The sequence below is a fragment of the Pelobates fuscus genome, chromosome 10, assembly GCF_036172605.1.
Source record: "Pelobates fuscus isolate aPelFus1 chromosome 10, aPelFus1.pri, whole genome shotgun sequence".
NCBI classification, from domain to species: domain Eukaryota; kingdom Metazoa; phylum Chordata; class Amphibia; order Anura; family Pelobatidae; genus Pelobates; species Pelobates fuscus.
In genome coordinates, this window is record NC_086326.1 from 15831071 (window position 1) to 15903159 (window position 72089).

Genomic DNA, 72089 nt, shown 5'->3' on the forward strand with positions numbered 1-72089 from the left:
CGATACCTCCCAGAACGCACTACGCGCAGCACAGCGACAACTAGCGGCACCTCCCAGAACGCACTACGCGCAGCAGAGCGACACCTCCCAGAGCGCACTACACGCAGCACAGCGACACCTAGCGATACCTCCCAGAACGCACTACGCGCAGCACAGCGACACCTAGCGATACCTCCCAGAACGCACTACACGCAGCACAGCGACACCTAGCGATACCTCCCAGAACGCACTACGCGCAGCACAGCGACAACTAGCGATACCTCCCAGAACGCACTACGCGCAGCACAGCGACAACTAGCGGCACCTCCCAGAACGCACTACGCGCAGCACAGCGACAACTAGCGGCACCTCCCAGAACGCACTACGCGCAGCACAGCGACAACTAGCGGCACCTCCCAGAACGCACTACGCGCAGCACAGCGACAACTAGCGGCACCTCCCAGAACGCACTACGCGCAGCACAGCGACAACTAGCGGCACCTCCCAGAACGCACTACGCGCAGCACAGCGACAACTAGCGGCACCTCCCAGAACGCACTACGCGCAGCACAGCGACACCTAGCGATACCTCCCAGAGCGCACTACGCGCAGCACAGCGACACCTAGCGATACCTCCCAGAGCGCACTACGCGCAGCACAGCGACACCTAGCGATACCTCCCAGAGCGCACTACGCGCAGCACAGCGACACCTAGCGATACCTCCCAGAACGCACTACGCGCAGCACAGCGACAACTAGCGGCACCTCCCAGAACGCACTACGCGCAGCACAGCGCACTACATGCAGCACAGCGACACCTCCCAGAGCGCACTACACGCAGCACAGCGACACCTAGCGATACCTCCCAGAACGCACTACGCGCAACACAGCGACACCTAGCGATACCTCCCAGAACGCACTACGCGCAGCACAGCGACACCTAGCGATACCTCCCAGAACGCACTACGCGCAGCACAGCGACACCTAGCGATACCTCCCAGAACGCACTACGCGCAGCACAGCGACAACTAGCGGCACCTCCCAGAACGCACTACGCGCAGCACAGCGACAACTAGCGGCACCTCCCAGAACGCACTAAGCGCAGCACAGCGACAACTAGCGGCACCTCCCAGAACGCACTAAGCGCAGCACAGCGACAACTAGCGGCACCTCCCAGAACGCATTACGCGCAGCACAGCGACACCTCCCAGAGCGCACTACGCGCAGCACAGCGACACCTCCCAGAGCGCACTACGCGCAGCACAGCGACACCTCCCAGAGCGCACTACGCGCAGCACAGCGACACCTCCCAGAGCGCACTACGCGCAGCACAGCGACACCTCCCAGAGCGCACTACGCGCAGCACAGCGACACCTCCCAGAGCGCACTACGCGCAGCACAGCGACACCTCCCAGAGCGCACTACGCGCAGCACAGCGACACCTCCCAGAGCGCACTACGCGCAGCACAGCGACACCTCCCAGAGCGCACTACGCGCAGCGACACCTCCCAGAGCGCACTACGCGCAGCGACACCTCCCAGAGCGCACTACGCGCAGCGACACCTCCCAGAGCGCACTACGCGCAGCGACACCTCCCAGAGCGCACTACGCGCAGCGACACCTCCCAGAGCGCACTACGCGCAGCGACACCTCCCAGAGCGCACTACGCGCAGCGACACCTCCCAGAGCGCACTACGCGCAGCGACACCTCCCAGAGCGCACTACGCGCAGCGACACCTCCCAGAGCGCACTACGCGCAGCGACACCTCCCAGAGCGCACTACGCGCAGCGACACCTCCCAGAGCGCACTACGCGCAGCGACACCTCCCAGAGCGCACTACGCGCAGCACAGCGACACCTCCCAGAGCGCACTACGCGCAGCACAGCGACACCTCCCAGAGCGCACTACGCGCAGCACAGCGACACCTCCCAGAGCGCACTACGCGCAGCACAGCGACACCTCCCAGAGCGCACTACGCGCAGCACAGCGACACCTCCCAGAGCGCACTACGCGCAGCACAGCGACACCTCCCAGAGCGCACTACGCGCAGCACAGCGACACCTCCCAGAGCGCACTACGCGCAGCACAGCGACACCTAGCGATACCTCCCAGAGTGCACTACACACAGCACAGCGACACCTAGCGATACCTCCCAGAGTGCCCTACACGCAGCACAGCGACACCTAGCGATACCTCCCAGAGCGCACTACACGCAGCACAGCGACACCTAGCGATACCTCCCAGAACGTACTACACGCAGCACAGCGACACCTAGCGATACCTCCCAGAGCGCACTACACGCAGCACAGCGACACCTAGCGATACCTCCCAGAACGCACTAAACGCAGCACAGCGACACCTAGTGACACCTCCCAGAACGCACTACACGCAGCACAGCGACACCTAGCGATACCTCCCAGAACGCACTACGCGCAGCACAGCGACAACTAGCGATACCTCCCAGAACGCACTACGCGCAGCACAGCGACAACTAGCGATACCTCCCAGAACGCACTACACGCAGCACAGTGACACCTCCCAGAACGCACTACACGCAGCACAGCGACACCTAGCGGTACCTCCCAGAGCGCACTACACGCAGCACAGCGACACCTCCCAGAGCGCACTACACGCAGCACAGCAACACCTCCCAGAGCGCACTACACGCAGCACAGCTACACCTAGCGATACCTCCCAGAGCGCTCTACACGCAGCACAGCGACACCTAGTGATACCTCCCAGAGCGCACTACACGCAGCACAGTGACACCTAGCGATACCTCCCAGAACGCACTACACGCAGCACAGCGACACCTCCCAGAGCGCACTACACTCAGCACAGCGACACCTCCCAGAGCGCAGTACACGCAGCACAGCGACACCTAGCGGCACCTCCCAGAACGCACTACACGCAGCGACACCTCCCAGAGCGCACTACACGCAGCACAGCAACACCATCCCAGAACGTACTACACGCAACACAGCGACACCTCCCAGAGTGCACTACACGCAGCACAGCAACACCATCCCAGAACGTACTACACGCAACACAGCGATACCTCCCAGAGCGCTCTACACGCAGCACAGCGACACCTAGTGATACCTCCCAGAGCGCACTACACGCAGCACAGTGACACCTAGCGATACCTCCCAGAACGCACTACACGCAGCACAGCGACACCTCCCAGAGCGCACTACACTCAGCACAGCGACACCTCCCAGAGCGCAGTACACGCAGCACAGCGACACCTAGCGGCACCTCCCAGAACGCACTACACGCAGCGACACCTCCCAGAGCGCACTACACGCAGCACAGCAACACCATCCCAGAACGTACTACACGCAACACAGCGACACCTCCCAGAGTGCACTACACGCAGCACAGCAACACCATCCCAGAACGTACTACACGCAACACAGCGATACCTCCCAGAGCGCACTACACGCAGCACAGTGACACCTAGCGATACCTCCCAGAACGCACTACACGCAGCACAGCGACACCTCCCAGAGCGCACTACACTCAGCACAGCGACACCTCCCAGAGCGCAGTACACGCAGCACAGCGACACCTAGCGGCACCTCCCAGAACGCACTACACGCAGCGACACCTCCCAGAGCGCACTACACGCAGCACAGCAACACCATCCCAGAACGTACTACACGCAACACAGCGACACCTCCCAGAGTGCACTACACGCAGCACAGCAACACCATCCCAGAACGTACTACACGCAACACAGCGATACCTCCCAGAGCGCACTACACGCAGCACAGTGACACCTAGCGATACCTCCCAGAACGCACTACACGCAGCACAGCGACACCTAGTGATACCATCCCACGGCACGGAAGTCTGCTTTGTCAGTCAACTCTGTGTTACTGCAATAGAGGTAAAACACTATGTGTGGTATCTGATGAGGCCAGCGTGCAAGAGGTCACCCAACAAGCACACCATGCAATTTATAGGCCAGAAGTGGAGGGGCTCACCCTCAGTATGATTTCAACAGGACTGTAGGTCCAGCAGTGCAGTCAGGGGGAGGGGGCGATGGCGGCAACAGGAAGGCCATAAATCCGGGAGGGGAGATCGCGGTGAAGCTCAGGAAGGCGCTGCAACCGCGGGGCATGTGAGGGTTGGCACAAAACCAAAAGACCACACAGTAGTCCCAATAAATAAAACAAATAAGCAATAATAATGCTATTAATAACACAAATAACCCAGAGCAGACACACTCTCTGAGTTGGACAGTGCTCACCTGGAAGAAGCAGCAAAGAAAGAGGAAGTGGCAGGGTCTGACTGAGGGTTATTACACGGCTTCTGTATTGTTTTGATTGGTTGTTTGGAAAAGGTTTTCAATAAAGAAGGTAAAGCAAATATGAAGCCTCCGGTCTTGCCATGAAATGTATCAATCAGCTTGTAGATCACACATAGCGGTCAATCATCCAGACACATCTCAAGCTAGTTTATCAGCTTTAATTACCTATTTATTTGTATAAGGTCCCATGTTGTAGGATATAATGCATTTTAGCCATTTATAAAAAAATAAATAAAAATGAAATACCCTATCCAGTAACAGTCCAAGTATAACTACATAAAGCAGGAATTAAGAACAGACAAGAAAATTAATTTGTTGAATACAAAGCCCTCTCCAACTAAGCTATTTTCCTGCTTGACGAATTTGGCCTGGAAATGTGTCTTATAAACCAGTGCTATTTCTACAACAGGAATAATGGTTAGATGCATCGTAAAGGGACAATATAACCACCAAAACAACTTTAGCTTAATGAAGCAGTTTCAGTGTATAGATCATACATCTGAAGTTTCACTGACCAATTCTCTGCCATGAAGGAGTTAAATCACTTTTGTTTCGGTTTATGCAGCCCTAGCCACACCTCCTCTGGCCATCATTCATACAGTATGCATTAAATCAAAATGGGTTCCTTTTCAATCATATGTAACTTTAAACGTTTTTATCTCATGCTCTGTAAGTTGAACTTTAAATCACATAGAGGAGGCTCCTGCAGCGTCTAGCAAGCTATTAACAGAACAGGAGATAAGAAATTCTAAATTAAACAGAATTTGCAGTGAATCAAGTATAAACAGATGACTTAACAGGAAGTGTTTAGGAAGGATAAGTCACATGCAGGGAGGTGTTACTAGGATTGCATAAACAAAGTTAATTAACTCCTAAATGGCAGAGAATTGAGCAGTGAAACTGTAGGGGCAGGAAATGCTAGCAGAATGCTTGGTTGTATAGGGAGAGGTATTAGCAGTTAAAAAAAGAAGTGCTCGTGCCTTTGAACAGAACACTGGTGAGACCTCATCCTCAGAAGGATATTGATATTTAGGAGAGAGTTCAGAGAAGGGCTACTAAACTGGTTCATGGATTGCAGGATAGAACTTACCAGGAAAGGTTAAAGGATCTTAACATGTATAGCTTGGAGGAAAGACGAGACAGGGGGGATTTGATAGAAACATTTAAAGGGACACTATAGTCACATGAACAACTTTAGCTTAATGAAGCAGTTTTGGTGTATAGAACATGCCCCTGCAGCCGCACTGCTCAATCCTCTGCCATTTAGGAGTTAAATCCCTTTGTTTATGAACCCTAGTCACACCTCCCTGCATGTGACTTGCACAGCCTTCCATAAACACTTCCTGTAAAGAGAGCCCTATTTAGGCTTTCTTTATTGCAAGTTCTGTTTCATTAAGATTTTCTTATCCCCTGCTATGCCAATAGCTTGCTAGACTCTGCAAGAGCCTCATGTATTTAATTAAAGTTCAATTTAGAGATTGAGATACAATTATTTAAGGTAAATTACATCTGTTTGAAAGTGAAACCAGTTTTGTTTTCATGCAGGCTCTGTCAATCATAGCCAGAAACAGAAACAAAGTAATTTAACTCCTAAATGGCAGTGAATTGAGCAGTGAAATTGCAGGGGAACGATCTATACACTAAAACTGCTTTATTTAGCAAAATTAATTTAGGTGACTATAGTGTTCCTTTAAATACATAAAGGGAATCAACACCGTAAAGGAGGAGACTATATTTAAAAGAAGCAAAACTACCACAACAAGACGACAGTCTTAAATTAGAGGGGCAAAGGTTTAAAAATAATATCAGGAAGTATTACTTTACTGAGGGGGGTAGTGGATGCATGGAACAGCCTTCCAGCTGAAGTGGTAAAGGTTAACACAGTGAGGGAGTTTAAGCATGCATGGGATAGGCATCCAGCTATCCTAACTATGAGATATATATAATATAACGAAAACATTTATAAAATTGGGCAGACAAGATGGGCCAAATGGTTTCAATCTACACACCAAATCTGCATCATAAATTTAAATGTTGTTTTGGTGACTATAGTGTCCCTTTAAGTTACAATCATTTTTGAATAGTTATACACTGAAAGAGGGCCCTGGATTCTTACAGTCCTGCCTCCACTGAAAACATAATTACACACGTCAATGACTGATCAATACCTGCAAAAGCCCTGTGATAGGCAGAATGCAATCAGCTGACACTTTCTGACCATTGTTGCTCAGGCTCATTTTCCTCATTAGTCCAAGTAGCACAGAGATAATGGGTTTCTGGGGGCTGTTGCTTCTCATTAAAACAAAGTTTATTGCTGAATAGAAAGACATCAGGAGATTCCAGACACTATGACCACTTCAATGAGATGAAGCAGTTATGGTGCCTGCAGTGTACTTTAAAGCATGTTGCGGATATTAAAGCCTGGCAGGAGGAACCCACAACAAATGTAAAAGAACCAAGGCCTTCCTATCAGTTATGCTAGACTAGTTTATCACATTTTTCTAAGTATGTTCAAGTGTGAATTCAAAGACAGATTGGATGCATCAATCCCGTTCTCTCCAAGTGCAACAGAATGAAACATGTGAATGCTTCCATACAAGTGACACGTGTAGAGAACTCTCCTACTCTGGTGAAGCTGGGGGAAGAGCAAGCTATACACAAACCAAAAACTGGGGGAATTCACTAAACCCCAAAAAAGCATTGCTTTAATTATGTTACAACTTTTAAGACAGATATAGTGTTCTAAAAACAATTTCACTAAAGCTAAAAATGTACTTAACACGGATAATAAGGTTTTACAGAAGTGTCCCTTTAAACCTCCAAGCGTAAAGCCTCATCTTTTATCGGTTTCATGAGAAGTTGCTAACTGCTATAAGCAAATGGCAACGAAAAGTAAAACCTAACCTGTCCTGCGGATTTAGCCATGTCAGCTATACGCAGCCATGCAGTCTTTAATTGTATGGGTTATGCCAGCTTGGAATTCTTATGATAGTATAGACCAGGGCCGTACTAATACTACAGTATTAAAAAAAAAAAAAAAAAACTTGCCTTAAATCCGGCACTGGGCCAACTCCTCCAGCCCACTTTGACATGTTGAAAGGCTAAATAGAGAGTGGTGTGGAGTGTGGAAGGGAATTCAAAGGGAGAGGATGGCAAATTGGTAAATAATTTACTGTGGGGATATTTTCGGGGCTGCAGGGAGGGAGTGAGGGGAAAAAATGTTACACCACGCAAATTTGCTAGTTTCAGATTAATGGTACCTTGGACAGAAGAGAAGCAATGAAAACGGCGATTACAATAATGGAACCATCATGCAGTTTGGTACCTGATGCATCAATATGTTAGATCTATTTTGGTACAAAGCAGTAAAAAATAAAAGAAGCCTGGTACATGACATCCGCTTACCAAATGCCAATATCTTCAGTCAACCGAGATACTTATATTAAAAACATATCTCCAGATAAACAACATGATCAATATGTATCACTTAGCAATAATAATTAGGAAAATGGTTTATTGCAAGTTCTGGTATGTTTTGTGCTTTTCAATTTTTTTATTTTTTATTTTTTTATTTTTAAAGGGATTTGGGTGGGCAGAGTATAACCAAGAACAACATTTATCTTGGCCACCACAAGTCTCAAGTAGCCAGACAATTCTATAGCATGGAAAATGTAAGTGCATCTACAAGGAAAAGCATAGAAATGTTGCAAGTACTAAAAACACTAAAATGGTTTAAAAAAAAAAAAATGGGAAAAAAAAATGTGTTAATCCTTAAAAATGAACAGCGTACAATTAATAATAATTACGAAAAAGTTCTTGGCACATAAAAACCAAAAACATCACAGACCACAAATGAACACAATAAGGATTGAAATATATAGACATATAGACCTTCTGCTTGAAGCATTACCTCACAGGAGGCACAATGTAAACAGAAAATATAGGCAGGTTTAACCCTCAGAGCACCAAAGGGCTATATTATTTTATTTAAACTATTATTCTGTAAGAACCATGCTTGGTCAAAACGTTTATAAAGAAATAACAAAAGAAATAAAATACAAAAAAAATGGTAAACACAAGAACTGTACATACATTAAACATTTACAGGAAGGGTTTGCCTCCATTGTCACACCAGGGCTGGCCCTGAATGCTTACTAGGCTCCAATAAGCCTTTTAACTGCAGGCCACAGGTAATTCTCATGGCCCATATGTAGTGCTACACCTGTCACTTTTTCTGGGTTGGGAGAAAATATAAAAGGGAAGAGGAGGGGAAAAAAAATAATCGAAAATCACCTTATTGACATGTACAATAAGAAGTTGGTTCATGAATATTTTAAACAGACGACTTGAATATTTAACCTTTTAAAGGCTAACAATTGTAAGCAAAGCATTGCCCAATATGCCCATGCCGCTCAAACGTTTAAATGTATGACAAAGTGATGAAACATCAAATAGTCTCGTAAATCAAAAACTATACTTAAAACAACCAGGCACATTTCCTTCTCTGTGTTAACCTGGAGTAGACATTCCTCCAAGGCGGGAGCCCATGCAAGTTACCGGTAGCATCTCATAAAAGCCTTAACCATTTCTTTGTCTTAAAACCTTTGCTTTTTGTGTTTTATAAGCAGTATTATCTTGACGTCTTATGCATAGGAGTTTAACCAAAACTACCAGATGGTAAGATATGCAGTCATACATAATATTACAAAATATTATAACCAATTTAACTAGCATTCAAACTTTTAGAAAAAAAATCCAGATTTTGAAATATTCAGAGGGTCCTTCCGAGAATAACAATATCCTTTGGAAATCCTTCCATCTTGGCAATTTCAAAGCAGCCCAGTTTGCTGTAGAAATCCAAGATTCTCTTGTCGTCAGGCCGCACTTCACAAAATGCACCTCGAGATCCTAGCAAAAAGACACACAAATACAACAAAAGATATTTTTAAAATTTCTACTTTTTATTATTTTGACAAAATTAACTTTACATTTGTTTTGATGCATAAATTAGTTTTCTTTTCCCGGCTTCACAACAGCAGGGCAAAGGATTCCTTAACAGAATAAGGATCACATTGATTGGTCACTGCTATAACCCATACATAACCATCCCTATCTTTGCATGTGTAAAAAATAGACTACATTGTGTCTGTATTTCACTGGAAATCCTCTGGTTGATACACAACTAAACCTCCTAATAAAACCAGTTAAAGTCTGACAACCCCCTGCAGGAATTTTCAACACCTCATTCTCTGTATCCCTAATCAGTAGATCACATGTGCCTTAGGGACACTCCAGGTTTGAAAACAACCCAGCACTCTCTACTGGCTTTGGCGCCAAGAGTACCCAAGTGCAGTATTCTGGTAATCTGTCAATATGTTTACAATAATTTTCATTGGCCTTAGATGGCAGCTAACACTCAGCCAGTGAATACTGGCACAGCAAAGTTAAATGTCAAATTGTTCATTAATGGTTTGACAGACTGTGGTCATACAGTGCCTGGGAACTCTTGGCACTATAGCCGTTTAATTTGCAAATGTTAAATTTCATTATGTTGACCAGTATTACACAACAAAGTACAGAAATAGTGTGATAAAGATGTTAAAAAGGATTTAAAATTCTGGCCAAGGCACTCTTATAACAAAACAAAAAAAACAACTTATAGCGTGGTATTTAATTCAGCCAAAAATACAGAAACAGCCGAACAGACACAAAGGAAATTGGACAAAAGGAATTGTGCTATATAGACTTTGCCCACCAGGGGGCCAGTTATTTCTGGTAAGTTGCACACTGTAAATTCGGAAAACCCTTCTGTTTGCAGTCTCCAACAGCAGTTACAATAAGCTGGAAGGGCAACGGTTCACTTCAGCAATTCACCTTTCGTTCGCCGGAGTTCCCATTCGCCAGAGTTTCTTTGAAGTTTGTTAACCAAATGGATGATTTGTCGTAAGCCTTTTGTCCACCTTTGAGACTTTTTCCAAGCACGCGCATGCATTCTCTCTCTCTCTCTCTCTCGAATTTTAAAGCCTTTCTAAGGTAACAATCTTGATCACATTTTTTTTCTGAACTTTGTGAGTTCACATTTTGCACTTTATTATTTGCTCCAAGGACAGATTTTATTTTTCTATCACATGTTTTATTTGGAACTATAAGGGGTGGTGGTTCTGACAGCACTATTACAGTTAACTACAGATTTCCAATGCAGAGATCACAAAAAAAAAAAAAAAAAAAAAAAAAAAAAAAGCAAAACAAAAACAAACAAACGTACCATTAGCTTTCAGAGAGGATAGGAGGCACGCCATCATTCCTTTGGCCACACTTGGGTCTGTGACTTTTTTGTGAATGTCCACTTTTATTAGTGAAGGAAAGTTGGCAAGGAATGTATCTGGCAAAATGTCCTGCTCTTCGTGAAAACTCAGCATAATTTTCTAATGAAAGAATAATGTTGGAGTCAGCAACAGTCACACTGAGTGCGCATGCACACAATTCGTTTCAATATCCTGGCCAAACCATAGTGATTACAGTACACATGATCACACAGAATCAGGGCAGCAAAAACACAACACGAACATGCAAATCACAATAGCAGGCACTGCACAATATAAAGTATTTTGCATACTGGTACAGGTACATAAATATTAAAAAAGGCAATTTTTTCTTGCGGCTAGACAAACCCTCTCTAAATCAGAGTAACTATAAATAGCTTTAATTTGTTTTGTTTGCTTCACCAACAAAACAGCTGTACATGTCTTAAGGAAGCAAAGGAACTATTTTTAACAGGGGTGTGTTCACCAAATGAAGTTTGTCAAATTAAATCTAAATGGGAAAAAAAAAAAAACATAGGCAAAAATTAGCTGGTCTGGAAAAATGATCATACCCAACCATAGTCACAACATAGCATCATTCACAAAAATGTGAAGTTTAGTGAATAAAGCAAGCGATGTAGTTTAATTTACAGCTATAAAAAGTAGAAAGATTGTGGATTTAAGAACATGATGGGAGATGTAGTCCTCATCTGGAGTGCTGAATGCTGCCTGACACCCTCTGTAAAAAAAAACCACCGTGAATGTGGAAATGATACTTCTATATTTTTGAGTGTTTAACAATATGTATGCCCCTTTAAGTTAAACTTTTTTTAAATAAAATAAATGTAAAAAAAATAAAAATAATTGCGGTATGTACTTATTTTTCTGTATTCACCATTAACATTGAGCAGAGTGAGTACTACAAACAACCTTGGTCTCATTTAGTCTTTATTTCCCTACACAAAAAAACCAAAAAGAAATAAAATTAATTATATTTACCTCTGCCGCTGAGAGTTCCTTGTCACATTTTGGTTTTGTATATTTTTCCTGCATAAAAGGAATCCAGGAATGTTTGCATTTTGTAAGATACGGTGCAACATCGACTGTGCCTACAGCATATCCACATATACCATCTTCATCTTCTAAAACAAAACAGTAATCTAGACTGTGGGAGAGCAGGCCACCAACCAACCTAAAAACAAGCAAAAACATAAAAAATGGCACTTGTTTTATAAAGAAAAACAATTTTTGTTGCAATTTTAGATTGATCAACTACATAGACGCACAACTTCCCACTTAGACCCTAAATAATGGAAACTGTATTCTAGCTACAAATATAACAAAAAGAAAAACAACAAAAAAACAACAACTCACAAAAATCAAAAGAAGCACTTACTCTCTGGGGAAACACTTATCTGCGCACAATATGTGAGAATACAAATCACCCAAAGGGGCACTCCAATATCCCTTTCCTGCGACCATAAGACAGAGTAGTAATACTAAGTAAGACTAATACGGTAGTAATTCCACACTGCAGTTGGGTGACTGCACAAGTACTTGATGACAAATTCCTCTTCGGCACTGTGTATCCCCACATTACGTAGTTTCTGAAACCCTGTGTATGATTATAATCCATGTATCTCTCCAGACAATTTTTCTCATGAGCCAAAATAGAGGTTATGCAAAAAATGTGGATTTCTAAAAGGCTAACATTGATCCTCAATATCTATAGCAATGCTCATTGAAAGCAGCAGCTCGTCGTAAAAGTGCTAGCACTGTGGCCATCCAGAGTGGAATTACACCAGAGAATTGGGCGGTGGCAAGCTGTCAGAATAGGTAAGGAGCCCAGAAGCCTTAAGCCTCCTCCCCCTCTGATTCCTTTTCTATAACTGCTTTGTAAGAAATTCTATACCTAGTTCTCGACATTTGCTTCTGTGCCACAGATACAGGGGTTAACCCCTTAAGGACCAAACTTCTGGAATAAAAGGGAATCATGACATGTCACATATGTCATGTGTCCTTAAGGGGTTAAATACAATGCAATATGGAATCAACAAGCAGTTACATAACTACACAATGCATTCTGAACCAAAATGCTAGTAATTGTATTATCCTGCACAAGTCATTTTACACTGACAAGTAACTTTTAGACGTGGCTAGTAGCAAGAGACTAAAAATAAAAGATACACGCACGCACGCACGCACACACACACACACACAAAATAGACTAAAGTTCATTATAAAAAAAAATACGTAGAAGATGCAGGTCTTAACATACTGCATGTATGAACTAGTCCCCACAATAGTTTAACTGAAGCAGTACATAAAAACATGACAATTTCGGTGAGTCTCAACATATGGTAGTCAAGCTACAAAAACTGTCACATAAATCTGGTATCTGCAATGGTTGAAGAATAAAAAGATCCTGCAAACTACTAGACAAAGACAGTAATAAGTAATAAATATATCAATCAACTGCTGCTGTACATTTAGAGCTTTATTTTTATTTTTATAAATATACATATTGCATATGCTGGCATAGACATAAGGCTATACTAACTATAAGATAATGCCAGGGATTAATAAAAAGTCTTTAGAAAATTGGGCAGACTAGATGGGCCGAGTGGTTCTTATCTGCCGTCACATTCTATGTTTCTATATTATCGGTGTTTAAACATCGCCTTTCTGAAGAACTTACTTGTCTCCTATTAGGTCAGGCTGACTTTCAAATGGAAGATCATCCATAGCATCATCATACATTTCTCTACAGATCTTGTAAACAGAAGCCTTGAAAAGAGAAAGAATGATTTTCAAAAATGGACGTTCAAACACATTTTAGTCTTGGTAAAAGCAACAAACTGGAAATATGAAGCAGATGTATGGATCCAAGGTAAATAGAAATATAGCTAGATTTCCACCCACACGCTACTAGACAATATGAGATTTAACCAAAATAATAAAAAAAATTTAAACAAAATATGGAGACACAATAATGAAACATAACAGCAAAGCATCTCACTTAACCTTCAATCTTATGGTCTATTAGGACGTCCCCAGAACTCATTTGATGTATCAGGTACATCCAATCACAAAGTGGAATAGGTGGGATTTTTTTTATAGTCTGTGTCAGTGTGCTCCCCCTGCAGACTGTCAACAGAGGTTCATCTGGGGCTCAGTTTAAATTCTCATGATTAAAATCTGATGTAAGTCAGGCTACTTTGTTACTACATTAACTACAAGGATTTGAACCTAAACAAATTGAGAGCCAGAATAAGTTGCTATAGATTAGAAATGCAGTGCAGACACTACAGACCGGATCCTGTCATTCATTTAGTAGTTGATGAACCCAAAACTTCAATGTTATATTCAATAAAGTGAGTGGAATAGCCCAAACTATATATTTTCCTTGTTTGTCTATTCATACATATTGGAACTGTACTAGAGAGGCAAAAAGAGATAACTAAGAAGAATAAAACATTTAAATTACAGGCCTCTGTGTTACCACATTTGGTCAAGCAGTGTTTTACATGGCAAGATTATGAGAGACCATTTTGAGGACTGCCCTATAACCATAAAGCACTAGATTTGTGTATTCTGGAATAATTCTGTTGATGTCCCAATGTGTACACATTACACAAACAGCTAAATCAACACTGCATATAGTTGAAGCCTCAGTGTGAAATTCTGGGTACTCACCTCATCTTTTGGATAATAAGGCCGAATGGTGTAGACTTTGGATGTAGGTGTCAAGGGAGGTGGTTGAAAAAAGAGATCATTTGCTCCTTCAATAGGAAGCAAACGCTATGGAAAAGGAAATAAAGAAAGAAAAGGAATATAGTCAGAGCAATAAAATTTTACAAAACCCGTGATGAACGATGCAAATAGTTTGGGTCAAAATAAAAACAAATATAAATGAATGAGAAAATAAACACTAGTGATGGGACTTTAGTGTAAAACCTCACATTGCGTGCATAGCAACTTCACATTTTTCTGCTAGTGGAAAAATTTTACCATTACAGGCCATCTCCAGAATAAAAAAAACACTGCTATTGACACATGGAGGTTTGGTCTGAAGAGGGGTTTACTGTAGACAAGAGGAGACGTGCCAATCTTAACAATACAAAACAACATGCTGCGCGGATCAGAGCACCTGTGTGTACGTGTATGTGGGAAATGCAACCCGCAAAAAATCCATGAACAAATTTTGCTTCTGAAATTCTGCTCATTTACAGAGATTTCCCAGTGCCAGTCCATCCCATCTTTGCTACACATAATTACAATTACAAGAATAATGAAAAATAATGTTACAGAAGGGTTGTTTTGCTCATGGAGTTTCATTAAGCAGCCAAGCCAGCGCGTGCCGCGCCCTCGCCAGCACGAAGGGAAAAAAACGCTGCGCAACCTGGAAAGGAACAGTGTAAACGCAACGCAACTTGCAGCGCATCGCAGGCGCATGGTAACAGCATCTCCTCCTCCACCTGGAAAACAGGAGGTTAAGTGGGTTATAAAAGTAAGTTTGTTATACAAGTGTCGTTACAGTCAAAGCCTTCAGCAGACCAAGCCTTTCAGAATCTCAGATGCACAGATATGTCGGTTGAAAATAAAAATAAAGTCATTTAGTTTTTGAATTCATATTGATACCTGGAACTCTCCTGCTAGACCTCCTCTAAAGGCCCAGGGTTCTTGGTCTCCACTTAAGAACTGTGTTGAAGATTGACTACGACACCCTGTTGAGATCAGATCCAAGCGGAGAATGTTACAAGAAAGGGGTTTTTCGAGAGTCTGCATTTCCAACAAATCTCATTAACGTGGAAAAGGCTCTCTAGCTTTGCCATGGCACAGTTTCAAGGTTGCATTTATTGGACGCCTTCCAAAAACCTAAAGCAGACCCTGTCTGTAAAAAGCCATGCCAATAGATTTCCCTTTGTAAGCCACAAATTGTTACAGATATACTTTATGTGGCATAAATACAAATCCACAACTATTAACGTATAACTTTGAAGTCACATTTGTAAACGTGTAATTTTACCAGATAGTAGGAAGTTGCCCGAAAATGATGCAACCACTTAGGAATGGCTATTAGTTGCACTCCGCAACGTATTCCCCAAGTTACCGAAATCCAAAAACCATTTACGTTACAAGTACAATGTATGTATAGGGAGCTACTAATGTTACAAATGACCATTGCACATAACCAAACCATATAAAAATGAAGTAACTCAATAGTAGAGGTCACTATACAATAGGGAGTTCACCAAGCAGAACATAAGATGCTGCCAACATGCCTTTAGAAGGTCATTCTCATGGGGGGAGTTATGTGTAGTTAATATAGACAATATCAGTGATAATTACGAGCTAACTGCTTGGTTCACGTATGAACTAGAATGCTGGGATAATTTTAGAGACTCTTAGAATAGAAGCTTTAGGCAAATTTCTTCATAAGGTCTTCCTAGCTGGAAGCAGTGACACGTTCATCACTGTCCAGACATGAGGTGTACGTCACTTTAAGAAGGCAAGAACAAACCCAAACGACCAAAACCCTTTTCTTCCAAACACAAAAATCTGTGCGATTCTTCTGAGCTCACTTTTAAAAAGTGATCATATTCAAACTACAAATATTGTTATTTCTTATGAGCAAAAGCCCTCTTTTCATTTAATGGAATACTCTGGGAACAATAACTTAAACACAGTATCCAGCGCCCAATCATCTGCCCCCTGTCCTTCCGCTGCTCAGAATCTTGAAACGGAAAGCGGTAGGACATGGGAAGAGCCATCAGGCTATGGAATTGGACATTCACGAACAGTTTAACCACTAAAGTTAAGCCACTGCCCAGAGTGCTTCTTTAACTGGTTTGTGATTCCATTACATTGTACAGCTCTATACAGAACTTGGTGAGAACAACTGTAAAGCCATCAGTAAATACATTAAAAGTGGAATTTATTTCCCAGAATCTGGTAAAATAGTCACTAGACCACAGAACATCTGACCTGTAAATGAAGCATGATTAAGTTATTCTTGTATTTATTTCCTTTTTCTCTTTGTATAGGATATTAACATGGGGGGAGGGAGATATAATAATTTTAAAACAAAACCAACCACTGCAACAACTACAGTTTAGAATACTGGTTGGGCTGCTATAAATATACAGATGTTATTCCTTTTGTTTGGAGCTGCACTACTACATGATCAAATTTGATTCTTTTCAAACTGGATGGCAATGGTAGGCTGGGGTATCTCCATAAACACTAGAAAACTGCAATCAGTACAACTGTGTCTCGATGGATAGATTCTACAGTCTTAGTGCAGCAAAAAGTGGAAACTTGAACCACGGATCAATTTAACGTCACAGTCATCAACTGAAAGCACCTTAGAAGACATGTCCAAAGCTAAAGCTACTGAAATCCGGGGTGAAATACAGGGCTTGCATAATAATCTAGGAATTTAGGAAATATCAAATAGTTTAAAGATGTTTTAAGGACAAACAATGTGAATTTACTTTTCAGGCTTGATACAAGGCAGTTTGTGGGGGTGAAACTTTATTAAATCCCCAATAAACCTGTGTCTGAGGATTCACATGTGCCAGATCCATCTATTGTTATATGGACATTAGAGCTAGCCTCTCCAGGTTCCTAGAACTATGGCAATCCCATATTGTGATCTGGTAATTGCATGATGCAAGTCAACAATGGCACCTTTAAAAATAAAAATATTTTTTTATTTTTTAGCACAACCCATACAAAGAGAAAAGTTAGGATTAAATACAAGTAAATTGCTGAAAAATAAAGTCAGGTTTTCAACAACTACATCAAAAGATGTAGAAATGTGGCATATGTGCTGTACCAAGTGACACTTAATACAAATGTGACTTCAATTACTTTGAGGAGCATGGCTTATCTACACTGCCCATCTACTGTAAAACATATTAAATCTCGGCAGAACGCTGCAAACATCTTGCTCTCTCCATCCAATAGCAGAAGGCACTTGTGCTGAGGATTCTCGCATCTGTGCACAAGGAGGAAGACAAGTCATTAGTAAGCAGGGGAATAAGACAATCTTCCTCTCTTAAGGACTGAAAGCAAAAACAGTCTCTTTCAGCAGGATGCTTAGTTGGTATATGGACTCATCATTTAAGGGTACCAAAAGTGGAAAAATATATTACATTTAAAGTGAGGGTATAGCACAGCAATCTACCCGTGCAAAAAAATTGGCTAACGGGTTTCTTTGTAAGTATGTGCTAACATAACGCATTATAAATGAATGGTCCTTTTGAACGAAAGGCATTTTATGTTTGTTTAGGACCTTGTGAGGGCAACGAATGTGAAAAATGTTGTGCACTGTGTGATTAGCATGAAACACAAGTTTTACATTCCCAGCATCGCTGCCTGCTGTGTACTCTTAAAGCAAGTTTCCAGACTCCTCCTCTAAACGACTTTGAAACCTGAAAATAAAATACGGCTACGCAAGTAACCTAGGCCATGCTGGTGCACGCGTTACCAAATCTTTAAGGAACAAATTATTTGCCAACCAAAACTAGCGCCCAGAAGGTGCAAATACATGTTGGGTTCCTTGATTTACCAATAAAGTCGAATGTCTGAGACTTGAGTTGTGCATCACAAATTGAAATGCAATGCGTTGCACATCCCATGGCAGTTTAAAGGGATGCACGTTTTTCTTCAACCCATTTGCAAAAAAAAAAAAAAAACCCCTCTGCACCAGAATGGCCTTGCGCAAAGCTCGCGTGCGCAGCGGATCATCTCCCATATTCCAGGATTTGAATGGAAGCTCTTCAATATGGTCTGTTAAAAACAGCAATAACATGTTATCGTCACACAGCAAGCAGCAGGCTGTTGGGTAAGAAACATTGGTTTAGGTTGAATTTTTATTTTTGGGTGAAAATAATGAATTGTTGCTAAATGAGGCCCAGTTGCTTTCAGTCCAAAGTACTACATGAATGCAAATTATACCATCTTCAATAACTGCAGTAGCCCAGGGGGGAGGAAATTGAAATATATAGAACACTTACAGTTACAATGAAGTGTTTCTACAAATTAAATATATGGAATATATTTTTCCTGAGTTGCAAAAATTCCAAAAGGAAAAATTAAATGTTTTGTTTCCCCACCCCTAAGCTGAAGTTTGAACTCCAGATAGTTACATTATCTTAAAGTGTTTAGACAGCACCTACCAAGCCACTGTACAAACGATTTCACCATTGAGATGATGCTTTTGATGTCCCAGACATAGGAGTACAAGTCATAGAGAATGGTCCTGTTTGGGCAGTTGGACAGGCGTGTAAACATGGTCATCACGATGTTACACATTTCTTCGAATTTAGCTGCACGGGATCTCCATTCATTGACCTGGAACATAAAGCAGGTGTTACTGGTTTTTACTTTATAAAACAATCCCAAGTGTTTTCAATACTCTATGTAATTTTGCTAGACCCCTAAGGCAAATGACTACTTGATTCCATGTTTAAACTACTTTATGTATCTTAAATGTTTATTCAAGACAAGTTTACCATATTATTTTCTAGTACTGTATCTGTAAGGAAGGTAATGTGTTCATTAAAAGGTACACTGTAGTCACCAGAATAACTACAGCCTAATGCATCTATATGAGGAGATGCAGAGTGGCTAGGGCGGTGTTTAGTTCTGCCCCAGTTCCTTAGCTGAGATCATCAGAATTGTCGATCTCAGCCAATCCAATGTTTTCCTGTGGGAAAGCATTGGATTGGCTGAAATCGACAATTCCTATGATCTCAGCTAATGAGGCGGGGAAAAGCCAGTGACAACTGACCCAAGAGGCGCTAGATAATTTAACCCTATTTAAGGAGGAGGTCGGCCACCTGACATGTGATTTTAACACTATAGTGTCAGCAATACATGTGTGTTCCTGACCCTCTAGCATTCCTTTAAGTAATTTCTGTAACAGCCTATTCTAATTCAACCTAGACTTATAGAATTCATAATATCCCAATAAGGGTATAAGGCCAGTGTGTCAAAAATGGTCACAGAGGTAGAAGGCATAATGAATTCGAAAATGTGTGTATGTACTAATTTAGAAACCAGTAATAATAATCAGTTATGACTATGCCTCACTTGCTGTACAGCATTTAAACGCACCCACACAATACCTATGAAATATATAGCGCCCATAACAGAGCAACTGTAACTGCTACCTGTTGGGAAGATGTTGCACAAAGCAAGACTAAAGAGCTGGCAAAGTAACAAATACAGGCTCTAATGTATTATGATGTAAGTGTCCTAAAAAATATCACTCATTCACAATTTGTGCAACTCACTAGGGCCAGTGGTTTGTCTAGCCCCTTGACAGAGAAGCATGAAAACACTAGAAAAACCATGCGTTTAAGTCCTAGAACAGTGGTTCCCAAATTAGTCCCCAAACAGTCCAGGATTTGTCATAATCTCCAATGGAATAAAACAGTGAAATTCATAAACTAGTTTGGGAGCCACTGCTCCAAAACCAGTAACGGATTATAGTATTTTCTGAACCCAATACATAGGGATCAGTGTTACGTAGGCATTAAGACAACGAGGATTTTTAGGTGTAAACAAACATCAATTCTTAGAAATGTATGTGTCACTCCACCCCCAAAAAAATAATAATAATTGGAGAATTGTAGAAAAAGAACATCTCTATGAAATTCTCATTAAGACTGTTGAAATTTCATTGAAATTCTAATGCAGTCAAAAATTAGAAGACATAGTAAGGAATACTATTTTTCCTCCACCTGACAACACAAAACGATCACCATCAAATTTGGTCAATTCAATTAGTGACTGCTGGGGTTACAAAGACATTGTCTGTGGACTCTCCAACAATCTCGCAGGATCTGTCATAGACATCAGTGTCGTACTCTTGTGCATGCACAAGAGAACAGAACTGACGTGGTATCTGGTGGATGAATCTCCAGGACTTTAAAGGAGATGGTGGGACCTGCGAAGGACTGTATCCGGTAACTCTCTCAACTCTCCTGCACTACGGAGCCTCCGCACACCACAATGTCACCATCAGGGGTCTTTGCAAGATAGGCAAAGATCCCAGAAAGTGACAGTGCTGCTTTAACACAACTAATACGCAATTTTTAATTTACAGTGTTATTTAAATCAAATCAATTGTATTTTAAAAAGGGGCACTCTAATCACCGTAACGACTACATCCTGTTATAGTGGTTATGGTGCTAGTAGACCGCAGACACAGTTCACTGGTTTTGGGCCATATTGTTTTTGAACAGTGTGCCCATAACAAAGTTTTTTAAGGACCCAGCTCACCATACAGCAGTCAAGAGACAATGTGATTTCCTCATCCAAGTGTTCGGCTGGATTCTGTGAGAAAAATAGACAAAGGCTGAGCCAACAAGCTAGCCTGATTCCAGGCGTATTAAGGTGAAGGACAAACGTGAGCCAGTTTTAGTAAAGTTAAACATAAAAAGATTGGGTACTTCATCCAGCATGATTAGAGCAGAAATCATCAGTTTAAAATTAGTTGACTGACACCCTAGTTTAAGACAAACTATAAGTTTGTGTCATATTTTGCTGTACACAACAGGTGTATTAAAGTATCTAGAAATGTTTGAGCAATGTAAAAAGTCACTATCTAAAATGCAGCAGACAAATATCACAAGATATTATGAAAACATGAAACGTGCAGAGGAAATTCACATGGAGGGCTTGTGATAAATACAAAAGCAAATGTGGAAATTCACTTACTTTCTCAGAGTCCTTGCCAGCAGAGTTAACACTAACAACACTGCTATTCGCTCGAAGCCAGTGAAACTCCTTCAACATCTGCACTCCTTTTGGTCCATGTTCATAAGGCAAGTAAAAAAGATCGGCAAGTAGCTGCAAATCATCCAGAGTCACCGCTTCTGCAGTATAGAGAGGTTTCTCATTTGGACCAGGGATAAACTGCTCCTTATTGATTTGTTCATCTGTCTGCATAGGAGCTATGTCATTTCCCACATCTTCCTGCATGCAGGACTCTGAAGACTTGGTTTCCACCAAGCTTTCTTTGTCGGTGTCCATTGGTTTCAATTCCTCTGACATTTTGGCTTCAGCAATGTCTGTTAAGATTTGATTACCATTCTTGTTTGCTTCCTCTAGCTTTTCAACTACCATGTCCATAGGCTCCTCTTCTAGCTGCTTTTTCTCCTCTTCCTTGGCCAGCATTGGTGGGTCCACACTCAATGTAGCCCCCTGACTCATAATGGGCTGCTGGTAAACAGTCGTAACGGTAGTTGATGCATGAAGGCCTGGTGCAGAAACAAGAGGTGGTATCCCAACAACACTTGATTTAGCTCCGCTGTGTGATATTTGTCTGCCTGGTAAAATTTTAAGAACAAACATTTAAGTACATTTGTCTTAATTATATGTCATCATTCTTTGCAAAATGTTAAGATAGCACATAGCTATACAGGCTGGAAAAACCTGCTGTATGCATTGGAAGGAGAAAAAACAAAACAAAAAAAAAAACACATATAACAAACACAATCACCAGCAACTTACTGCTATATTGAAGAGGTACACCAAATTCTTGCAGCCAGTCTGTAAGTGCCATTTTCAGAGCCATTTGTGGGCTGTATAAAACATCAGTTTCAATGTCTTCATCACTGCCTTCATTCTCTAACTTAATCTGGATTGACACAGTGCTGTCTTCACTATCCGCTGAGAAAACAAAATTCAGTAGCAAGGAGATCAGACATTTTGAGTTGCAGGGAAAAGGGAAAAAAATCCTCCACTATCTGCACAGATATTTGAATCATAATAGAACACAATATACCACCATTTAAAAATAGCAGATTGTGCAATAACAGAACAAAATATCTAAATACTTTAATCCAAATCTCCCTCCAACTGATGGTGCCACATAAATGCAAAAAACTTTATTACAACTGCTCTTCAAGAAGGCTGGAAATACAAAAAAAATAATAAAAAATAAATGTATATTTGGATTGATTTATTTTACTTTATGGTTTATGAAAAAAGTTATCTTTGGAACTTACTCATAACCACATCTTTTCTTACACCATTCATGTTTGACTTATACCAAGTAGCCAAGGTGTGAATTGCAACATAATTTGATTCAAATTCACAGTTTGGGTTTGTCAAGACTCCTTGAAGCCGGGGGATGAGCTCAGTAGATCGCCCTTTGTAAGGTCCAAGAAAGAGCCTCTTCTGGTCATAATCATTGGCATGTATATTATCCCAAATCAGTGGAGCTCGCTTAAGAATTTTGGAAACTTCTTCAATAGATTCGACAGGAATGTCTTTGGAAACAACTTTAGGTCCTAGAAAAATCACACAAGTCAATAACTCGTCAAACCTTTGGGGGGTCACATTACATATGAAGAGGCCTCCCCCTACATTATGCCCCTTTTAATTTATAACTTAGATACAATTTAGTAACAGAATAACACATTACCTGTCCAAAGAACTTCTATGCCAGGGAGCAACTTCTCTCCAACAGTTTTTAGATAGGGGGATTGCGCCACATTTGGGTAGCAAAAGGTTCCACAATATTCTACAAAATGTAGAAAAAAAATAAACTAGTCAGAATCACACAATATATATATATTTCATTTTTTTTTCTTAATACTATAGTCATCCAGACCACTTCATCTTAATGAAGTCGCCAGGGTGCAGTGGGCCACGTTTACATTGCAGGGTTAAAGGAATACTATAGTGTTAGGAGAACATGTTTGTATTCCTAACACTATAGTGCTATAACAAGCTGTTTAGGTTCCCAGCCCCCCTCACCAAGTAAAAAAGGAGTTTTTATTACGCTGGACATAGGTGCTGCACTGGACTAGGAAGCACCTTAAGTGGTCGTCTGAGTGACTGCCACTAGAGGTGCTCCTAGGCAGCAATGTAAACACTGTCTATTCTCTGAAAATGTATTGTTTATATTGAAAAGCCTTCAGGGACAGGTTATAGACACCAGAAGCACTACATTAAGCTGTAGTCGCTCTGGTGACTATAGTGTCACTATAAATACAACTACCTCTAGTCTCCCTAACAGCCATTAAAAGAGCTTCCTCTTCAGGGGGCCGGGCTGGATCACCATGCTGACTGGTCGCATGCAGGAGAGGCTCTGGAGAAATCTTGCCTCTTAGGCTATAATTTGCAGTCCCGGTACTCAAAATGAGACCATGAGACATCCACACAGCGGTGGAAGAGGTGGCAGACTGAGAGATCGGGAGTTTTGGGTCTCCTGAGGGAAGCACACAGCTTCGGAGGTTGCGGCCTACTCGGGATCAGAGCGGGGTGGACGGCTGCTGCCCTGCCTCTCTTCCCAGCTACCACACGTGAACTACTGAGACGTCTCTGCCGGTCCCGTTCCCCTCCCTGTGGGCCGGGGGGGAAGGGGGGGAGAGGTTATCCCAGTCCCCACTGAGAGCTTGAGATGTGGGGAGATTAGGTGGCACTGAACGCACAAGGCCTACCTTACAAGATGGCGGCGGCTCCGAGCGCATTACTAATGGCTCATGCTTTATGGAGCTCCAAGGGGGAGAAGTCACACCACCCACCACAAAGCAAGTTCAGCAGCGAGTCCACTGTTTACGCCGGCTGGGGAGAGCAAAGGACTGTGAGTGTAAATGGATCCTCTGTCTGAAACATAACTCCTGGAGGGGAGTTTGGAATCCACGCCACAAAGCCGATCCACCCGGCGAACTCTCGAATCAACTACTAAGCCTGCCAAGTCGGATGACTAACAAGCCTGGAAAGGGAAGCTATAATGCCACCCAGACGAGTCTCTGGGACAGACACCCACTGAAGCCATTTTGTTTTCCCTAACCACTTCTCCTGCTTAGTCTCACACAGCTTTATGTGATATTACAGCGGTCTGCTCCTCTCCAGTTGTCCTTACTATTTTCTATCTGCCTAGCATGTAAAATAACATTTATTACTTAGACCGTCCCAACCGTGTCTTGCCCCATCTTCACTGCAGCATATATTCAGAGAATTAGACACGTTTCCCTAGTATGATTATTCTTTATCAAAAAATTGGGCAGAATTGTCAAATGCAATCTCACTGTCTTGTCGTGTAGCACGTGTTGCCTGCTCATGCTGTTGTGGCATTGCAAGTCAGCCTGTATGTTTACGTGCACAGCAAAAAAAATGTAAAAAGCTTCCTCTTCCAGACTGAGTAAAACTATCTGGAAATCAAATCCTGCCGACAGCAGTGTTTGGTGCATCTGCACCTCTATTTGATTGGAGAGGATCATGAAGATGTGGGTGGACGAAATGAAATTCATAGTACCAAAATAATGATTGTTATTTTTGGGGACTATAGGTTTCCATTAAATATTATTTCTGACCAAACTGCATGCAGATAATGAATAGACGTGCGAAAAATTAATATTTCCTTACACAAGCATTAATGCAATTAGAACATGTAATCCCTATCATAAATTGTTACGTTAAAACAAATTAACACAAATAAAAAGACAAAATTGATCATATTATTCACAGCAAGGAAGAGCAAAGTAACCACTGAATTTTCCACAGTCTAGGTTTAATTAGTAATTAAAACTAGCACACAATCCATAAGAAGAGAATTTGTATGAGCAGTTATGCATACAATATTTACCTGTTGGACAGAACAAAAAGGTTTCTGGTTCATTCAAGTATTGATAAATCTCATTTGTTATTGCAACTTGTGCATGAGCAAAAGAACTGAAAACTTCTTTGTCTGCTGGACACATGTTGTGATCAATATCATCAAACAAAAGAGCAAATGATTTGCATCCAAACTGGGTAACCTACAGCAACAAAGAAGAGAGAAAAGTAAAAAAAATGCCCAAGAAAAAAAAAACCAAAAAAACCTATGTACACCAATAATCAAAGAGTTATGTGGGATGCTACTAATTGTGGGTGACTGCATACACAGGAGCTTCATTCATTCAAGTTATGATGTGATTGGAAAACAAAAATCAGCAGGGAGCAAACAAAGGAACACTCTAGGCACTGTAACCGCTTCATCTAAAAAAATAAAAAAACAACTTAAACTTAAAAAGGGGGAGTAACCAGTAACCGATGCCCATCTGCGCTGCTCAGGATAATGAGGAAGCCTTTGCCTGAGCAGCAATGGGGCAGAGATTGGCTGAGAGTGTCAGATCTATTCTTCAACACCTACCTATGGTTGGATGGTATAGCTAAGGCATAGTGTAATCTCTGTCATAGTCATATCTCCAGTGGGGGGGGGTAGGGAGGAGGCAGGCTTTGGCCGCCCATCATTCAATGTTTAACACTGAATGGAAGGACGATGCGACAGGACTCAAGGCATTAAAGGAACTTCAATAAGAGCAAGTGGTTATAGGGCCTAGTCCTAGAGTGTCCATTTAGGATAAGAATATCTTCATATACTCAAGGTGATTTTCATACCACAGTGTATAGCTTATCTCCATATCTACACTAATGTAAAATAGGCTTCCTCATTATTTGGCAAGGACACTCATTTTAACGGATACCACAAAGAATCACAGTCCATCAGGTGAAAGGTTATTTCAGCTTTCCAAAGTGTATGGTGTGTGAAGAGTGCTTTTACAAATGTGACAATTTTAAGCCAAATGGGCACTTTCATTGTTCTATTCTATTGCACATTCCCAGCTGTCGACAGTTGGAAGGGGTTTCATCAACCTTATAAGGCTGCAGAGTGTGCATGCCCTGGAAAGGTTTCTCAATGAGTAATACATCTTAATTAAAAGTTTATGATTGGAAAGATGTGTCCATGTGTGGCTGGTTTTTGCAGGACAATGAGAAGGAGTCATTGTAGCAGTAGCAGATACTATATCTACAGTTATTGTACGTTTTCATTACCCCCAAAGGAAAAAATACAAAAAAGGCACACATGATGTTATCTTTGAGGGTATATCTAATAACTTATTTATTTCCTTTAGGGGAGGGTTCCTTCAAAGTGGGTAAAAATGCCTTTATATTTTTCTCCATCAAATTGGAGGGCAGAGATGTATACCTCTTCAGGCTCCACACTACTACTATTATTATTATTATTATTAATAGAAAAAAACAATGTTAAAGACCAGAGCAGTGTTGGGTAAGTTAGTGGAAGTATAATCACAAATTAATCAACACCATGTGCACAACCATGGATGAATGTTCATCTTGTCCATCTTTGTAGTAACATACCTGGTCTAGCTTGCGTTTTAATGTGGATACTTCTTTTGGGTTGGAAAATGTTATGTCAAGACCTGGTGATATGGCATAAATAAACTCAATCCCATATTCTTGCGCAGCTGATATAAGGGTCATAAGCTGATCTGTAAAGAAAAATAAAAATAAATTAAAGTCATACAATTATGAATATGTTTAGCATACAGATTTACATCTAGAGAGAGAGAAAAAAAAAACTAACAAATCAGACAGACACTTTTTAGAAATATGAAACAGAGGAAGAAAAGTGGAATTTTCCCTGCTGAATTCCAGGTGGCTAAAGAACTTTCTGAATACATCTGGGACATTGCAGTAGAAGCACTGCAGCTTAATATAGTGGTTGTGGTGCAAACAGACTGTTCCAGCAGTCTTAGAAATGTAAACACTGCCTCTTCTGGGAAACGGGCAACTCTAGTGACTGTCACTCAGTCAGCCAGTAGGACCCTTCATTGTGTGACGCTTTGCAGGTCCAAAGTTTGCTTTGTCCGAAGATGACGAATGCGCCACCTTATAGATGCATTGAACCAACTTATCTCCTCTATGAGGAGATGCTGATTGCTGCGCATGCACAACAGTACTGATGATTTCAGCAAGGGAAGAAAGTGCAACCTTTGTATATTTTTTCATGAACTACATTTACCAAGAGTGGCAAAATATTAAATAAATACAAATTCACTTTAAGCCTGAAATTCAAGCCCCTGAAATTCAGTATCATGCATTGTATCCACTGCTTCCATATATTTATGAATTACACAACAGCATGTACATGAAGGCTCATTAAAGCAACCCTTTAATAAATCTTTATGGATATTTGAAATGTTTTTATGGTTGTTAATTTAAAGATATTTTTTTTTAAAAGGGAGGATTTGCATCTGAGAAACTCAAGAACCACAATTCTAGGTCATGATGAAGATACTCACCAGCTTCTTCCACAGAGTACATTTCTCTCCAAAACATCCTATGCTTGTAATCATCTTTTGGTGCATACAGGTATGTATTCAGACCCCACTTCTGAAGCCTAGGACCAAAAACAATTCAATTGCGCATGTCAAAATAGTTTATCTGCTATTTTAGAGACGTTTACCATTGCTCTGTATCAAAGATTCACATAAATGCAGAATCTGATGTATAAGCAAACAAAACAAGCTAGATTTTTAAACATAAAGCAGCAGGCGAAATTTGGAAAAATACGTCATTCAGAGGTTTTACCTTCTAAAGAGTTCTTTCCTTTGTTCCATGGTCCATGGCCTCCCATAAAACCCTGTTAAAAAAAAATAAAATATATGTATATATGCTGCACATAAAAAAAAAAAAAACTCCTAAAAATGACATGTTGCTAAAGGAGAATACCCAATTATTCATATACATAGAGGTAAAACTTTCCAATGTTTTGTAAGAACATCTCTTAAATATCACTTATTTTTCAAAAACTGACCGCTGACTAAATTATTAGATAAACAGAAATACCATAGTGACGTATGAAAATAGATTGTGGATATATTGACTAACGGGTACATTCTTGGACAAATGTAACCACTGCAATTTCTCAAAACATTGTTGAAAATAACATAAATCCATTCAGCACTCTTGAAACTACCAGACTTTTGCATCAAGATGATGATTTATTGCATAACAAACACCATACATGGCAGCGTCCCGACTACATTCGTGTATGTCAGTGATAAATAGTACAAAAAAAAATCCTAATACACTTGAACAAAGCAAACTGGGTGGAAAACTGAAACAAAATATAATTTTTTTTCTTTCTTTCCAATTACGAGGACAACTGAACGCATTTCACATCTGTTACATACTGCGTCCTCAGTACAATGAAAACCTCTGATTGGCCTTTTCCCCAGCACTGAAACTCTGGGATGAAGAAAAAGGGGAGAGCTTGCAGAGTGTGCATGCATAAGAACTGCAGATTTTGCAAGCTCTTATATATATATATATATATATATACACACACACACACACCTAGGGATCGACTGATGTTTATTTTTTTTTTTTTAGAGTGGATTCCGATAATTTGGGATCTTTCAGGCCGATGGCTTACAGATATTCGTACATTTACTGTTTTGAAAAAAAATAAGCTTTCTACACAAATCTACTGTTAACTGAACAATATTATTACATTTTTTTTATTGCAAATCTTTTTTTACTAAGTGGTAAATACACATGCCAGTCAGATTAGTTTTATCTTTTCAAGAATATTTCTGTTTGTATGTAGTGGATGCAGTGAGTATTTGATTAGTAAATGATTCCTTCTCCCCGCCCCTCCCCTCCCCCATACTGTTCTTTCCTTCTCCCCGTTCCCCTCCCCTCCCCCACACTGTTCTTTCCTTCTCCCCGCTCCTCCCCTGTCCCATACTGTTCTTTCCTTCTCCCCCTCATCCCATAGTGTTCTTTCCTTCTCCCCGCTCCTCCCCTGTCCCATACTGTTCTTTCCTTCTCCCCCTCATCCCACACTGTTCTTTCCTTCTCCCCGCCCCTCCCCTGTCCCACACTGTTCTTTCCTTCTCCCCGCGTCTCCCCTGTCACATACTGTTCTTTCCTTCTCCCCCTCATCCCCTGTCCCATAGTGTTCTTTCCTTCTCCCCCGTCCCAAAGTGTTCCTCCCCCTGTCGTGTCTCCTGTGGTACAGGAACTTATGTTTCCTGTACCCGGATGGATGGACAGGAAGTGCTCTCTCTCTCTCAGCACTTCCATTTAGTCCGGCCGGGTACAGGAAACATACGTTTCTGTACCGCGGTGCACACTGCTCTGCTACACAGAGTGCCTGGCAGGAGGGAGCGCTGTGCGCCCACCTCCTGCCGGTCACTCTATTCTAGCACCTCCGGGCTGGTGCGCCCTAAGGCGGCTGCTTGTGCTGCCTTATGGACGTGCCGGCCCACCTCATTATCAGTATTACCGGCCGAAATCGATATTTACAAAAAATCTGAATATCGGCCGATAATATCGACAAAACCGATAATCGGTCGATCCGTTATACCCACAATGCCATCATGCATAGCTAAATTAATACATGTTTTTATTGAGGATATATGTACCAAATAGTGACTATTTTGTATTATTTATTTTAGTGCTCTTTTAAGGCCTCATTTTTTTGGAAGTGTGAGATCAGGAAATGAAAACTAAGCTGAATGTGTAAGCCAAAATATTAAGCATGCAGGTCATGCCAGATATGTTATTTTGTCTATCATAAGCTTTAAAAGGGACACTCTGGGAACCAAAAAACAACATTTATCCATTGTATAGCTTTTGGACCAATTATTTACATGTTTTTTACAGGCTCAGTTTTAAGTAGTTTATACACAACAAAATCCATGTTTTATAGCATATTTCACCTCTTCCATTCGAACACACTCTGTTGGTTACTGTACATGTACAGCTCCCATTTTCCCTCCTATCCAGCCCTGTTCCCTAACCAGCTCTTTGTGTCACAAGGAATATGCACAAATTCCTGTGAGTTGCAGTTCAGACAAAGGCTTCCAAAGCATATACAATGTATTCATATAAGGTTTTATTTATTCCATTCCAGCTGCGAGAAAAATGCCCATGTGAGTGATTTACCCCTTTAAAATCACGACAGCCCTGGCCAGCCAAGCGTCATGTTTTCCTGTTTACTTGAACAGGTTTCCAACGACTAGTAACAGCGGGTAACGCATAAATAATAACAGCTATGTGTACCATACACATCTGAAAGAGGACAAAACAAATCTTTTATTCTCCAACCACCATAGGAATGTGAAAGTACAATACAAGCCATTTATACAGCAGACAGAGTAATATTCACTAAATTGTAAATGGTGAATTTAAAGGAACACTATTGTCACCTAAATTACTTTAGCTAAATAAAGCAGTTTTAGTGTATAGATCATTCCCTGCAATTTCACTGCTCAATGCACTGTCATTTAGGAGTTAAATCGCTTTGTTTCTGTTTATGCAGCCCTAGCCACACCTCCCCTGGCTATGATTGACAGAGCCTGCATGAAAAAAAAACAACCTGGTTTCACTTTCAAACAGATGTAATTTACCTTAAATAATTGTATCTCAATCTCTAAATTGAACTTTAATCACATACAGGGGGCTCTTGCAGGGTCTAGCAAGCTATTAACATAGCAGGGGATAAGAAAATCTTAATTAAACAGAACTTGCAATAAAGAAAGCCTAAATAGGGCTCTCTTTACAGGAAGTGTTTATGAAAGGCTGTGCAAGTCACATGCAGGGAGGTGTGACTATGGTTCATAAACAAAGGGATTTAACTCCTAAATGGCAGAGGATTGAGCAGTGAGGCTGCAGGGGCATGTTCTATACACCAAAACTGCTTCATTAAGCTAAAGTTGTTCAGGTGACTATAGTGTCCCTTTAATACAGGTTTAGACCAAACTTGTCATTTCCATAAAACAGACAGAGGTAAAGAATTAATTCAGGTTAGTCATTTTAAACACAAGTTGGCTGCTCTGTTTTCACTTAGTCCCAATTCACTGTTAGTGGAAAACATTCTGTGTATAATTGATCTATATCAGGGGTTGGAAACCTTCAGTATTCCAAATATTTTGGACTACATCTCCTGTGATGTGTCGGCAGCATTATGTCTGTAAGAGCATTATGGGAGATGTCCACAATAGACCCTCAAACGTGACAGTGTTACTCCAAGCACCATGACTACTTCAGTATTTAACATCAGACCACCACAGCAAGGGAGAACTGGATTTTGGTTCGAGTAACCCTTTAATCATGGATAGTTTCCTAAATGAACCACAGTGATTAATTATTTCACCCATACAAATAGTGTATATTGCTGGTAACTGGTTATAGTTGTTTAATCATGGTTTGTCAGATCTCCATGTTTCTGCAACATTCTCAATCATCGCTGACGAGTGGTGCATGTGAATGTATTATTCATATGTGCCAGAGCATTCGACAAATAATTTAGAGAAATCATGGACTGAAATAGCAAAGGGATCACCTTATTGTCAAACCAGAAGCATATGAATTCTGCATATTGCTGGGGAATCCTATGAAGCAATGTTTGCTGGAGACCAGACTTTAAACAGTGCTTTGTGGTTCACCATGAGCAAAGCCAACACAATGCCTTGCTACCATGTTCAGCAAATACGCACGTCTAGTCACTAAACTTCGAATTGTAGAAAAACAATCAAAATTATGGAAGCACTCTAAACACGATAACCAAAGTCCATTGTAGTTGCTATTCTGCCAGAATCACCACAACGATGCCCCCCGTTTTTTGTGCCAAGCTGCTTTTTCTCAGCATATTGCTAATGCAGAGGTTAGACTTTTTCATTTGCAATCATTTTTCTCCAAGCATGTTGTTGAATGCTCACTGCAGTCTTTAGCCTTAAAGGGGAACTCTAAGCAGCATAAAGTAGTCAAGCACTAAGCAAAGGTGTTGTAGATTTTGCCCTTAACCCCTTAAGGACCAAACTTCTGGAATAAAAGGGAATCATGACGTGTCACACACGTCATGTGTCCTTAAGGGGTTAAAGGGATCCTATATTGCCAGGAAAACAAAGCCGTTTTCCTGACACTTTAGGGTTAATAGCCCCCCCCCCACCCTCCTCCCCTCGGGCTGAAGGGGTTAAAACCCCTTCAGCCACTTACCTGAACCCAGCGCCGATGTCCAGGCTCCGCCCACGCTCTTCCCCCGCCAACGTCAGCCGGAGGGGGAGACCTAATGCGCATGCTTTCCTATGGGGAAAATCTATCCCTGGAGGTCTAAGCAGCATAAAGTAGTCAAGCACTAAGCAAAGGTGTTGTAGATTTTGCCCTTAACCCCTTAAGGACCAAACTTCTGGAATAAAAGGGAATCATGACGTGTCACACACGTCATGTGTCCTTAAGGGGTTAAAGGGATCCTATATTGCCAGGAAAACAAAGCCGTTTTCCTGACACTTTAGGGTTAATAGCCCCCCCCCCACCCTCCTCCCCTCGGGCTGAAGGGGTTAAAACCCCTTCAGCCACTTACCTGAACCCAGCGCCGATGTCCAGGCTCCGCCCACGCTCTTCCCCCGCCAACGTCAGCCGGAGGGGGAGACCTAATGCGCATGCTTTCCTATGGGGAAAATCTATCCCTGGAGGTCTGTGAGCACATCCAGTGTCAGATAACGGACCAAAAGTCTGCTACGATTCTGGAAGTGCCACAAGTGGCAATGTTTAACACTGCAGCACTATGTGCAAAAAGGTCACAGCACCAAGACTACTTCAATTAGCTGAATTGGTCTGGGTGCCTACAGTGTCCCTTTAACTATTTCACCACAGTTAGGAGTTTAGTGCATACACCCAAAGGAAGGCACCAACTGCTTCACCCTGCAACTAAGCTGGAGTGTACGCTAGTGGATTTGATGTTGCGTGCCATATGCATTCATGAAAGAACAGCATACTGGATCAATTTCTCATTGGGTTGATTAAAAAAGCATAAAGCTGCCGTAATTAATCCTTTGAGAGTGCAGTGTGGCCAACGTATTGGACATTTCACCTGCATTCATAAAGTTAACAGATAGTCGCCTTGTATAACTTTATATGGGCCGAATGGTTCTTATCTGCCCTCACATTCTATGTTTCTATAGCGCTCATTTCTAACCAACACACATATGCCCCTCAAAACACCCCATCCCGTTTTTGTTCTTCCCCATAACCACTCTTCTAATACCAATCACTCCTTTTTTATATCTCCCTTCATCCATTACTCCCAATGCCCAAATCACCCGCTTTCTATACCTCCCACCCTCATTACTCCCTCTAATAACAATTACCCCCTTTCTATACATCCCATTACCTCCTAATAACAATCACCCTCCTTTTTATACCTTCCATCCCCCATAATATTAATCATTCCCTTTTTATAATTCCCATCCCCCATATTAATCACCCCCCCTTTTTATTCCACCACCCCCATAAATCCCGAATACTCATCAATCCCCCTTTTCCAAACCTTCCATCCCCCATAATGCCCATCACCCCCTCTTCTATCCCCCCCATAATGCCCGTCACCCCCCTCTTCTATCCCCCATAATGCCCATCACCCCCTCTTCTATCCCCCCATAATGCCCATCACCCCCTCTTCTATCCCCCCCATAATGCCCATCACCCCCTCTTCTATCCCCCCATAATGCCCATCACCCCCCTCTTCTATCCCCCCCATAATGCCCATCACCCCCCTCTTCTATCCCCCCATAATGCCCATCACCCCCCTCTTCTATCCCCCCCATAATGCCCATCACCCCCCTCTTCTATCCCCCCCATAATGCCCATCACCCTCCTCTTCTATCCCCCCATAATGCCCATCACCCTCCTCTTCTATCCCCCCCATAATGCCCATCACCCCCCTCTTCTACCCCCCCATAATGCCCATCACCCCCTCTTCTATCCCCCCATAATGCCCATCACCCCCTCTTCTATCCCCCCATAATGCCCATCACCCCCTCTTCTATCCCCCCATAATGCCCATCACCCCCCTCTTCTATCCCCCCCATAATGCCCATCACCTCCCCTCTTCTATCCCCCCCACAATGCCCATCACCCCCCTCTTCTATCCCCCCCATAATGCCTATCACCTCCCCTCTTCTATTCCCCCCCACAATGCCCATCACCCCCATCACCCCCCTCTTCTATTCCCCCATAATGCCCATCACCCCCCTCTTCTATTCCCCCATAATGCCCATCACCCCCCTCTTCTATCCCCCCATAATGCCCATCACCCCCCTCTTCTATCCCCCCATAATGCCCATCACCCCCTCTTCTATCCCCCCATAATGTCCATCACCCCCCTCTTCTATCCCCCCATAATGTCCATCACCCCCTCTTCTATCCCCCCATAATGCCCATCACCCCCTTTTCTGCCCCCCCATACTGCACCCCCTTTTCTGTCCCCTCATCCCCTTTACTATCCCCCATTCCCTTCTCAGACTCCCCCCATATTCCCTCTCTCAGCCCCCCCATCCCCCATCCCCTCTCTCAGCCCCCCCATTCCCTTTCCCCCCATATTGCACGTTCTCAGTCCCCCCCCCATCCCCTCAACCAGCCCCCCCCCATTCCCTTTACCCCCATATTGCACGTTCTCAGCCCCCCCCTGCCCTCAACCAGCCCCCCCCCCCCCCCATATTCATTTTCCCATCCCCCCATTCCCTCTCCCAGCCCCCCCCCCCATAATATTCCTTTTCCCAGTCCCCCCCCATCCCCCCTATATTCCATACCCTCCACCACTCCGCAGAGGAACCTCCTGTTGCTGGCGGTGTCCCCCCCGGGGGGGATCTGGTGGGCCAGCTCCGGGCTCAGTGTGTTGGGGTTGCTTTCCTTGTCTGTCTCGGTGACGGCAGCCGGGGCCTGGCCCTCCTTCTGCACCATCCTGCCTGCCTGGGACACACACACCGGGGGAGCTCGGGGCGGAGAGCTGGGGGCTGGGGGGAGAGCTGCGGCCTGTCAGCGCTTCCTGTGGGAGGGTCAGTGCGCATGCGCCACAAGCCGGATGGAACCGGTCACCACGGCCTGGGAGAACAAGGAGCGGCGCGGCTGGCGGACAGGGGGCGGGGCCGAGCGGAGGGGGCGGGGCCCTGGGGGTGCACTGCGCCCGGTATCCTGGAGCCGTGTATCCGTCCGCCGAGCGCGCTCTGAGATGCGGCTAAACCGGGACTAGCTCTGTTTACTTCTCACCGCGCGTGCGCTGTGACATCAGAAGGCGGGGCGTGGTTAACCATCCAGTTGCTGAATTGGGCAAAACTGAGACTGGGAGGGGCGGAGTCTACCTAGCAACTGGCAACGATGGGGTTACTGGGGGAGGGGCTTCCTCATTCAAACCTGACAGGAGCACAGACACAGATACACAGGGAGGGGAGAGACAGAGACAGACAGACACACAGGGAGGGGAGAGACAGACAGACACACAGGGAGGGGAGAGACAGACAGACACACAGGGAGGGGAGAGACAGACAGACACAGACACACAGGGAGGGGAGAGACAGAGACAGACAGACACACAGGGAGGGGAGAGACAGACACACAGGGAGGGGAGAGACAGAGACAGACAGACACACAGGGAGGGGAGAGACAGACAGACACACAGGGAGGGGAGAGACAGACACACAGGGAGGGGAGAGACAGAGAGAGACACACAGGGAGGGGAGAGACAGAGAGAGACACACAGGGAGGGGAGAGACAAACACAGACACACAGGGAGAGAGCGAGAGAGACAGACACACAGGGAGGGGAGAGACAGAGAGAGAGACAAACACAGACACACAGGGAGGGGAGAGACAGACAGACACACACGGAGGAGAGAGAGACAAACACAGACACACAGGGAGGGGAGAGAGAGAGACAAACACAGGGGGAGACAGAGAGAGACAGACACACAGGGAGGGGTGAGACAGACAGAGAGAGACAAACACAGACACACAGGGAGGGCAGAGACAGACACACAGGGAGGGAGAGACAGAGAGAGAGACAAACACAGGCACACATGGAGGGGAGAGACAGAGACAAACACAGACACAGAGGGAGGGGAGAGACAGACACACAGGGAGGGGAGAGACAGAGACAGACACACAGAGAGGGGAGAGACAGAGAGAGAGACAAACACAGAAACACAGGGAGGGGAGAGACAGGACCACAGACACACATGGAGGGGAGAGACAGACAGAGAGAGAGACAAACACAAACATACAGGGAGGGGAGAGACAGACACACAGGGAGGGGAGAGACAGAGAGAGAAACAAACACAGACACACAGGGAGGGGAGAGACAGAGACAGACACACAGGGAGGGGAGAGACAAACACAGACACACAGGAAGGGGAGACACAGACACACAGGCAGGGGAGAGACAGAGACAGACACACAGAGAGGGGAGAGACAGACACAGGGAGGGGAGAGACAAACACAGACACACAGAGAGGGGAGAGACAGAGACAGACACACAGGGAGGGGAGAGACAGAGACAGACAAACCCAGACACAGGGAGGGGAGAGAGAGAGACAAACAGACACAGGGAGGGGAGAGAGAGACAAACACAGACATACAGGGAGGGGAGAGACAGATACACTGGGAGGGGAGAGAGACAGACACTGGGAGGGGAGAGAGAGAGACAGACACAGGGAGGGGAGAGAGAGACAAACACAGACAGGGAGGGGAGAGAGAGACAAACACAGACAGGGAGGGGAGAGACAGACACACTGGGAGGGGAGAGACAAACAGACACACAGGGAGGGGAGAGAGACAGACACACAGGGAGGGGAGAGACAGACACACAGGAGAGGAGAGAGACAGACAGAGACACACAGGGAGAGGAGAGAGACAGACAGAGACACACAGGGAGGGGAGAGACAGACACACAGGGAGGGGAGAGAGAGACACACAGGGAGAGACAGACAGACACACAGGGAGGGGAGAGACAGAGACAGACACACAGGGAGAGACAGACACACAGGGAGGGGAGAGGAGAGACAGGACCACAAACACAGACACACAGGGAGGGGAGAGACAGACAGAAAGAGACAAATACAGACACACAGGGAGGGGAGAGACAAACACAGACACACAGGGAGGGGAGAGACAAACAGACACACAGGGAGGGGGAGAGACAGAGACAGACACACAGGGAGGGGAGAGACAAACAGACACACAGGGAGGGAGAGACAGACAGAGAGACACAGGGAGGGGAGAGACATAGAGAGAGAGAGACAAACACAGACACACAGGGAGGGGAGAGACAGAGAGAGAGACAGACACAGGGAGGGGAGGGGAGAGACAGAGAGACAAACAGACACAGGGAGGGGAGAGACAGAGAGAGACAAACACAGACACACAGGGAGGGGAGAGACAGAGAGAGACAAACACAGACACACAGGGAGGGGAGAGACAGAGAGAGACAAACACAGACACACAGGGAGGGGAGAGAGAGAGAGACAAACAGACACTCAGGGAGGGAAGAGAGAGAGACAAACACAGACACACAGGGAGGGGAGAGACAGAGAGAGAGAAAAAACAGATGCACAGGGAGGGGAGAGAGAGAGACAAACACAGACACACAGGGAGGGTAGAGAGAGAGACAGAGACACACAGGGAGGGGTGAGACAGACACAGACACACAGGGAGGGGAGTGAGAGAAACAGACAGGGAGTGGAGAGACAGACACACAGGGAGGGGAGAGACAGAGAGAGAGAGACAAACACAGACACACAGGGAGGGGAGAGACAGACAGAGACACAGGGAGGGGAGAGAGAGACAAACACAGACACACAGGGAGCGAGAGACAGACACACACACACACACAGGGAGGGGAGAGTCAGAGAGAGAGAGAGAGAGAGAAACACAGACACACATGGAGGGGAGAGAGAGAGAGAGAGAAACACAGACACACAGGGAGGGGAGAGAGAGAGAGACAAACACAGACACACAGGAAGGGGAGAGACAGTCAGCCAGCACTAAGAGAGAGAAACACAGACAGACAGAGACAGCCTGCACTGAGAGATAGAGAGAGCACTGAGAGAGAGAGAGAGACAGCACTGAGAGAGACTGGCAGCACTGTGAGAGAGAGACAGCCAGCACTGAGATACATCCAGGACTCAGAGGCAATCAGCCCTGAGAGAGACAGCCTGCACTGTGAGAGAGAGACAGCCTGCACTGTGAGAGAGAGACAGCCTTCACTGTGAGAGAGAGACAGCCTGCATTGAGAGAGGTTGGCAGCATTGAGAACGACCACTTACTGACTTACTTATACTGAGAGACAACACTCAGAGACAGCTTGTGCTAAGAGAGAGAACTGATTACCTTAGTTGTTTTAAATTGGGAAACTGTGGATGGTTAGCTCGTCCCACCAAAGCATTGAGTATATATAACCCATGAACAAGGCTAAAAATATATTTTAAAAAACCCAGAACAGCGTACAAGGTTAGAGAAGGGGAAAACAAAAATATATTAGAAAATCTATAAAAACATATGAGGAACACAAAGACTTAAAGGGACACTATAGTCACCCAGACCAATTCAGCTCAATGAAGTGGTCTGGGTGCAATGTCCCTCAGGTTTTAACCCTGCACATGTAAACATAGCAGTTTAAGAGAAACTGCTATGTTTACATAGCAGGGTTAATCCAACCTCTAGTGGCTGTCTTCCTGACATCCACTAGAGGCGTTTCTGCGACGCTGGATGCGAAATTCGCATCCAGCGTGCAGAGCATCTATAGGAAAGCATTGAGAAATGCTTTCCTATAGACAGTTTGAAAGCGCACGCGGCAATTGCCGCACATGCGCATTCCGCTCCACTTTGGAACTGACGTCGGCGGGGGAGGAGAGGGAGCCCAGCGCTGGATTAAGTTAAGCTGCTGAAGGGGTTTTAACCTTCAGCGCTATGGGAGGGGGACCCTAAGGGTGAGGGCTCCCCAAGGATTATATAGTGTCAGGAAAATGGGTTTGTTTTCCTGATACTATAGTGATCCTTTAAGAATGTATAGGCCTGATCATGAAAAAAGCAAACAAACGCATAAACTGCTACATAACAAATTGCAGCAACATACACTGTATACACTGTAAAATTAAATAAACAACTGTTGCAACCAGTATTTGACAGCTGGTTCTTCTATCCAGCTGGTTCTTCTATCCAAGGAGCTCATATGAATTCCAACTTGAAGAAGATAAGACTAGCATCCGATCTTCTTACTTAGGTGGATCTTTGGATTATTGGTTCAGTCTGGGAGTACGGTTGTAATCAGTAAAAATAAAATCAGAAACATTTAGGAAGCAGATAAACTTAACATCTAGAAAATGCAAACTACCAGTACTATGCAAAAACATTATTTTAGGGGAGGGAGTGACAGGTGCTATTGCTAGGAGGTTATGCTCATCCTTATGACTAAGAAAGTTTGTAGATCACAGATTCCTGCAAACTCTGTTTTGTCCTCCAGGAGGCATAACCATAGAAACATAGAATGTGACGGCAGAATATAACCATTCGGCCCATCTAGTCTGCCCAATTTTCTAAATACTTTCATTAGTCCCTGGCCTTATCTTAAGTCTAGGATAGCCTTATGCCTATCCCACGCATGCTTAAACTCCTTTACTGTGTTAACCTCTACCACTTCAGCTGGAAGGCTATTCCATGTGTCCACTACCCTCCCTGTGAAGTAATACTTCCTGATATTATTTTTAAACCTTTGTCCCTCTAATTTAAGACTATGTCCTCTTGTTGTGGTAGTTTTTTTTCTTTTTAACATAGTCTCCTCCTTTACTGTGTTGATTCCCTTTATGTATTTAAATGTTTCTATCATATCCCCCCTGTCTCGTCTTTCCTCCAAGCTATACATGTTAAAGGAACACTATTGTCACCTAAATTACTTTAGCTAAATAAAGCAGTTTTAGTGTATAGATCATTCCCCTGCAATTTCACTGCTCAATTCAATGCCATTTAGGAGTTAAATCGCTTTGTTTCTGTTTATGCAGCCCTAGCCACACCTCCCCTGGCAATGATTGACAGAGCCTGCATGAAAAAAAAACAACTGGTTTCACTTTCAAACAGATGTAATTTACCTTAAGTAATTGTATCTCAATATCTAAATTGAACTTTAATCACATACAGGGGGCTCTTGCAGGGTCTAGCAAGCTATTAACATAGCAGGGGATAAGAAAATCTTAATTAAACAGAACTTGCAATAAAGAAAGCCTAAATAGGGCTCTCTTTACAGGAAGTGTTTATGGAAGGCTGTGCAAGTCACATGCAGGGAGGTGTGACTAGGATTCATAAACAAAGGGATTTAACTCCTAAATGGCAGAGGATTGAGCTGTGAGGCTGCAGGGGCATGTTCTATACACCAAAACTGCTTCATTAAGCTAAAGTTGTTCAGGTGACTATAGTGTCCCTTTAACCCCTTAAGGACACATGACGTATGTGACATGTCATGATTCCCTTTTATTCCAGAAGTTTGGTCCTTAAGGGGTTAAGATCCTTTAACCTTTCCTGGTAAGTTTTAACCTGCAATCAATGAACCAGTTTAGTAGCCCTTCTCTGAACTCTTTCCAAATTATCAATATCCTTCTAAAGATACAGTTTCCAGTACTGCGTACAATACTCCAAGTGAGGTCTCACCAGTGTTCTGTATAATGGCATGAGCACTTCCCTCTTTCTACTGCTAATACCTCTCCCTATACAACCAAGCATTCTGCTAGCATTTCCTGCTGCTCTATTACATTGTCTGCCTACCTTTAAGCCATCTGAAATAAATACTCCTAAATCCCTTTCCTCAGATGTTGAGGTTAGTAGGGTATAAAATATTCTATACTCTGCCCTTGGGTTTTTACGCTCAAAATGCATTACCTTTTTTTTTTTCTAATTTACCTAAATCATTTGCCATTTGGCTTATCCCTCCTGGAACATCAACCCTGTTGCAAATTTTAGTATTATCAGCAAAAAGACATGCCTTACCATAAAGACTGTTGCAAATTTTAGTATTATCAGCAAACATACATGCCTTACCATCAAGACCTTCTACAATATCACTAATAAAAATATTAAAGAGAATGGGTCCAAGTACAGATCCCTGAGGTATCCCACTGGTGACAAGCCCATGCTTCGAATATACTCCATTGACTACAACCCTCTGTTGCCTGTCATTCAGCCACTGCCTAACCCATTCAACAATATTGGAATCCAAACTTAAAGATTGCAGTTTATTGATGACCCTTCATTGTGGAACACGTTCTGATTAAAACAAAACGTAAACAAAAACTGGAATTTGCGCTATATGTCTGTTCAATCGTAATTCACCGCTGTCACATTAAGTGCACCCACACTTATTATATATCATTTTGTTCAGGAGAAACAGGGCTTTAATTTATCATTAACTATTCATATATGAAACATAATTTATTAGATTTTACTGCAAAAAAATGCACATATTTGTAATCAGCGATGTCTCACGAGTACAACAGTACCCCCCCATTAACAGGTTTTATGGTGTTTTGGAAAGTTACAGGGTCAAATATAGAACGTTCCATTTTCAAATTGAAATTTGCCAGATTAGTAATCTTACCTTTGAGACAGTGTGGTAGCCCAGGAAAGAGAATTACCCCCATAATGGCATACCATTTGAAAAAGCAGACAACCCAAGGTATTGAACGTGGGGTATGTTTAGTCTTTTTTACTAGCCACTTATTTACAAACACTGGCCAAAGTTAGCGTTCATATTTGTTTTTGTGTGAAAAATGCAAAAAACTAATATTTGGCCAGTGTTTATGACTAAGTGGCTACTAAGAAAGACTGGACACACCCCACTTGCAATACCTTGGGTTGTCTACTTTTGTAAATGGTATGCCATCATGGGGATAATTCTCATCCCTGTGCTACCATACGCTCTCAAAGGCAACATAACCAATCTGGCAAATTTCAATGTCAAAAAAATGAAATGCAAGCCTTATATGTGACTCTCTAACTTTCCAAAACACCATAAAACCTGTACATGGGGGGTACTGTTATTCTCGGGAGACTTCACTAAACACAAATATTAGTGTTTTAAAACAGTAAAACATATTACAACAATAATATAGTCCATAAAAGTGCTGTTCGTTTGTAATAAATGCAAAAAAATATTCACTTTTACTTCAAATATCATCGTTGTAATACAATTTACCAGTTTGAAACACCAATATTTGAGTTCAGCGAAGTCTCCCGAGTAAAACAGTACCCCCTATGTACAGTTTTTTTGGTGTCTTGGAGAGTTACAGGGTCAAATATAGTGCGTGAGAATTAAATTATCTGCACTTTCTCCCTGTGTTGTCAGGCAAGTCAATCAAATTTTAATTACCGTATATACTCGAGTATAAGACGAGTTTTTCAGCACATTTTTTGTGCTGAAAAACCCCAACTCGTCTTATACTCGAGTCACTGTCTGTATATGGCAATTTACATTGCCATAATACAGACAGGGGGCTGTGTGCGGTTACTTACCTCTCCTGCAGCTCCTGTCAGCTCTCTCCTCCTTAGAATGAAATTACATATGAATATATAATTTATATTAAATTTTGTTTCAATATTTTATTTATTTATTTTATTATTTTATTTATTTATTATTGTAATTATACGTATATATATATATATAATATATGTGTATATATCTATTATATATATAATATATATACATATATATATGTAACGTCATTCTAAGTGTATTTTAATACTAATATATATACTTATATTAATATTAAAACACACTTTGTATGACGTTACATATATATAATATGTATATATATATTATATATATAATATATACACATATATTATATATATATATATATATATTGTGGCGAAACCAGCTTCGCCACTGTGAACTGGAGAGGCCTGGCTGCTGGCCTCCTGCCCGCTGACTATGGCCCCTGGACGTGTTGCACTTTAGAAACTATATTTGGGCAGGTAATAATTTGTATTGCTGCTGCTGGCCCTTTAAAAGCATCTATGGACATATTGGGACTTTTGGGACTACTGTCCCTTTAAGACTGTGATACATATTCTAGTGTACTGCCTGTAATATTATATGTGTATTAAGTTTAACCTGGGATATGTATGCAGCATTCACTGATTGTTCGGTAGAATCACTCCATTTATTATATTGAGTGAAACTACCGAACAACCAGACCACCCAGGAATAAGTGTGCCTCCAATTACAGTTTGCAACAATGTTGCAAACGGGTAATTGGCACTCAGTGTAATGTATCCTTTGTCCTCTGGGTGGCCGCCATTCGGGAAACAAACACGTGGCGGCGGCCATCTTAAACTACCGAACAGCGGTGTTTTGCCGTCGAGTGTCTGGAACTAAAATCGGACACTTGACTAGGCAAACACCGCTGAGACCTCCATACTTCCAGAAATTCGTATGGAAACTACCGAATGACCCGCCGTTCGGTAGAAAGAACCCCACAAACAAGGGAATTCATTCTAACCCTCTCCAGGCTCTATAACACAGGCAATTCGCCTGTTTTCATTCCCTTGTTTGTGACCGACCGCAGGGCCAAAATGCATGGAACTGTTTTCGGATACTTTACCCATGCGGTCGGTCAATACTTTAAAGTCCCATAACTCCTGAACCATTTATCCGAATGGGCTGATTCTTGCATATGTTGTCCCCCTGAATAAGGGCTATCAGGGGATACCTGTTTTGGAGGTGTAGCATATGTATTTGGGGTACATCCAGGAATTGGGGAAAAAGGTGTACAGTATAATTGTGTTAAGTGTTAATCTAAGGGGAGGAAATGTGTGGGAGGTACATCCATGTGATTGGTTAATTTCATCCTCCCCCTGGGAGTGTCCTGTATGTACTTGTTGGTAATAAAAGCCAGACTGGGTGTCCCAGTCTTGAGTTCCTGCTTAACCCTCAAAATGAAGTGTCGTCTCGTTCTTGGGGGGGATTGGATTGTAAGCTGACTGCCAAGAGTGTAAGCCGATTGTATGCTTTTCTTGTTCAGCTGTTCCAGTTCGGAGTGTATTTCGTATCCAGCTCGTGAGTTCTGATGTTCTGCAGTAGCTGTGCCTGTCTATGGAAAAGGGGATTATCGCCTAAACGCATTTTTCCCCTTGTATGCTGAAACGGTCCGTTACAATTGGTGGCAGCGGTGGGATCGTTCCCACAGCCAGAAGGACAGCTACAGAACACCAATTCCTTGGAGTTACAAATTGAGGGCAACGTTAGCATTCGTGCAGCGCCCCTGGCAGCAGAGGTATCCAGCGACTTGGAGCAGACAAGTATGGAAGGCTCTGACGCTGAAGATGATTTTATGGCCAAGGTGAGGCAGCAAGTGGCCCAGTATGGGGGTTATATATCCATGGACACATTCCAGGGGATCTGGAACCAGGTCATGGCTGAGCAAAACTCAAAGATGGACGAAGAGTATGATGAGCAGGAAGAGTGGTACAGCAGCAGAGTAGAGGCTGCATCCGAGGAGGTTAGCCGCCCCCCCCCGAGGCGGCAGGAAGAACCCGAAGTAGGGGTCCTCATAGATTGGTCCTGTGAGGAACCACAACAGGCAGGTGGAGATGGGACCGAGGTCTCTCTACCGGCCCTACAGGGATGCTGGGCAGTCGGCCCAGATCCCCAGCGGCAGAGTAAGTCCCAGGGAGCTAAAGGTGTCGTCCTTCCTCCCCAGCGGCAGATTGTATCTCAGGGAGCTGAAGGTGCCGTCCTTCCTCCCCAGCGGCAGTGTGTGTCCCAGGGAGATGAAGGTGTCGTCCTTCCTCCCCAGCGGCAGGCTGAGTTACAGGGGGCAGAGGTTGTTGTTCCTGCCCCCCAGCAGCAAAGTGATATGCCAAGAAGGCAGTGTGAAGGGAAGGGAGAGGAGAGCAGTGTCCTCCCTCCCCAGCGGCAGTGTGTGCCCCAGGGAGCAGAAGGTGCAGTCCTTCCTCCCCAGCGGCAGTGTGTGTCTCCGGGAGCTGATGGTGTCGTCCATCCTCCCCAGCGGCAGGCTGAGTTACAGGGGGCAGAGGTTGTTGTTCCTGCCCCCCAGCAGCAAAGTGATGTGCCAGGAAGGCAGTGTGAAGTAAAGGGAGAGGAGAGCCGTGTCCTCCCTCCCCAGCGGCAGGGTGTGTCTCAGGGAGCAGAAGGTGCAATCCTTCCTCCCCAGCGGCAGTGTGTACCCCAGGGAGCTGATGGTGTCGTCCTTCCTCCCCAGCGGCCGTGTGTACCCCAGGGAGCAGAAGGTGCCATCCTTTCTCCCCAGCGGCAGTTTGCCATCCAGAGAGAGGAACTTGTTACACCCTCTCTCCCACGGCAACCTAACCCACCAAGGGGAGATGTTAAGCCCCACAACTGTGCAGATGGGACCGTAGTCTCTGCACTTACAGCACAAGGGATAGGGACGGTCGGTCCTGTTCCCCAGCCTCAGTGTGATGGATCCAAAGGGGAGACAGTCGGTCTCCCCCTCCAGCAGTCGAGCTGTGCACCTAAAGGGGAGACAGCCAGTCTCCAGCAACCAGACGCCCACCAGACTACTCCCGTGGTAGTGCTGGCAACAGGACAGAGTACCGCTGGTCTCTGCCCCCTCAGCAACCCACCAAGGCAGCCTACCCGTCTCCCACCCAGCAGTGGTGAAACACCAGAACTTGGACAAAATCCTTTCTCACCCAGATGTAGTAACCGGTTAGTGTGGGTGGGCTGCTCTGTTATTTCTGTTTTGTGGGTGGGTTGCTGGACTAACCAGGGCACTGACCGGCAGAAAGTCAGGTACCCTGTTAGTCTAATTGGCAAAGGGGAGAAATGTGGCGAAACCAGCTTCGCCACTGTGAACTGGAGAGGCCTGGCTGCTGGCCTCCTGCCCGCTGACTATGGCCCCTGGACGTGTTGCACTTTAGAAACTATATTTGGGCAGGTAATAATTTGTATTGCTGCTGCTGGCCCTTTAAAAGCATCTATGGACATATTGGGACTTTTGGGACTACTGTCCCTTTAAGACTGTGATACATATTCTAGTGTACTGCCTGTAATATTATATGTGTATTAAGTTTAACCTGGGATATGTATGCAGCATTCACTGATTGTTCGGTAGAATCACTCCATTTATTATATTGAGTGAAACTACCGAACAACCAGACCACCCAGGAATAAGTGTGCCTCCAATTACAGTTTGCAACAATGTTGCAAACGGGTAATTGGCACTCAGTGTAATGTATCCTTTGTCCTCTGGGTGGCCGCCATTCGGGAAACAAACACGTGGCGGCGGCCATCTTAAACTACCGAACAGCGGTGTTTTGCCGTCGAGTGTCTGGAACTAAAATCGGACACTTGACTAGGCAAACACCGCTGAGACCTCCATACTTCCAGAAATTCGTATGGAAACTACCGAATGACCCGCCGTTCGGTAGAAAGAACCCCACAAACAAGGGAATTCATTCTAACCCTCTCCAGGCTCTATAACACAGGCAATGTTTTGGAGGTGTAGCATATGTATTTGGGGTACATCCAGGAATTGGGGAAAAAGGTGTACAGTATAATTGTGTTAAGTGTTAATCTAAGGGGAGGAAATGTGTGGGAGGTACATCCATGTGATTGGTTAATTTCATCCTCCCCCTGGGAGTGTCCTGTATGTACTTGTTGGTAATAAAAGCCAGACTGGGTGTCCCAGTCTTGAGTTCCTGCTTAACCCTCAAAATGAAGTGTCGTCTCGTTCTTGGGGGGGATTGGATTGTAAGCTGACTGCCAAGAGTGTAAGCCGATTGTATGCTTTTCTTGTTCAGCTGTTCCAGTTCGGAGTGTATTTCGTATCCAGCTCGTGAGTTCTGATGTTCTGCAGTAGCTGTGCCTGTCTATGGAAAAGGGGATTATCGCCTAAACGCATTTTTCCCCTTGTATGCTGAAACGGTCCGTTACATATATATATATATATATATAAATATATTTATTTTATTTTAAAACATGTTTAATATTTTTTTTTACTCTCCCACCAGCAGGGGACTGTCTGATATTTCAGACAGTCCCCCTGCTGGCAATTCCACAGCCAGCTATAGGGGGCCATGTGATCGCTCTTTGAGAGCGATCACATGGCCCCCGGGGGCTTATTTTGCCGTGGGGGGGCTGCCTGGGCTGTGAGGCAGTCCTCCCGAAGCGGAGCGCCGGGAAGGTAAGTATCCCGGGCGCTCCAGGGCTCAAAGCCGTTACGGCGTTCTATGCCGCTGCAACGGCTTTAAAGCCCACTTAAAGCGGGACGGCATAGAACGCCGTAACGGCGGGAAGGGGTTAAAAAGCCTTACTGAAATCTAGGTAAGCAATGTCTACTGCACCACCCTGATCTATTATTTTAGTTACCCAATCAATAAGATTAGTTTGGCATGATCTCCTGAAGTAAACCCATGTTGTCTCTGATCTTGAAATCCAGGTGATTTTAGATGTTCAACAATCCTATCCTTTAACATGGTTTCCATCACTTTCCCCACTACTGAATTAAGGCTTACTGGGCTATAGTTGCCCGATTCCTCCCTACTACCTTTCTTGTGAATGAGCACAACATTTGCTAACTTTCAATCATCTGGGACTACTCCTGTTAGCAATGATTGGTTAAAAAAATTGACCATTGACTTATTTGTCTTTACTCTTGACAGTTGAAATAGAACCTCTGTAAACTCACATGTAACAAATGACTCATTTGTCCTTTTCCCTAACTGAGGCCTCTTTCCTTCATTTTCATCTGTAAATACTGAACAAAAATATTATTTGAGGCAGTCGGCTAGACCTTTATCCTCTTCTACTTGCCTTCCTTCTTTTGTTTTTAATCTAACTAATCCTTGTGTTACGTTACTTTTCTCATTTATGTATCTAAAAAATGTTTTGTCCCCTTTTTTTACTGTCTGCTATTTTATCTTCTTTGTGTGATTTGGATGCTCCTATAGGCTTGCTTAGCCTCTTTCTGCCTAATCTTATAGATCTGTCTATCTTCCTCACTTTTTTTTATAATTACTAAACGCTAACTTTTTGTTTTTTAATATTTTGGTCACATCTGCGGAGTACCACAGTGGTTTCTTGAATTTTTTGCTTTTACTGACAAGCCTAATGCAATGTTCTGCTGCCTTCAGCAGTGCAACTTTTAAATAATCCCATTTCTCTTGGTCTCCATTTAAATTGCTCCAGTCTGATAATGACTCCTTTACACATATTCTAATTTTAGAAAAGCCTGTTTTTCTAAAGTCTAAAACTTTTGTTTTTGTGTGTTGTGACTCAGTCACTGTTCTTATATTAAACCACACTGACTGATGATCACTGGATCCTAAACTTTCACCTACAGTAATATCTGATACCGAATCTCCATTTGTTAACACTAAATCTAGTATGGCCTCTTTACGAGTTGGCTCTTCAGCTCCTTGTTTTAGAGACAATCCCAGTAGGGAGTTTAGAATATGTGTTCCCTTGGCACAAGCAGCTATTTTGGATTTCCTGTTACCAAGAAGATTAAAGTCACCTATGATGATAACTTCCCCCTTCATTGTCATTTTAGCAATTTCCTCAACTAGTAGATTATCTAACTCTTCTATTTGTCCTGGGGGTCTATAAATCACACCCACACGAGTTACGTGTTCGCCTCACTAACTTTTATTAGGTTAGATTTTATGCTATCCTTCACATACAGGGCCAAACCTCCCCCTTTCTTGCCTTCCCTGTCTTTTCTATATAAAGAGTACCCTGGTATTGCTATGTCCTAGTCATTTTTCTCATTATACCATGTCTCAGAAACAGCGACTAAATCTACATTATCAGTTGCCATTATTTCTACAAGTCCATGGATCTTATTCCCTAAACTGCGAGCATTTGTAGACATGACTAAGCTTATAATTTTCTAACACACTTGCTACATACACCTTCTGTCCTTGTTTTGGGGGGCAATTGAATTGATGTTTTACCATCCTTTGCGCACCCCCCCCCCCCCCCAGTTTATCCCTATGACGACCTTGGACTTGTTAACATTGAGTATTTCTTTGTTTTTAATTCTTTTTTTTTTATTGTGCATGTGTTAACAAACAGGCTTGATGCGCCACGACAGCGGTAACAAGCATATATAAACAGGAAAAATATATTCTTAGCATGGCATTCGGAAAAACTGCATATTTTTTATATATTGAAATGACAGGCTAGGAACCGTAACATAGTATTATATGTCAGTAATTAGGTTACACAAATTGGTGTAGTAATCAGGCTATGCTAACTGACTTGGTCATCAGTAGTGCTGACTATTTTGACAAGCAGGTGTGTGTATGTCCACTGGTTAGTATGTGGTTTGGTCATTAGGGATGGGTACACTTATGTGGGGAATGCAAAGTGCGCAACATTGAGGGCAGGTTTACTGACCTATACACAGCATTATCTGAACAATGATGTAAAAATGTTAACAGGCTAATAGTGCACACATGTGTGACAGTTTACCATTGGGATTGGGCATAAGGCTAGGAAAATTAAGCATGTGAGGTGGGAAAAAAGAAGAGGACCATACGTCAAAAACATTGCAAACATTATAGCAGCATCAGGGTCATTATGCGTGTTATTGAGTCAGACACGTAAGGCCATCATGCTTCAATTGTCCCTTTTCGGCCAATTCCAGAAGTCGGCAGATCCTCTGCATAGGTAGGGAAGCAATAAAGGGCTGTCCGAGCTGTGGTGTTTTCTCGTGACTGTGTGGTACCAGATACTTTCCGCCTCAGGAGCAGGTCTCCAGGCTTGACCCTTAACATTCCACTGGCCTGGTGAGCGGGAACCCTCTGAGCATGCCAAGTTGGTACCTGCGGCTTTGAGTTATTCGTGGGAGATCCTCTCCGTGCATGCCGAGGCCAATAGAGGCGGTGGTTGATGGCAGGGCGGTGTATTTTAAATCTGGGTGCTCTCTTCGCCCCTTTCCCTTGCTTCTTCGCAGTCAGAGTTTTGACTTCATGATTGTGTTCAGACTTTGCTTCAGTTGGAGCAGTGGGCGGTCGAGAGACGTCTGTGGCTGCTGGTGCCTGTGCCTGTTAAGCCAGTTTAGTCCATAATTGTGCCCAGAAGTGATCAAAGGCTTATTTGATTGGATGCCCATGAATGTCTCTCCCATCGCCAGCCGCTCAGACACGGGAGAGGGCGTGCCGCCCCTCAGCCACTGGTCTGCCGGAGGCAAGCAAACACCCATCCCACAGGGCTCGCAGCAGTGGGGAAATTTCCCTTCAGGCGCCCACCAGACCCAGCGGTTGAGCATCCGTGGCTTGTGGGTGGTCTGGGTCATCTGTCCGTGGCCCAGACGATCCCGGGCTTGTACGTGCGGTCTGTGGTGTCCCAGAGGATGGTTGCATAAGTCCCTTCAGTCACTTTTGCTAACAAGTTTTGCCAGTCCAGGAGGACAGCCTGGGCCCAGCACGGAATCTTCCGTCTCGGCGCGTGCCTCCCCCATGAGTGGTGATAGGGTTTGGGGTTGAGCGTTATAGGGGCAGGGGCGTGAGTGTGGCAAGGTGAAGGGGGTGAGTGTGACAGGGTGATGGGGTGAGCGTGTGTATATGGCAGAGTGCAGGGAGTGTGGCAGAACATACAGCTAATTTCGCATGTTTTATATTTTATCCATTTGTGAGTTATGGTATCCGAACACTCTCTCGGCTCCAGAATGAGGACCACCCTTGTACCCCATTAGAGCATAATCACCTAGTAACTTAAGTGCAAAACTCGCAGGGAAGTAATTAATGAATGCTTCCCCTGGGCGGCCGCTATTTCATATAACCGAATGCACGTAGTCGGCAAACGAGTGGTGGACATTTTGTCTTCCGAACATGGACAGCGGCACTTGAGGACATTGAGTGCCTGGAACTCTTTTCGGCTAGGCACTCGCACGAACCCCGGTAAAGGTTATACCACTGCCCGTTCTATTTCCCGACCAACTATGCGAATGACGTTCAGGAGATGGGAACTACCGACTGGGGCGAGCATTCGTTTCCCGAAATCAAGATAATTCCTTGCATGGTTTTTGCACAGGAACCCCCGAACAGAGACTGGCCGGGACACCTATTTCCCTGGAACTGTTTTGGGCTATCACCTCGTGTCCAGCTGGTCAAAACGTTACCCTGTTGCCCAGGGGTCAAGTCCTGGGGAAAAAAGTGTGGGAACTCACCCAAGATTCCCGCCCCACCCTTTAAAAATGAAAATATAAAAAATTACACTCCTATGCATATAGTGCAGTGCATGTATAATGAATGTAGTGTGTTTGTAGTGAATGCAGAGTATGTATAATGAATGTAGTGTGTTTGTAGTGAATGCAGAGTATGAATAATGAATGTAGTGTGTTTGTAGTGAGTGCAGAGTGTGTATGATGAATATAGTGTGTTTGTTGTGAGGGCAGTGTGTATAATAAATGTAGTGTGTTTGTAGTGAGTGCAGAGTGTGTATAATGAATGTAGTGTTTGTAGTGAATGCAGAGTATGAATAATGAATGTAGTGTGTTTGTAGTGAGTGCAGAGTGTGTATGATGAATATAGTGTGTTTGTTGTGAGTGCAGTGTGTATAATAAATGTAGTGTGTTTGTAGTGAGTGCAGAGTGTGTATAATGAATATAGTGTGTCTGTAGTAAGTGCAGTGTGTATAATAAATGTAGTGTGTTTGTAGTGATGGTAGAGTGTGTATAATAAATGTAGTGTGTTTGTAGTAAGTGCAGAGTGTGTATAATGAATGCAGTGTGTTTGTAGTGAGTGCAGATTGTGTATAATAAATGTGATGTGTTTGTAGTGAGTGCATAGTGTGTATAATGAATGAAGTGTGTTTGAAGTGAGTGCAGTGTGTATAGTAAATGTAGTGTGTTTATAGTGAGTGCAGAATGTGTATAAAGAATGTAGTGAGTGCAGTGTGTATAATGAATTTAGTGTGTTTGTAGTGAGTGCAAAGTGTGTATAGTGAATGTAGTGTGTTTGTAGTGAGTGTAGAGTGTGTATAGCGAATGTAATGTGTTTGTAGTGAGTGTAGAGTGTGTATAGCGAATGTAATGTGTTTGTAGTGAGTGCAGAGTGTGTATAATGCATGTTGTGTGTTTGTAGTGAGTGCAGTGTGTATAATGAATGTAGTGTGTTTGTAGTGAGTGCAGTGTGTATAATGAATGTAGTGTGTTTGTAGTGAGTGCAGTGTGTATAATGAATGTAGTGTGCTTGTAGTGAGTGCAGAGTGTGTATAATGTATGTAGTGTGTTTGTAGTGAGTGCAGAGTGTGTATAATCAATGTAGTGTGCTTGTAGTGAGTGCAGAGTGTGTATAATGAGTGTAGTGTTTGTAGTGAATGCAGAGTGTGTATAGTGAATGTAGTGTGTGTAGTGAGTACAGTGTGTATAGTGAATGTAGTGTGTTTGTAGTGAGTGCATTGTGTGTATAATGAATGCAGAGTGTGTATAGTGAGTACAGTTTGTATAGTGAATGTAGTGTGTTTGTAGTGAGTGCATTGTGTGTATAATGAATGCAGAGTGTGTTTGTAATGACTGCAGAGTGTGTATAATGAATGTAGTGTGTTTGTAGTAAGTGCAGATTGTGTATAATGAATGCAGTGAGTGGTGTGTGTGTGTGTGTGTGTGTGTGTGTTGGATGATGTGTGTGTGTGTGTGTGTTGGATGATATGTGTGTGTGTTGGATTGTGTGTGTGTGTGTGTGTGTTGCATTGTGTGTGTGTGTTGGATGATGTGTGTGTGTGTGTGTGTTGGATGATGTGTGTGTGTGTGCTGGATGATGTGTGTGTGTGTGGGATGATGTGTGTGTGTGTGTTGGATGGTGTGTGTGTGCTGGATGATGTGTGTGTGTTGGATGATGTATGTGTGTGTGTGCTGGATGATGTGTGTGTGTGTGTGTGTGTTGGATTGTGTGTGTGTATTTGTGTTGGATGGTGTGTGTGTGCTGGATGATGTGTTTGTGTTGGATTGTGTGTGTGTTTGTGTTGGATTGTGTGTGTGTTTGTGTTGGATGGTGTGTGTGTGTGCTGGATGATGTGTGTGTGTTGGATTGTGTGTGTGTGTGTTTGTGTTGGATGGTGTGTGTGTGTGCGTGCTGGATGATGTGTGTGTGTTGGATTGTGTGTGTGTGTGTGCTGGATGATGTGTGTGTGTGTGTGTGCTGGATGATGTGTGTGTGTGCTGGATGATGTGTGTGTGTGTGCTGGATTGTGTGTGTGTGTGTTTGTGTTGGATGGTGTGTGTGTGTGTGTGCTGGATGATGTGTGTGTGTTGGATTGTGTGTGTGTGTGTGCTGGATGATGTGTTTGGTGGATTGTGTATGTGAGTTTGTGTCGGATGATGGGGGGAGCATTTTTTTTTTTTTTACTTTATGTGTTTATATTTTTTTTGTTTTATTCCCCGCTCCCTGCTTCTTACCTTAAATCTGTATAGGGAGGGGGAAGATGTGGTCTGGTGGAGGGAGGCAGCCGCTGCACACAGGTGCCATCACACGCTGTGATCCCTCTCCAGCTCTATCTCTCGCGAGACTCGCCTGTGCGGAGCATTGCCATGGTAACCCGTGGCAACGCTCTGACAGCCGCGGTTCTCGCGAGAGTTAGAGCTGGAAAGGGAACACAGCGTGTGATGGCCCCTGTGTGCAGGTAGCAGGGCTCGAGTCCTGCAGGACTCGAGCCCTGCCGGTGCCAATCCAATTCTACTGAACAGATCTGAGGGACACTTGGCCAGGATATACCCTCAGATCATAGCTATCCGGGCATATAACTTTTGTGGGGTTCCTAGTTATGATGGGGGTACTTGTGGGGTACTGTTTATTTTGTATAGGTTTTTCTATTTTCTGTGAGAGAAAATTGAATTATACAGGAAAACCCTGTAATGTTGTGTTGGAGACCACATGTTAGGGGTCTGTGCATAAAAGCCGTGTGTGGCCTGAATAAAATCAGTTGACTCCCAGAACTATGTTTCGTCTGGTTAATGGGGGAATGGATGCTTGCATGTTTAACGGTTCCAGTCTGGCTGAGAGGATGAGGCTGGCTGAGAGGAGCGATTAGTGGAGGGTGAGGGTAAGGGTGTGTGGTAGAGTGCGAGGAGTGAGTGTTCCAGGGTGAGGGTGTGTATATGCAGCATGCGGGAGTGAGTGTGGCTGGGTGAATGGGGCTGTGGAATGGTAAGGGGTGGTGAGTGTGACTTGGTTGAAGGATGAGTGTTACAGGGTTAGTGTGGCAGGGTGATGACGTGTGAGTGTGACAGGGTGGGGTAAATGTGACAGGGTGAGGCGAGGAGACTTAGAATGAGTAATGGGATGACAATGTATGGGGACTGTAAGGGGAAGTGTGTGTGTGTGTAGAGGGACAATACGTGTGGAGGCTGTGTTAAGCACAGTCTACCCACACTGTAACACAATTTATTTCTGGTCAGGAAGGGTGACAATAATATTTAATAGTCTGGTGGATTCCTTGGTGGTCCAGTGGTGTACCTGTGCAGGTCTGTGATGGAGCACATGTAACAGACCGTATTATTTGCTGCTCCAAGTCCAGCGCTCTGTGACTAAGTGAGTAAGAGCACAGGGTAAAAATCCATTCTCTACAGTTGTGTTCTGACTCCCTCAGAAAGTGCCAGAATCGCAAGGAATTGCAATTTATATAGAATACAAATTGCTGCACCACGGACCTCCAGGGAATTAATGTTAATTAATATATTTAAATAATATTTCAGGTGGTGGGGCAGCAGTACATGGGCTGGTTATTGTGAGCTGTCGCCCCCCAGGACCCCGTTAGCCATGCCATCCTGACAGCTCACACATCCCAAAGGCTGACCCTGTGATCTACCGACAGTACCCTTACAAACTACAACCTTGCCTGAATAATACTGAATAATAGTGAATAATAGTAAAAATTATTAATCGGCTTTAATTTAGTTATTCCAAATAAGTGTGTGCTACGTGCATTCAATTACCCTGAGAAGGAAAATGTATTATAAATGTAGCTTTTACTCTAAACCTCGATAAATACAAATGTTGTTTCGGAATTTCTCACTAGAGGGCAGTAAATGAAAGCTTATTGCTACTGCATGATTCAGAGTTAACAAGTAGTTTATCTAAGTCTGTCTGCAGCGCTCACAGCATTGCGGCTTTTCAGCATCAGGACTAGTGCAAGCATTTTTGGCTACACGGGAAAAGATGCATTGAGCTGTTCTCACACAGATAACTTCAGCATCTTGCCAGCATTTATGATATCTATGTGAGAGCTGCACGATTGTGACTCCCATACCTGTAGGGCCCAGAAACAGAGACAGATTTACAGTAAAGCACCCCCAGCCTCTCCAAAAGATGTACATATATACACGCACACACATTCTCAAACACACATACATAAATATTCTCACACACACATTGGGTTTCTGGGATTTGTTGCTCAGATATTCGCTTTCTCCTGCAAAAAGTTTATAATTAACCCCTTAAGGACCAAACTTCTGGAATAAAAGGGAATCATGACATGTCACACATGTCATGTGTCCTTAAGGGGTTAAACTTTAACTCCCAGCCCCCTTACTGTGTCCCTAAAGCTGGTTTATGGGGTAAATGATCATCGTAATTGACTGACTTCGTTTTTGGCTAGGTTAGTTTCTGATTTTTAGATCACTGTAGAAGTTACACAGTCTTGGGATGTGCTGCAAAATACGGCAATTTCCTCACGGACCTCCAGCGTCAGATTTTCCCCATAGGAAAGCATTGAATAATGCTTTACTATGAGGAGGTGTAATACATGCGGAGCCTGAGTCCATCGGCGCTGGATTCAGGTAAGTGGCTGAAGGGGTTTTAACCCCTTCAGCCCCGCGGGAGGGAGAGGGGCACTGAAGGAGCCTTTAGTGCCAGGTAAATGGGTTTGTTTTCCTGGCACTATAGGATCCCTTTAACATTTTACTATAATAAATGTAACACATGCAAGCTTACTATTTAGTGAATCAATGAATGAGGAACGAATACAGAAAATACAGTAACTCCTCTTTCTTGTGCATAGCAATATTGGTTTTATTGTTGTTTTTGTACAAAATATACATATCTGAAATGCAAAGCAGCTATTGTAATCTTAACAAACTAGACACGTTTAAATACATTGGGTTAATTTTATTTACATAGTTCATGCGATTCTAAGTGAGTTTTTTAATTCAGTGCTAGATTACCTTCGTATTTAAGATGAAACAGGCATTCAATCAACAAAACAACGTAAAGTAAGATGTGATAAAACATTCCTTCAAATAAAGTCATTTAAAAGGAAGAGGTTAATACAAATTTCAATCTGTATCTGTCATGCTGCGAGAATCAAAAGTTCCCTCCTGACAACCGAGGCATTCAGATGTGGTAGAATGGAAGCCAGCTGGAAAACCGGTGATTGGATTTGTTATTTCCAGCCCTGGGATATTGCTAATTGTTACTCTCAGCGTTAACATACATAGGCTGAGTTAAAAGCAGCCATCATTAATATCTGAGACAGGATAGTTGCATGCTTTATAAATACAATGTCCGCTTGTCCCCAAATATGGAAGAAATATATTGATTTCTTCTCTGTGTCCTGATCGGGAGGTTATTGCGCTTTTCAAAAATAAAAAAATGAAATCATCTGCATAGGAAATATCACCCTTATCATTTATATTTCTCAATATAACCCTCGTTTCGAGGGTCCTTAGAAAAATATAAAATGTCAGAAACATTAGGTGTAGCATTCGTAAATTAAGTATACTGGCATCATAAGAATTTACTAGTTAATAATAATAATACAATAATTTATACAGCAATTGTTTTAATTGTTGGGTTCAAAGCACTTCTAGTGCACACACTCACTGGACTGAACTTAGAGTCAATACAAAAATGTTGCTATAACCTAACCTATTTGCTTTATGCTGCTGGGAATCAAACCTGCATTACCGAGGTTTGAACAGACAAAGCATTTCAGCCAAGAAATGTAATGACTAATTACTTAGAAAGTATTTGTGTCTAAAGTCAGCATTAATCATGATAATAATGAAATATTGTTGTGATTCGAATGATACCATTTTTAATTGGAGTGTGTGATTTCTCCGGATTTAAGGCAGATTAACTACAACTGTACCAGCAGATTACCTGTTTAAATGGTAGTTAAATTAAATATAATATATATTAAATAATTTGAGGCTTAGCGTTTTGCCCACAAGTGACCCTTTAATACAGTTGGATTCTCCATTTTCCTTATTAAAAATGGTTTAAACACTTATGCCAGCAAGTGAACTAGTAGGATTTATATTAAAAAAATTGTGCTTATTCACTAAAACCTATGAGTTGTGTACAGTTGGCAACAAAGTTGTTAAATGTAGGTGAACAGATTTTTTTAAAAAAATCCAACTAATCTTATCTGGATGTTTTTTAATAACTTGGAAATGTTGCAATAAATGTTTCATAAACGAAACAGGACTCAACACAGCTGATGATTTAATAAAAGTGACTCGCTAGGGTTCTTCAATAAAATGGGAACTGGGGAGAGCTGGCAAAGGTATTGCCAGTTATAGGAAAATGTTTCTTAATTGGAAAAATTTATTTGAAGATCTTTTTCCCCCATTCTTGTTATTATGGCCTAATTAGTCAAACCATTTTCAGTTTTGCATAATTCCCCTAAATCTCAGCCCGCATCCTACTAACAATTCCTCTGCTTGCTATCTGTTCCGGTCTCTAACCTTTTTCAGACATCATATTGCTTGAATGTTGGCCATGGGTTGTGGGAGTTATTGTTTAAATTGTAACAAATACCCAGTTACTTTTATCTACATCCTCTGCTACAGGTATGTCTGGGTACATCAATCACATCCCTTGGACATTGCCCATGTCTATGACCTCATGCTTAGGTTATTTTTTCTTATTTAATCACTGCTTCTTTTCCCAGTGGTCTCCTTCCTTCAGTAATCGATTCTACATGCAATACAGTGTGTCCACACAACAGAAGAGATTCCACTAGGTTTGAGAAATAATACATGTAAAAGGAACTCTCCCAGACACCTAAATCGCTTTAGCTTCCTGAAGTGCTTTACGTGTGAAGAGTGTGTCCACTTTTTCATTTTACAAAAAGTGCAGATTTCAATAGAAATTGACACTTTTATAAATGAACCTGGTTACACCCCCCTGGCTGTCAATCATACAAGCATTCCTGTTACTTCCTGGTTTGGTTAGCTCAGTGGAGCTAAACGCAAGAGGCAACAATTTCCCAGAGCAACTGCCTTGCAAAGACCTTTCAGTGAGCAGCATTGGAAGTCTGTGATTGGACAGCCATAGAAAGTCTGGGCGGGGTTAGAAGGGGAGGGCTTGCAAAGGCAGCAGACAAGAGATCTTTACCTTTTGCGAGCTGGTTTTAGATCTACCCTCTATGAAGAAATGCGGTCCTATTACTTCCTGGTTTGGTTAGCTCAGTGGAACTTAACTCAAGAGGCAGCAATTGCCCAGAAATGCTTGCAAAGACTTCTCATTGAGCTGCTATGGGGAGTCTGTGATTGGACAGCCACTGAGCTGGGGAGGAAAGGGAGATCTACAGTTTTAAAACATTTTTAGATATACCTCCCACTGAAAAAATGCACAATTAAATGTATACATGTTTTTATATTGGTATATCTACAAAATAGTGATTTAAAGAAAATGTTACTTGGGCAGTGGAGTGTCCCTTTAACAGTACATTCAAGAAGAGGGAAAAAGAGCAGGGCAAAAACATTTTCTATAACAGTCAACGTTTGAGAAGTTGGGTCAGTGGCAGGTGACACTTTGAACTGCATCAATGTTATTGGAGTCAGAAACCACACAAGATCTCTGGAGAATGAGTGTGATGCATGTTTTTCCATTGTTGTAGGAGCCATTACTTATCCATATACCAACTGCCACATCATTTGAGTGGAAAGAATGACAAAAAAACAACCTTGTTTATACCCAAAAGTATTGCGGGTAGAACTGCAGGTATTATCTTAACGATTTAACTGTTGTATTGTGTTAAACTGTTTTAGCTATAGCTGCAACAATCACACTAAATCTAAATCTAAATCTAAGAGTTGGACTGTTCTGCTCCTCATGTAACTTGCCTTCATGTAGATCAAAGAAATTCAGTAATTAACCGCTGAGTGTGAGAAATCCAGGAAGGGTTGCTTTAAGGGAGGATATATTGTAAAAACAACACTGCAGTTTGCATAGATACAGTAAGTGTGACATACAATCATGCACAATGTGTTTTCATAAGAATTCTTCATTAAATGTTCTTGAGGCTGGACTGCTCCCCTCACCTAGGTTGACCTGCAATGCAGAAGTAATTACTGTTCTTTACCAGAGTCCATACTCTATCAGTTTAAAACTGATATTAGGATTCTGCCCCTTCCAGCTTCAAATATTCTAAACCTGCCCGGATGTTATATCCCAAAAGAAATTCCTGCTGTCCTATAGCAATGTTTCTCTACGCATTAAATTGTTACATTCTAAAAGGAGCATTCCAAGCACCATAACCACTGCCTGTTCTTTAAGGAGCTAGTAGGCTGTAAGCGCTGCCTCCTGGTTCTGTGTAAAATCAATTTTGACATAAACTAAGGGTTCCTCACGGATCTGTAGAACAGGTTCTGACTTGTATTACTAATGAGGCAGTTACACGTATGCATTACAGATACATTTATTTGACATATTTATATGTCACTTATTAGCTGACAGTGTCAACTGAAGAGACATAACCACTACAGCGGGCTGTAGTGGTTATGGTGTTTAGTGTGCCTTTTAAAAGTAAACCTTTTGCAAAAATAGCAATTATATTTAAACTTTTAAGGGCCAGAAGACAGTGCTGTATCTCTCTCTGAGATACAAAGATTCAAATGGATAGCGATAAGAAAATTCATTGCAATAAATGATGTGTTTAGGCATGCTCCTTACTACATTAAATACTAAGTTTAAGCATATTCTCCCTTACAAAGAGGGCATTATTGTACCCACAGTTAGAGGGTCAAACAGTATCTGAAATGCCTTTAGCATCTCTCATAGTTGAATCGAAAATGTAATCCGAACATTTTCTGCTTCACTTCTGGGACTTCGGTTCCTTAACCTTATGTGAAGTCGGAGACATACTAAATATAAACATCCCAGGTATTGCTTTAAAGTACTTGCAGGGTTATTTACTAAATTGGCAATTGTCAGCAACAGACATGGGTATTTCACATTTTAGACTAAAATTGCCTCAATGAAAAAGGTTCTAGTTGTTTAATGTTCCAGCCCACATTTTGAACATAAACGTACAATTCCCTGCACACATCCTGACAATTCCCTATATCAGAAATAATCCTGCAAATGTGTCATGATAATCTGATATTCACATTTGTTATATTGTTGTTTGGAATACAGTACATACAATGTCGACAGGTTTAAAGCTGTTAATCACATATAGCTGTCCCCATTCCTGTATTAATGTATTATTTTAAAAATACAATGAGCAGTTTTTTTTGTTTTTTTGTTTTTTCCACTTATAGCTCAACAAATAATACCACTATCTGATATGATTCCTTTAGAAGTCATGCTATGCATTATTATATCAGGTGCAAACTTGCTACAAAACAATTTAGAGTCAAAATCTGGGCTTGTTTGTAATTTTTCTATCTTAAAAAAAACATAAAAGAAAATAAACAAACAAGCATAAAACAAAAACTAAACTCTGACAAATTTTATGATGTAAAATTCCAGGCCCATTTTGTTGTTATCTCAATTCCTCATTGCCTAAGTTAGTTATCTCCATTAAATTGGTAGTTGATAGTTATGCATTCTCTAATCACTTCAATATCTGTTAAGCAAAATCAACATCATGCTGTAATGTCATAATAAAAAGCAAAACATACCCCAGAGCAACAGCCGTCTTTTCAAATAAATTTCTAGACAATAGACGACATTTTAAAACTTAAAACATTATTTGTTTTTGTTTTTTTAAAAAAAGGTTAATTTCAAAACAAGTAACAGATAAAATGCAACTACACAGTTAAATATAAATTAAAAGGAAAATTTAAACTACAATATATCTATAAATATGCAAAATAATACATTTCACCCCCCAAAAAAAATCTATAAACCACTATGGTTTTGTGAATGGATCACGAAAGAATTTCACTAGTTATTGGTAAGTGGAGCCTAGTCGTTGAGTTGAGGTATTTAGAAGAAAGTAATACTCTTTGATATACCCTACAGAGATAGATCACAAACTGCTGCACACTGTTTGATCACAATACTTGCTAGTTGCCGATGAAATGAGGTGAATCGATAATAAAGAAATAATACTCAAAGTTTTCTTAAGCTAACTTGTAAAAATAAACATTGATGTACGTTCTCCTATTTTTTTTATTTTATGGTTTTTGGACTTTAGCAAATAGTCAGTTGCGGGCTGTAGAAGGCTAAATAGTTTTCTCAAGTTCTCCAACGATGATCATCATCACCAATTCATACCATGAAAAAGTCCATTCTTCAGCTCGTAAATTTTCGAGAACACAATCCTAATGTAGGCTGATAAGAGTTAGTGGAAAATTGCTAATTACTCAAGTTTTGGGGAGGGGAGTCTTTATATTTTTTTTTTTTTTATTTTTTTTTATTTTACAACATCCAGAAATCTATTCAGATATTATCATTGCATTTTATTTTGCTTTGAACCAAGGATTCTGTATTTGTGCAGCCAGAAGAAAGGTCTATTTCAAAGTGTATTTTTTTTTTTCAAGGAAGCTTGTTGGTGAAACTGTCTTTAAATTACATTGTCAAATAGTTGCATTGATCTCATAATATTTTCATCCTGGAAAAAAAAAAAGATAAAAACAACAATAATTTAGATTTTCTTTGTAACGTGTCACTTACTGCAAACAAAAATTGGCACTATGAAAGTTCGTCAATAAATTTAATTGAAATGTGTATGTTATGCCAAAACAGCAAAATTTGAAGAATTATCCATGTCAGCTAGTTTGCAGTTCAGCAGTTTTTTCTAACATTGACAATTACTTAGAGCTATTCACCATATTACATTGTTGGGAGTTGACCTGGGAATTTCAAAATTTAGGTAATCCTGCATCCATGAACATGGGTGAAAAATCTAAAATAGGGTTGAAAGAGAAATCATTTCTGTATCAAATCAGAGTGCTTTTTTTTATACGGTCTTGTATATGACAGCTTGAAGACAGTCACTTATGTGAACCCAAACATTGAAATCAGAAAACGATTACAGTAACATTAAATGGACACTGTATGCACTAGATCCATTCCATCTCATTCAATTAATTATAGTGGCACTGGCACTGCCCCTTTAACCATTTTCGAGCAGATAAACACTAAATAAGAGTCTCTGGCTTCCTACAGCCTGGCCTCCGCTGGAGGTGTGGCTAAGGTAGAGATTGCACACTTCCTATTATTATTTTATATAGCGCCAACAGATTCCGTAGCGCTTTACAATATTATGAGAGGGGGTTTAACTATAAATAGGACAATTACAAATAATCTTACGGGAACAGTAGGTTGAAGAGGACCCTGCTCAATCGAGCTTACATTCTATAGGAGGTGGGGTGTAAAACACATTAGGACAGGAATTTGCAGTCAAATAAGATGGTCTGCCCTTTAGGAAAGAGCAAGAGACAGGTATGTGAGGTAGAGGTTACTCTGGGAGGCCATAAGCTTTCCTAAAGAGATGGGTTTTAAGGCACTTCGTAAAAGATGCAAGACTAGGGGAGACAAAAATAAATAAAAATGAGACAGCGCTAGGTAACTAAAAAGCAGCAACCTATTAAAAGGGGATCCCTCAAACCCTTTAGAGCTAGATAAGTAAAAAATAATAAAAAGGCTGCGCTTACGATAAAAGCAGACACAGTGTAAAGTCCAAAGGGAGGAAAAAGTCCAACTGGTGTGTCCTTACAGGAGGTCTTTGCTGGTGGTGTCCTCTACCAATGTAGTAGTTCCTCTCATATGAAAGACAAAAGGGAAGAGATGGACAACCAATAGTGTAGTTTGCACAATACTGATGTGGATAGAAATAATAATAATAGTTGAGAACTCACATTTACCAGAGCTACTGTCCTAGCTCTGGAATAAAGCGCATACAGCGGTATAATCCCCGCTTATGGGATTTAAATGGGTTCCTCTCTGTGTTCTTGGTGTCCAATTCTCAAAAAGATAAAAAGAAACATCCGATAGTGCTCACTGTTTGGCAAAGTGAATAAAATAATAAAAGGGTATACTCACAAACCAAGAGCAGACCGACTGCTCTGTGTAGACAGCTTTGGTGGATTGATCCCCACCTAGGATTTCTTTAAAATGCAGGAAACTTCCAGGGTTTTTATCAAGGTGTAATAAAACCAATAAAGATTAAAAAGCCAGGGTAAAATAATTAAGTTTCTATAAAAAAGATATTTTGGCACAAACAAATGTCCAAAAAATACTTTAATATATTATAAAAACACAAATATAAATATCCATAACGCGTTTCGTCAGAGACTTTTTCAAATGGATTAACAGAAATTACCTGGCTAATAGATGTTATATAGGAGCATAACTGGTTTAAATTTGGCGCCAAAAATTGGTCTGACCAATCAGAAATAAGAACATATTAAAAAGCTTTAAAACGTGTGTTTAAAATAATCATATGTAGTTTATAATAGTATAACTTATTCCTGATATTTCTGAAGAAAAACGAGGGCAGGAAAGTATAGATTTAATCCTTTAAAGATAGTCATGTGACAAGGTACTTCCGCATTTTCGGAAGTTTTAGCCGCAATGTCTTATGGGAGTTGTAGTTAAATAAAAAAAATTTTTTTTTTTTTTTTTTTTTCCCCCAAAACGGAAGTTAAACCGAACTGACTCATGGGAAATGTAGTTATAATCCCAGAGTCAGTGAAAACTGGCCAATAATAATTGCTTAAGGGAGTTAAACACTGCAGTTAAAAACTGGATGAATGATAAGAGATATTAAAGGAAATAGGGACTAAAATAATTAATTGGATAAAAACAAATAGTTTTTAAAATAAGAGCAAGTTATTTTGCAGTAAAATGGAAGTTAGGAAACAGCTTAAAATTATAAGTCTATATGGAAAACATTAAGAACATATACATTTAAAGGTACAGGCATAGTTAAACATACAAAATCATAAAAAGTTGTGTAAATCAAAATCTGCATTAAGACCATGGGGTATAAGAGTCTGAAGATTATACACCCATTCCATCTCTGTTTTTCCAAGCAGCTTTTTTATATCACCTCCACGCCAGGAGGTGGAACATTTTTTTATACCAATGCATTTTAGTAGGCGTGGGTCTTTATTGTGCATAATGAAATGTTTGGATACTGTATGATTTAAGTATCCATTTTTTATATTCCTGCAATGTTCGCTCAGTCTTATCTTCAGGCACCTTGTGGTCATCCCCACATATTGGAGGCCACATGGGCACTCAAGCAGGTAAATCACATTTTTTGTGTTGCAGCAAATAAAATCATAAATACTATACACTTTTTTTGTCCGATTCGACATAAAATTTGTGACTTTGGATGGAATAAAATTATCTGTAGTTTTACACACAATGCATTGTTTACATTTATAGAAACCTTTCGTCTGGGGAAAAAAGGATAGATTTCTGGGAGGAGATTTTTTAGTAAAATTTGTAGTTAAAATAGATTTAAAATTAGGTGCTCCTCTGAAAACAATATTTGGATGATTGGGTATGATGGGATTAAGTATTTCATCGTGTTTCAGTATATGCCAGTGTTTTCTTATTATTTTTTTGACATCATTATTTTTGTTATTAAAATTAAAAATAATTGGGAGTGCTATTGGTTCGATATTTTCTTTATTTTTGTACGTCAGAAGTTCTTTTCGTTCTTTTTGTTTAACTGTATTAATTGTAGTATTTAGATCTGACTCTAAATATTTTTTTTCCATAAATTTACTTTTTAAAAAATCTGCTTGCTCATTAAAATCAGTGAGTTCAGAACAGTTTCTACGAAGGCGTAAAAACTGACTTTTAGGGGCACTCTCGAGCCAAGGCTTATAATGGCAGCTTGATCTGTCTATAGCCGTATTTACACATACTTTTTTGAAGAACGTTTTTGTTTGAAGTTGTCCCTTGTTAATAAAAATATTGAGATCTAAAAAATTAATGGATTTATTGCTAAATTCATGTGTAAGAATAATACCCCTATCGTTATTGTTTAAATGATTAATAAAATCAATAAGATGGTGCTCTGGTCCATCCCAAATAAAAAAGAGGTCGTCTATGTATCTGAAGTAAGAGACTAGGTTTGCCCGCCATTGGTGGTTGCCCCAAATGGCTATAGATTCCCAGTCAGCCATAAACAAATTGGCATAACTGGGGGCAAACCTAGTCCCCATAGCAGTACCTCTCTTTTGTAAGTAAAATGAATCTAAAAACCAAAAGTAATTATTTTTTAAAATAATATTGATACCTTCTATTATAAAATCTATTTGAGTGTCAGGAATCCTAGCTTCATTAGTTAAAATTTCTTTTATAGCTCGACAACCAATGTCATGAGGAATAATGGTATACAAAGACTGTACATCACAAGTGACTAATATAAAACTGGTTTTCCAAGTAAAATCATTTAAAAATTTTAAAAGCGACATAGAGTCTTTTAAATAAGATTTCATGAGTTTAACCGAAGGCTGGAGAAGGATATCAATATATTGGGAAAGGTTACATAAAAGTGAACCAATCCCTGAAACGATTGGTCTACCTGGGGGGTGTTGTTCATTCTTGTGAATTTTGGGAAGAAAATAAATAACAGGGGTGATCGGAAATTCTATATTTAGAATTTAGAATTAGAACAACACCCCCCAGGTAGACCAATCGTTTCAGGGATTGGTTCACTTTTATGTAACCTTTCCCAATATATTGATATCCTTCTCCAGCCTTCGGTTAAACTCATGAAATCTTATTTAAAAGACTCTATGTCGCTTTTAAAATTTTTAAATGATTTTACTTGGAAAACCAGTTTTATATTAGTCACTTGTGATGTACAGTCTTTGTATACCATTATTCCTCATGACATTGGTTGTCGAGCTATAAAAGAAATTTTAACTAATGAAGCTAGGATTCCTGACACTCAAATAGATTTTATAATAGAAGGTATCAATATTATTTTAAAAAATAATTACTTTTGGTTTTTAGATTCATTTTACTTACAAAAGAGAGGTACTGCTATGGGGACTAGGTTTGCCCCCAGTTATGCCAATTTGTTTATGGCTGACTGGGAATCTATAGCCATTTGGGGCAACCACCAATGGCGGGCAAACCTAGTCTCTTACTTCAGATACATAGACGACCTCTTTTTTATTTGGGATGGACCAGAGCACCATCTTATTGATTTTATTAATCATTTAAACAATAACGATAGGGGTATTATTCTTACACATGAATTTAGCAATAAATCCATTAATTTTTTAGATCTCAATATTTTTATTAACAAGGGACAACTTCAAACAAAAACGTTCTTCAAAAAAGTATGTGTAAATACGGCTATAGACAGATCAAGCTGCCATTATAAGCCTTGGCTCGAGAGTGCCCCTAAAAGTCAGTTTTTACGCCTTCGTAGAAACTGTTCTGAACTCACTGATTTTAATGAGCAAGCAGATTTTTTAAAAAGTAAATTTATGGAAAAAAAATATTTAGAGTCAGATCTAAATACTACAATTAATACAGTTAAACAAAAAGAACGAAAAGAACTTCTGACGTACAAAAATAAAGAAAATATCGAACCAATAGCACTCCCAATTATTTTTAATTTTAATAACAAAAATAATGATGTCAAAAAAATAATAAGAAAACACTGGCATATACTGAAACACGATGAAATACTTAATCCCATCATACCCAATCATCCAAATATTGTTTTCAGAGGAGCACCTAATTTTAAATCTATTTTAACTACAAATTTTACTAAAAAATCTCCTCCCAGAAATCTATCCTTTTTTCCCCAGACGAAAGGTTTCTATAAATGTAAACAATGCATTGTGTGTAAAACTACAGATAATTTTATTCCATCCAAAGTCACAAATTTTATGTCGAATCGGACAAAAAAAGTGTATAGTATTTATGATTTTATTTGCTGCAACACAAAAAATGTGATTTACCTGCTTGAGTGCCCATGTGGCCTCCAATATGTGGGGATGACCACAAGGTGCCTGAAGATAAGACTGAGCGAACATTGCAGGAATATAAAAAATGGATACTTAAATCATACAGTATCCAAACATTTCATTATGCACAATAAAGACCCACGCCTACTAAAATGCATTGGTATAAAAAAATGTTCCACCTCCTGGCGTGGAGGTGATATAAAAAAGCTGCTTGGAAAAACAGAGATGGAATGGGTGTATAATCTTCAGACTCTTATACCCCATGGTCTTAATGCAGATTTTGATTTACACAACTTTTTATGATTTTGTATGTTTAACTATGCCTGTACCTTTAAATGTATATGTTCTTAATGTTTTCCATATAGACTTATAATTTTAAGCTGTTTCCTAACTTCCATTTTACTGCAAAATAACTTGCTCTTATTTTAAAAACTATTTGTTTTTATCCAATTAATTATTTTAGTCCCTATTTCCTTTAATATCTCTTATCATTCATCCAGTTTTTAACTGCAGTGTTTAACTCCCTTAAGCAATTATTATTGGCCAGTTTTCACTGACTCTGGGATTATAACTACATTTCCCATGAGTCAGTTCGGTTTAACTTCCGTTTTGGGGGAAAAAAAAAAAAAAAAAAAAATTTTTTTTATTTAACTACAACTCCCATAAGACATTGCGGCTAAAACTTCCGAAAATGCGGAAGTACCTTGTCACATGACTATCTTTAAAGGATTAAATCTATACTTTCCTGCCCTCGTTTTTCTTCAGAAATATCAGGAATAAGTTATACTATTATAAACTACATATGATTATTTTAAACACACGTTTTAAAGCTTTTTAATATGTTCTTATTTCTGATTGGTCAGACCAATTTTTGGCGCCAAATTTAAACCAGTTATGCTCCTATATAACATCTATTAGCCAGGTAATTTCTGTTAATCCATTTGAAAAAGTCTCTGACGAAACGCGTTATGGATATTTATATTTGTGTTTTTATAATATATTAAAGTATTTTTTGGACATTTGTTTGTGCCAAAATATCTTTTTTATAGAAACTTAATTATTTTACCCTGGCTTTTTAATCTTTATTGGTTTTATTACACCTTGATAAAAACCCTGGAAGTTTCCTGCATTTTAAAGAAATCCTAGGTGGGGATCAATCCACCAAAGCTGTCTACACAGAGCAGTCGGTCTGCTCTTGGTTTGTGAGTATACCCTTTTATTATTTTATTCACTTTGCCAAACAGTGAGCACTATCGGATGTTTCTTTTTATCTTTTTGAGAATTGGACACCAAGAACACAGAGAGGAACCCATTTAAATCCCATAAGCGGGGATTATACCGCTGTATGCGCTTTATTCCAGAGCTAGGACAGTAGCTCTGGTAAATGTGAGTTCTCAACTATTATTATTATTTCTATCCACATCAGTATTGTGCAAACTACACTATTGGTTGTCCATCTCTTCCCTTTTGTCTTTCATATGAGAGGAACTACTACATTGGTAGAGGACACCACCAGCAAAGACCTCCTGTAAGGACACACCAGTTGGACTTTTTCCTCCCTTTGGACTTTACACTGTGTCTGCTTTTATCGCAAGACTAGGGGAGAGTCTGATGGCGGTAGGCAGGCTATTCCATAGGAAGGGAGCTGCTCGCGAGAAGTCCTGCAAGCGTGAGTTGGCCGTACGGGTGTGGACAACGGACAGGAGGTGGTCACGGGCAGAGCGGAGAGACCGAGAAGGGACATACCTATGGATCTGTGAGGAGATATAAGGGGGGCTAGAGTTGTTCAGTGCTTTATAGGTGTGAGTTAGTACCTTGGATTGACTCCTATAGCATACAGGAAGCCAATGTAAGGACTTGCAGGGGGGTGAGGTGTGAGAGAAACGACTATAGAGGAAAATCAGTCTGGCAGCAGCGTTCATTACGGACTGTTGGGAAGAACAATCAGGAGAGGGTTACAATAATCCATGCGGGAAATTATTAGAGCATGGACAAGCTCCTTGGTAGCATCTTGCATGACAAAGGGGCGGATGCAGGCTATGTTTTTAAGATGGAATCTACAGGATTTGGCAACATGCTGGATGTGAGGCTCAAAGGTGAGGACAGAATCAAGTATGATGCCAAGACAGTGCGCTTGCAAGGATGAACTGATGTTGGTACCACAAACTTGAAGGGAGAGTGAAAGAGGAGGATCAGTATTAGGAGGAGGAAAGACAAGGAGCTCAGTTTTAGAGAGATTGAGTTTCAGAAAGCGGGAGGACATCCAGTCAGAGATGGAAGAAAGGCAAGCAGTGACACATTGCAGGACGGCAGGGGAGAGGTCCGGGGAGGAGATATATTACTGGGTGTCTTCAGCGTACAGGTGGTAGTGGAATCCAAAAGAGGTAATAAGTTTGCCAAGAGAGGCAGTATAAAGAGAAAATAAAATGGGACCAAGGTCAGATCTATGTGTGGTTGAGAAACAGAATGGCAAGGAGGGGAGAATTCTTTCCTTAGCTGTTCAATCTAGTCAGTAAAGTAACATGCAAAGTTATCAGCAGTAAGGTTAGTTTGGGGGGTGGCCACAGCAGGGCAAAGAGGAGAATTAAAGGTGTCAAAGAGACGCCTGGGATTGCGGGAGCATGAACTAACAACACACGAAAAGGACTTGGGAATTGTTATAGACAACAAACTATGCAACAATGTGCAATGTCAATCAGCAGTGGCCAAGGCCAGTAAGGTATTGTCATGCATGAAAAAGGGCATTCATTCTCGGGACGAGAATATCATTTTGCCTCTCTATAAATCACTGGTAAGACCACATATTGAATATGCTGTGCAATTTTGGGCACCTGTTCTAAAGAAGGATATCATGGCACTAGAAAAAGTGCAGAGGCGGGCTACAAAATTAATAAAAGGATTGGAACATATCAGCTATGAAGAAAGGTTAACAAATTTAAACCTATTTAGTTTAGAAAAACGTCGCCTGAGAGGGGATATGATAACATTATACAAATATATTCGGGGCCAATACAAACCATTGTGTGGAAATCTATTCACAAACCGGACTTTACATAGGACACGAGGCCATGCGTTTAGACTGGGAGAAAGAAGATTTCGTCTAAGGCAAAGGAAAGGTTTTTTTACTGTAAGAACAATCAGGATGTGGAATTCTCTGCCTGAAGAAGTGGTTTTATCAGAGTCCATACAGATGTTCAAACAGCTACTAGATGCATACTTGCAAAGACAGAATATTCAAGGATATAATCTTTCAATGTAGGGTAATAACTGCTTGATTCAAGGATAAATCTGACTGCCATTCTGGGGTCAATAAGGAATTTTTTGTCCTAGCTTGTTGCAAAATTGTGCTTCAAACTGGGTTTTTTTTTTTTTTTTTTTTTTTTTTTCTCTTTTGGATCAACAGCAAAAAACAGGTGTGAGGAAGGCTGAACTTGATGGACGCAAGTCTCTTTTCAGCTATCTAACTATGTAACTATGTAACTAATGAAAGAGGAAAAGTAGGACTGTTTGGCAAGGGCAAGGGCTGTGCTGTATGAACACAATATGAATCTATAATGGAGAAAGTCTGACTGGGTGCGAGACTTCCTCCAGGAGCGTTCAGCACAACGGGAGCATCTTTGCAGGTAGCGTGTTGATTTAGTATGCCATGGATGGGGGCGGGTCCTCCTCTAAGTGCTTGTTTGGAGCGGTGCTGCAGCGTTCAAGGCAGAGGTGAGGGTAGTGTTATATGCGGAGATGGCCAGTGAAGGACAGGAGAGGGAAGGGATGGACAGCAGTCGTGAATCAATATCAGCTGACAACTGCTAGAGATCAAGAGAATTAAGGTCCCTCCTGAGTTGAGGGGGGTTAGGCTGAGGTTGTTGGGTGAGGGGGTACACGAGAGCAAATGATAAGAGGTGATGATCAGAGAGAGGAAATGGAGTGTTGCAGATATTAGATACTGTACATGCATAAGTGAAGATTAGGTCAAGGGTATTGCCAGCAAAATGGGTGGGAGAATTAGCCCACTGTGATAGCCCGAGGGAGGAAGTAATTGAAAGTAGTTTAGAGGCTGCAGAGGTCAAAGGTGGGTTAATAGGAATATTGAAGTCCCCGAGAATTAGAGATGGAATGTTAGAAGAGAGGAATTAGGGTAGCCAGGCAGCAAAGTGGTCAAGGAAGAGAAGAGGGGAACCAGGGGGACGATAAATAACAGCAATGTTAGCATAGAAGGGTTTGAAAAGGCGAATTGAATGTATTTCAAATGACGGGAAAGAGAAGGAAGGGGGGTGGGTAGAGGTTTAAAGGAGCGGTGAGGGGAGAGGAGAAACCCTACACCACCACCTTTACATTCAGAGTTTCTTGGGTTGTCGGTAAGTTGGAGACCACCGAAGGACAAAGATGCAGGGGTGGCAGTGTCAGAGGGGGAGAGCCAGGTTTCTGTTAAGGCTAGTAAATCTATTGAACGAGAGATGAAGAAGTCATGGACAGCATTGGATTTAGTAATATTGCAAACAGAGCGTGCGTTCCAGAGGGCAGTATTGAAGGATGATTTAGAGGAACATGAAATGGGTATGAGATTAGTGTGGATCCTTGGGTTAGTATGTGGTGAGTTTGCCGAGATGGGACCGGGGTTTGGAGAGACATCACCAGCTGCTAGGAGCAGAAGGATAGAAAGGAAGTGAAGGTGGGAGTAGGATTTGAAAATTTTGTAGGAGGGTATGTATGTAGAGGATTTGGGAGGAGTTGGTGGAGATAAGCTGGAAGCAG

At 42.0% G+C, this 72089-nt stretch overlaps 2 protein-coding genes and 1 long non-coding RNA gene across 7 annotated transcripts in view; all 3 read right to left on the reverse strand.

The window, feature by feature from the left end:
- Positions 1–7843: 7843 nt before the first annotated feature.
- Positions 7844–35469, reverse strand: OGA (O-GlcNAcase). Of its 2 annotated transcripts, XM_063434364.1 has the most exons (17): positions 35008–35469; positions 28001–28052; positions 27712–27809; positions 26768–26898; positions 25212–25383; positions 23043–23141; positions 22624–22908; positions 22127–22285; positions 21332–21942; positions 20894–20947; positions 18784–18958; positions 15239–15324; positions 14294–14398; positions 13296–13384; positions 11597–11789; positions 10561–10720; positions 7844–9203 (listed from the first exon to the last, which is right to left on the reverse strand). In XM_063434364.1, exons 1-17 carry the CDS (start codon positions 35156–35158, stop codon positions 9067–9069), a joined length of 2757 nt encoding a protein of 918 aa, XP_063290434.1. In that variant the 5' UTR covers positions 35159–35469; the 3' UTR covers positions 7844–9066. The 2 variants fall into 2 exon arrangements, with proteins under 2 accessions (XP_063290434.1, XP_063290435.1); XM_063434365.1 differs by lacking the exon at positions 20894–20947.
- Positions 35470–56204: 20735 nt separating this feature from the next.
- LOC134575608 (uncharacterized) lies at positions 56205–59237 on the reverse strand. The gene is made up of 2 exons (XR_010085705.1): positions 58612–59237; positions 56205–58378 (listed from the first exon to the last, which is right to left on the reverse strand). It is a non-coding gene; the product is annotated as an uncharacterized LOC134575608 (long non-coding RNA).
- A 114-nt stretch (positions 59238–59351) lies between these two features.
- KCNIP2 (potassium voltage-gated channel interacting protein 2) overlaps positions 59352–72089 on the reverse strand; it is a 395028-nt gene continuing 382290 nt past the window's right edge. For all 4 annotated transcript variants that reach the window (XM_063434930.1, XM_063434933.1, XM_063434932.1 and 1 more), the window contains one exon: positions 59352–62005. In XM_063434930.1, coding sequence (XP_063291000.1) covers positions 61958–62005 — 48 coding nt within the window. In that variant the 3' untranslated portion in view covers positions 59352–61957. The remainder of the gene's footprint in view (positions 62006–72089) is intronic.

Excerpts from the sequence above, each read along its gene's own strand:
- OGA (XM_063434364.1), bottom strand. The coding sequence starts at position 35,158 with ATGGTGCAGAAGGAGGGCCAGGCCCCGGCTGCCGTCACCGAGACAGAC. Across the intron at positions 27,810-28,000 it reads AGGAAAGAACTCTTTAGAAG|GCTTCAGAAGTGGGGTCTGA; the intron begins GTAAAACCTCTG and ends TTTTGGTCCTAG. Across the intron at positions 15,325-18,783 it reads ATCGTTTGTACAGTGGCTTG|GGTGTCGTAGTCAATCTTCA; the intron begins GTAGGTGCTGTC and ends TGATCTCAACAG.